At 44.3% G+C, this 72,089-nt stretch overlaps 3 protein-coding genes and 3 pseudogenes across 3 annotated transcripts; 2 read left to right on the forward strand and 4 right to left on the reverse strand.

The window, feature by feature from the left end:
• Positions 1 to 11,454: 11,454 nt before the first annotated feature.
• On the forward strand, positions 11,455 to 12,399 carry LOC136653863 (olfactory receptor 4N2-like; annotated as a pseudogene).
• Positions 12,400 to 18,912: 6,513 nt separating this feature from the next.
• On the forward strand, positions 18,913 to 19,845 carry LOC136653864 (olfactory receptor 4N2-like). Its single transcript, XM_066630742.1, has one exon. It carries the CDS (start codon positions 18,913 to 18,915, stop codon positions 19,843 to 19,845), a length of 933 nt encoding a protein of 310 aa, XP_066486839.1.
• Positions 19,846 to 31,514: 11,669 nt separating this feature from the next.
• LOC136653865 (olfactory receptor 4N5-like) lies at positions 31,515 to 32,531 on the reverse strand (annotated as a pseudogene).
• Positions 32,532 to 42,567: 10,036 nt separating this feature from the next.
• On the reverse strand, positions 42,568 to 43,485 carry LOC136653866 (olfactory receptor 4N5-like). Its single transcript, XM_066630743.1, has one exon. The coding sequence runs from the start codon at positions 43,483 to 43,485 to the stop codon at positions 42,568 to 42,570; it is 918 nt and encodes a 305-aa protein (XP_066486840.1).
• An 18,210-nt stretch (positions 43,486 to 61,695) lies between these two features.
• LOC136653867 (olfactory receptor 4N5-like) lies at positions 61,696 to 62,607 on the reverse strand. Its single transcript, XM_066630744.1, has one exon. It carries the CDS (start codon positions 62,605 to 62,607, stop codon positions 61,696 to 61,698), a length of 912 nt encoding a protein of 303 aa, XP_066486841.1.
• A 3,978-nt stretch (positions 62,608 to 66,585) lies between these two features.
• On the reverse strand, positions 66,586 to 67,523 carry LOC136653868 (olfactory receptor 4Q2-like; annotated as a pseudogene).
• Positions 67,524 to 72,089: the final 4,566 nt, after the last annotated feature.

The raw sequence follows: 72,089 nt of genomic DNA on the forward strand, positions 1-72,089 counted from the left end.
TGGATGAACCCATGTTAGGAGAGGCAGCCCCTTCCAGCATTCCCCAGAGAGGTAATTCCTACTGTTTAAAGCTAAAAAGAAAAAGAAAAAAGGGGGGAGGCCCTTTTCTTGTTTCACAAAACACTAAAGCTCTTCCCCCCCCAGATCCAATGCCACCAAGACAACCAAGACACACAGTGGCCCTAGGTAAGGATCCTTGACCCAGGCCATGATTTTGCTCTGCATGCAGGCCTGTGTTCACACCTGTTTAGGGCTAGTCCGTTTTTAAATTTTTGTTGTTCTTTCTTTCAGATACTGCTGCAACCCCCAGAACAATCTGTGCACCCATGGGACATTATACCTTTCACAGAGGTACCCATACACCCGCCCCTGTTTTAAATACAGTTTTTTCCAGTGCATTGAGACAGTTGTTTAAAATAAAAAAAAAATTAAAAGTTTAATGTCCTGATGTTTGTTTTCCAGGAGATGGCTCTAAGGCTGTGAGACCAAAGTCACACACCAACACCACCCCCCAGAGAGGTAAGTCCTTTTAAAAAGCCCATTTTAAAATGTCATCCTTCCCAGCAGCCTTTACTTAGCATGTGGTTGGTCTGTGGAACTCCCTGCCACTCCAGCGGGGCTGTCCTTATGTTCTTATGGGCGTTAACTCTCTCAAAAACAAAACACACACACACATACAGGCACTGCAGCGCACAGGTCTGTTTTAAATATTGGGGGAGGGGGGGTTTCCACAGCATTCAGACAATTTAAAAAATTTAATGTCCTGATGTTTGTTTTCCAGGGGAAGGCTCTAAGGCTGTGAGACCAAAGTCACACACCAGCACCAGCCCCCAGAGAGGTAAGTCCTTTTAAAAAGCGCATTTTTAAAAATGTTTTTTCCCCAACAGCCTCCCATTGTCCTTTGGAAAGGTTTCTTAATGTGCTCTTTTTCCCTACAGCTGCCAACCCTCAAAAACGTGTTGCAACACAGAGCACATGTGAAGATGAGCCCCCGTGTAAAAAGGCTACTGACACTACCCCACTGCCAAGCATCAGCCATGAGCAAATGGAGACAGGATACATGTTTTCAGACTGCAGGAACGCCATACAGGAAAGAGAACGCTACCTCACCTCTTTGATCACAACACAAGTTTCAGCATTGAATGCCCGTTTGAAAGAACACTGGTCTAGATTCATAGCTGGGACTCTGGAAAAGGCTGAGCTTGTAGCATTCCTAGAAGAAATTAAACATGTCCAAATTTACCCAGGGGTTCTGAGCCAATTTGGGGCAGGGGTCCAACCCACACCAGAAAACCTGGTTGTTGATCAAGGACTCACTGATTCAGTGGAATCTGATGACACCGGTTCTCCTTCCCCAGAGCTACCAGTCTCTCCAACAACATCTCACAGCTTCTAATCAGACCACGCACCCCCACATGTTCCAGAAACACAGGGTCCTGCTTCAGGAACATCTCACAGTGCTGAATCAGATTCCGATAATGACCCCTCAAAAGTCTATCTGGAGAGGGTGAATCGGTGGGAGTGGCATGCCCCCCATTTACCAGTTTTCCGAATTGGAATGTCTTTTCGGTTTCAAAACCTTGAGCAACTGGGCCACCCCCTTCTGGTGCAAGAGGCAATAAGCAATTGTATTCAACAGCTATTTGATGAATTAAATGGCCTCTTGCAAGATGGCGATCTGGTTCAGATGCGCCTAGAAGGCGGGGGGTTAAATGACCCACTCTTTTCTGTTAGAAGGCATAGAGGGGCTCTGAGTGCTCAAGATTTTTTGAACCAACTCTCACATCTTATGCAGAGCAACACTGAGATTCATCTTGATGGTACACTACGCCTCATAGTGAGTGTAATCAGAAATAAGGGGGGGTGTGGTAGACGCGTGGTCAGCTCTATACTCTATAGCCAAATCATACATAAAAAGCGGCGCCACCTTGTGGACCTCGGTAACATTGGTGATAACCTGTGTTTTGGGGGAAGTCTTCTAGCAGTCCTAGCACCTGGGAAAACTGTAACACAGTTAATGCAGGACACCAGACAAATGTATGACGAGTTGTGTATTATGCCTCAGCAAAAGTTATGTTAACAGATGTGCCAATCTTTGAAAGCCATTTACATGTGAATATCGGGGTGGTCATACACGGCAATAAAGGGTGGGGTATTTTTAGAACAGGGCCCCCTATATATCCTAAGTCCTGCTTTCTGCTGCTGCACGATGACCATTATTATGGGATCCTAAACATGAAAGGGTTCTTTGGTAGAAAAAATTACTGCACTCTGTGTGGAAATGCTTATACCCATACGCACAACTGTGCATATCGCTGCCATTTATGTTTGGAACCCCAGTGTGCACCGGGCAAAGCACAACGCTGTGACACTTGTAAATTATTAGCAAAATCTGCACGCTGCCTGGCAAGACATAAAGAACTGGCAGCTGAGAACAAGATAGATTGTGGTGCTAAAATTATGTGTGACACCTGTGAGGCATATCTCCCTAGAAAACACAGATGCACAGTAAAGTGCTGCAAGCAATGCCAAGAACCACTTGGCCCTATAAAGAGACACCAGTGCTTCATGCCCCCTCTTAAGGAAGTTGAGGTATCAGAACGGTATATCTTTTATGATTTTGAATGCTCTCAAGACACAGGTACCCATGTAGTCAACTACATTTTTGCAATGGGTATGGAGGAAAAAGATACCTGGGAGTTCAAAGGGGAGGGGTGCATTTCTGCCTTTGTTAAAAAGTTTATTGACAAAAAGTTCAAGAACTACACCTTTTTGGCCCATAACGCCAAAGGTTATGATTCTTATTTTGTAGTTCGGGAACTACTGGTTGAAAAAATGGACATAGATCTCATTGTGCAGGGGGGCAAGCTGATGTGTGTGGCTGTAAAACGACTGGGCATAAGGTTTATAGATAGTTTAAAATTTCTTCCCATGAAGCTGTCAAAACTCCCACAGGCTATGGGGTTTGAGGGGTGTAAAGGATTTTTTCCACATTTTTTTAACACGGCTGAAAACAGCACTTATGTGGGAACTTTTCCTGATAAAAAATATTATGGGCCTGAAAATATGATGCCAGGTGAGAAGAAGGATTTTCTCTCCTGGTATGAGGAGAACAAAAATAACACTTTTGATCTCCAGAGAGAGCTTGCGCACTATTGCCAGCAGGATGTAAAAATATTGAGGAAGGCCTGCCTCTTGTACAGGGAGGAAATCCTAACTATGACTAAAGGAGAGGGTAAGAATGAGGGCATAGATCCTTTCCAGTTGTTGACACTTGCTAGTGTTTGTATGGCCATGTTTAGATACATGTTCCTAAAAAAAAAAACTATTGCTCTTCTCCCCTGGGACAATTACCACAGACAGACAAAGAGATTTTCCACTCCGGCCATACAGTGGCTTCAGTATCTTGAACGTAAAGAAGGAATTGAGATCAGGCATGCTCTAAAAGGAGGTGAACACCAGGTGGGGAGTTATTTTCTGGATGGGTTTGCAGTTGTCCAGGGCAGGCCAACTGCCTTTGAATTTAACGGCTGTTTTTTTCATGGGTGTCCTAATTGTTACTATGAGAATGCTAGAAACCCCATGACTGGTACAAGCTTTCGTGACCTCCATTACAAAACCCAATTTAAAGCAGCCGATCTCAAAAACAAGGGGTTTGATGTCAGGACCATTTGAGAGCACGAGTGGCACCAGATGTGTCAAACAGATGCTGAGCTTAGGGGGTTTCTAAGTGAAAAAAAATTCCCACAGGCTTTAAAACCCCGGGATGCGCTTTTTGGGGGCAGAACCAATGCCATAACTTTGTATTATAAGCCTACAGATGGTGAAGAGATCTGTTATTATGATTTCACAAGTTTATACCCCTTTGTCAATAAGACTAAACTTTATCCAATTGGGCATCCAGAAATCATATTTAATAATTTTGGACCTCTCTCTGACTACTTTGGTCTTGTGAAAACTAGAGTGCTCCCTCCAAGAGGTCTCTTTTTCCCAGTATTACCAGTGAGGGTGGGGGAGAAACTCATGTTTCCTCTGTGCCGCACATGCGCAGAGGCTAGGCAGCAGGAACCGTGCCACCACACAGATGACGAAAGATCCCTAGAAGGCACATGGTGCAGTGTGGAGTTAATGAAGGCTATAGAAAAGGGGTACACAGTTTTGGAAATTTTAGAAATATGGCATTTTGAAAACAAATCTGAGGATCTGTTTTCAGATTACATTAAAATGCACTTGCGCCAGAAACAGGAGGCTTCAGGGTATCCAGGGTGGTGTACAGATGTGGAGAAACAAAACAAATATATTAATGATTACTATGAGAGAGAAGGGATTCAATTACGCCCGGATCATATCGCTGTGAACCCAGCAAAGTGTCAAATAGCAAAACTGTTTCTAAACTCTTTGTGGGGGAAGTTTGCACAGCGTTCAAACCTTCTGAATACCACCATTGTGAGGGACCCTACGGAGCTCATGGATTATGCCTTTTCTCAAGACTATGAAGTCTCAGGCTTTGAAATTATTGATGATGAAACTGTGAGTGTATCGTGGCGCCATGCTAAGGAGCGTTTTACACTGTCTGGGAAAACTAATGTTTTGATAGGGGCTTTTACAACTGCATATGCCCGGCTGGAGCTTTATAACCTGTTAGACAGGTTACAGGAGAGGTGTCTGTACCATGACACAGACTCTGTGATATTTGTACACCGCCCAGGGGCATGGTGCCCTCCCTTAGGCAACTATTTAGGGGATCTGACAAGCGAGATCCCGCCACATGAGCGTATCACAGAGTTTGTTTCATCTGGACCGAAGACATATGCTTATTCTTTATATCCTTCTCAAAAACTGTCTATGAAGGTTAAAGGAATAACACTGACATCGGCTAATTCAGAGCATGTAAATTTTCATAGCCTGAAACAGATGGTTCTGGACTACGGGTCAAATCCTAAAGAAATTGTTGTACAGCAAATGGGTATTTTGAGAAATAAAAAGCAGTGGAATATTGAAACAGGGCCCCTAAAGGAAACACTAAAGGTAGTATATGACAAGAGGGTTCTGGTTAAAGATTTCAAAACCCTGCCTTACGGCTTTTAAGATGGATGTGCACTGGAGGCACCCGTTTTCAGCCATTCTAGCTGGGCCTAGCCACTGCGGGAAAACATACTTTATAAAAAATATGCTGGATAATGCTGATACTGTGTTTTCTGTTATGGCTGAAAATATTATTTGGTGCTACAGCTGCTGGCAACCTGTGTACAAAGAACTCCTGTGTAAATACCCCCATATTCGCTTCATGGAGGGTCTTCCTGAATCCTTCAGTGATGACCAGTTGCTCCCCCCAAATAAAGTGAACTTTGTCATATTGGATGATCTAATGACCTCTGCTTCTAACAGCGCGGAAATTGGCGACGTCTTTACAAAATATGTACATCTCCGTAATCTAAGTGTTTTTCTCATCACACAGAATATATTCTGCCAGGGGAAAACCAGTCGCACGACCACCCTAAATGCAAAATATATGGTACTGTTCAAAAACCCCAGGGATAAACTACAGGTCATAACGCTGGCCCGCCAGATGTACCCAGGAAACAGTAAGTTTTTCATGGAGAGTTTCCAGGATGCAACCACCAAGCCTTATGGTTATCTATTGGTGGATTTGTGCGCAACCACCCCGGAAGCTTACAGACTAAGAACGGGGTTGTTTCCCCCTGATTGGCCTGTTGTATATATTATGAAAAAAACCACAACCCATAACAAAAGGAGGTGACTTAAGCACCTGGCTTCTCACTTGTAACTGCCCGCCAGCCCACAACATGTCTAACTGCGTTAAGAGAAATCTGCCCCTTTTAAAACTGCTGATCAAGGCTTCCCCGCGCCAGAGACACTTCATTCTGTCTCATGCTTCATGTGACTTAATTTCTGCCATCTCAGAAATAGCGCTCAATACTTTAAAAGGCAACGTACCTCTATCTGCCCGGCAGATATCAGTGTTGAGAAAAAAACTTGCATTTATCAAAAGACTGAGCAATAAAAGGCTGTCTTTGAAAAGAAAGAAGCAACTTGTTAAGCAGTCGGGCAGTTTTCTTGGCCCCTTACTAAGTTTTGCTATTCCACTAATAACTGGCCTTTTAACTAGCCAGTAATGGAGTATGCTGAAAAAATGTACCTTGTGCCTAGCCACCAGCTAGAGCAACTCAAGGCACCTACTCCACGAGAGGAAAACATCAGGGCTGCAGCCATGTATTCCTTAGATGGTGAAATGCAAGGTGTTCTTCAGAGGTGGGATTTGTCCCAGGACAAGAAAGCTAAACAATATACTGCACTGCTTCAAAAATACCTGGTCCATGTCAAACAGGCTGACACTGAAAAGGAAAAACTCAGTCTGTTTTTACCATCAGCCCCTGAGCCCGGTGCTGTTGCTGCAGAATCCCCTGCAACTCACGCAGGTATCTTTCATGAGGTCTTGGACAGCCTGCCTGCCTGATTTAAGAACAAAGCGTGGCTGCTGTTAAACAAAATGAAGCAGAATCAAAGTATTTCATCCTGGGATGAAAAAGGTGCTTTTGTTTACAGAGGGGAACCTGCTCCTGGTTCCAATATGCAGGACTTGGTGAAGGGGATCACCCAGTTTCATGCTCTGCCTGCCCGGCGCATCCCTAAAGGATGGGATTTATTTCTCTAGGCCATGGCTGAACTTAATGTTCCATCCACAGTTGTTGGGAATCCCACCATCAAGGACATTTTGGAACACATGAAAAATCCAGGCCCTGTTACAGAGTTGCCACAGGTGCCCACCCCATCCAGGAGATCTTCTAGAAAGCAAAGACAATCTAACACCTTTAATTGGCTCAGCTTATGAATAAAATAAGCTTTTAACTCCACCCCCACTGCCTTTGCCTTGTTATTAACAAACAAACAAATAAACCAGGCACATAAATTTCATTTTTAAGCCGGGGGGGGGGCACTTTATTGAGAAACACGGCCATGAAAATCATTACAGGAGACACATGTCTGGGCATGTTGAAAAACACAGGGGGCAGATCGGTGCATGTTCCTCTCCTTTTTTACAAATTGCACCACCATCTGGTCATTCCTTGGTAAATCATCAGAATACAGTTCTTGAATCTGTTTAAAACTCCGGCCCCTACAGCGCTGGTCCAGAAAAAACACACAGTGGTACCCACAGGTCACAGCGTCTGGGTCCTGTAGTTGCCTTGTTTGAAATGTCGTTACAGAGGCGTTTTTTCTTAAAAATGTCATGATGGCTCTGGGGAGGCGGGGGTGGTCTGGGGGGTGTCCATAGGAGTCAAAAAATTCACCGTGGTTGTCTTCTGTCAGGTATATCGCGAGCCAGTGTTCTCCAGGCAGGTTGTGTGGATGTGTGTTGACCACTAGCCCCAGTGGTCTCTGCAGAAGTTTCTTTTTAGGCAGCTGGTCAGAAGGAAATACACCTTTGAACATCTTCCTGGTATAGGAGTTTGTATCCATCAGGCGTGTTAACTGCAGCCTGTCCATCTTTACATATAATCAAACAAAACACTCCTCCTGTGGTTAATTTCAATAATATTGTCAAAAGATGCAGTATGGCGGGTACATTCAAGTTCCAACACAGTTCTCTCAACATTGTGTCTATATCAGACTGTCTCCAGTTGACACACTCATGTGCTAGCTGCCCAGGGGCATTCACCTGGCAGCCTTGACACAGCTCATGTAAGTAGTTCTGTAAGCACAATTTCAGCACGCTGTGAACAACTGCTCTGGCTATTCCACGTGTTGCACTTGAGAAGTTTCTTGGTAGGACATTATCCGCTTCTGTCAATTGCAGTCCTAACAGATGTCTCAGTGTAACGAAAGATTCTTGTTTTTCTAAAAGATCCTGCAAAATATTTTTAGCCAAATATTAAATTTTCTTTAAAATATAACCAAACCCCCCCACACCCCACCCCCAGAAGGTCACCTACCAAATACTGTCTGTTCTCAGGTAAGCTGGGGCCCTCTTTCTCCACAGGTGGTTCCTTAAAATAATTTAAAATTGATTAGACCCCTCTTTCAGAACTATTCACACATCCTAAAACATTTTTTTTTTTTGTTCACAACTCCAAAAGAATCTTACCTGTGCATTCTTGGCTTTCAAAGATTCCACAGCGTCATGCTGTCCAACATTGTTCTCGTTTTTATCACACCTGCATGGGACAGATGGGTAACAGCGGCTTTCTTCATTTAAGGCAAGCTTGTACATAAGGTGTAGAGAGGGTTTTTCATAATCGTCTGAGCTGGTACTGTGATAACGCTTCCTCTGCTTTTTTCGCAGTGGGGCTGCTGCATGGTTGCTTGGCTCTGTAGGCCTCTTGGGTGTCTCTAGGGAAGAGACCGGTGCATTTTCCACAGTGGCTGCGACTGTGGCTGTTGCATTCTCACTCAGTTGTTCGCCATGATTCAAATATGCAGCCCAGTCTATTGTTGCAACACCTTGCTCTGGCTCCAGATTATAAAAATTGATTGTCGTCCCTAAGCACTCTGGCAAGTCAAGTTCCACGGGTCTCTCCATTTTATTTATTTATTTATTTTTGCTTGTTTGTTGTGGTAAGTCTCTACTGGTTGCAAAAGAAAGAGGGTTTTTCCCCTCTCCCCAGCGGTTTAAATTTCCCCCCTCGTCCAGACATGCCCTGGCATATCCTCGGGACCACCCTCCACACCACGCAGCGGTCCTGTGGTCCCTAAAACCCCCTCCTATTGGTCCGGGGTCCCGAGGGGAGTTCCTACAGGGGTCACATGGCACCCCATTTCCGGGGGGCGGCGCAGAAAATGGCGCCCGAAGGGCGCCACCCTCCACCCTGGTCCTGCCATTCTGAAACCTCCACCACGTGGTCAGGGGTCTCGTGAGGAGTTCCTAGAGGGGTCACATGCCCACCCTCCACCCCTTCCGGGGCGTGGTTTCCGCTGACGTATTTCCGCATCCGGTCACGTGCTTCCGGGGGCGGGGAGGGGGGAGCGGTTTCTGCATCCGGTCATGTGGTTCCGGTATTTTGACAGAAGGTGGGTCCCTTATACTACTTATGAATGGTAAGCAACCCTTGAAAATCATCCATTTTTCTATGTCTTTCACTTTCTTCTCATCAATCCCAGTTACGATTGTGCTCTAAGAGCACAATCCTAACCAACTTTCCAGCACTGACCTAGCCACAATGCAGCCCCCAAATCAGGTAACAAATATGCCCTTACTTTCAGGAGGCCTGCTTGACCTTCTCCCCTCTGAAGGATGTAGTGCATGCCCCATTGGCACAGCTATGTCAGTGCTGGAAAGTCGGTTAGGATTGCACTTTAAATCTCTTGTGCTCTCTCCTCCACAACACTGACTCCTTAACAATTCACCTCTCAGGAAAGCATGGAGCATGCAACAATAATGCATTGGGCATGTAACAAAAATATGCCGGAAAGCACGTTTGCAACTCCTTGTGAGCAGACTAGGCCAGCGCAAGGACACACATCAGTCTCCTTGTGCTCGATCCCCCACGGGGCAAGGGTAAGTTTGCCCCAGCTAGGCTGGCCAGCATAGGGGGCTGAGGAGGGTGGCAGGAGGTTAGAAAGGGGCATTTTGGGGAAAGGGAAAAGCAGGCTGGTGGGCAGACCTGGACCTGGAGAGGAGGTGGAACTAGCCTGGGTGACCTAAGCTGTATTCTAACACACACACCTGGCCAGGGCCTCTCCAACCAGCATGGAAGCACAGTGTCAGCCCATGCGGGCCTCCGTACTGACTATACAACAAGAACGCAATCAAAAATCATTTATTTAAAAAATTTATACTCCATCTTTCTGGAATCTCAAGGCAGCTTACATAATGCAAAACAATAAAACAGCAGTATTCCTTGGAATATTAATCTATTGCAGTGTTTCTCAAACTGTGGGTCGGGACCCACTAGGTGGGTCGCGAGCCAATTTCAGGTGGGTCCCCATTCAATTAAATAGTTTATTTTTAATATATTAGACTTGATGCTCCCATGGTATGTGACTGCATTTGGGGAAATGTTACAGACCTGTACTTTGAACAGGCTACCAGTATATGCTTTTAACAATGATAGTCAATGAAACTTACTTCAGGGTAAGTGTGGGTAGGATTACAGCCTAGGATTCTTAAAATTTTCCTGCTTGATGATGTCACGCCCAGTCATGATATCACTTCTGGTGGGTCCTGGACAGATTCTCATTCTAAATCATGGGTCCTGGTGCTAAATATGTGAGAACCACTGCTCTGTTGTGATATTCAAATGGTTGCTCTGCCCGTGGACTCCGTAGCCTATTTCAACAATGAACACCCTTTGTGCAGGCACATATGTGTGTTTAAATTCATTTGGACTAGTTGAGAATTACCTTTTAAGCCTCTTTTTAGCCACCTTGATTGGGTTCTTTATATCATTGAAAGGCAGCACACAAATCCTCAAAGTAAACCCCAGCCTTCAAGCGATTGTAGCAAAATACCAAGAGGGCCCTTCAACTTTTATTCTCTAACTTCTTCCAACTTCTTATCCGCTTTGCTGATTCCTTCTTTTTTCCAGTCTGAGGAGAACAGAGAGCCTTGATAGCCCTATCCTATCCACACTTTCCTGGGAGTTAGCTCCATTGACTCTAATGGGACTTACTTCTGAGTAGACATGCATAGGATTGGGCTGCCAGGCTGCAATCCTAGACGTGCAATCCTAAACTTACCTGGATCCTAAACTTACCTGGAAGTAAACTCCATTGGGAAGAATGGGACTTACTTCCAAGTAAACATGCCTGGAGTTATGTTGCAACTGCCCTCCTAGGCACCCTTTCATTGGGGTATGTTTCACTAAACATAGTAAGCCTTGCTTCCAGTATCAACTTGCTCTGTGGAGGAAGAGGGAGGGGGGAGAGGGAGAGAGAGAGAGTGAGATCCAAGGAATGAGCAAAAGCAGAGGAGGTAGTCAGAGAGGAGCTGTAAGGAAAAGGGACACTGAAGAACATAAGTGGCCCTGGGTTGCCACCTTTGTTGCTGCTTCCAAGCATTCTGCTAGCACTTCAGCTAAGTACTTCTGGTCACCAGCAGAGATGGGTCTTGCCTAATGGGACAGACTTTCTACGTAGATTTCAGTGCAATGTCACAGATATGTATACACTTTCAGGTATGTACAGGGTATACCCCTAAAAGGCACATTTGATTTTTAAAAACATTTATAATGACATTTTTAAAATAGGTAGAACTTTTTATAATGGAATTTTGAAGTCTTCACTGAAACAACTTTTAAAAAATTAGTATATAAAAACAAGAATAAAATTAATTAACAAATCCTGAGTAATAGTGTGAGTGGGTGGTTTAAAGGTAGCAGAAGAAGTGAACAATCACACTCCTCTACACACTCCATAGAGCACAGAGCTCTATCGAATGTTCTTCTTATTTACACTGTTCTGTCCCCATATTTTGTAGAAGATGGCAGCAGCAAGATGGAGAATGGAAACCAATCCATTGTGAAAGAGTTTGTGTTGTTGGGTCTCTCTCAGGCAAGAGAGGCCCAGCTCTTCCTATTTGTTCTCTACCTTGTCTTCTACTCACTGATCCTGCCAGGAAACATCCTCATCATCGTGACCATCCAAAGCGACCCCCAATTGAGCTCCCCCATGTACTTCTTCTTAGCCAATCTAGCCTTCCTGGACATCTGCTACTGCTCTGTCACCCCACCCAAGATGTTTGCTGATTTCTTCTCCAGTCACAAAACAATCTCCTACAAAGGCTGTATAGTCCAGATCTTCTTCCTTCACTTGCTGGGGGGATCTGAGGTCATCCTTATCATTGCTATGGCCATTGACCGCTATGTAGCCATTTGTCACCCATTGCGCTATGCCAGTCTTATCACCAGAGCAGTCTGTTGGACTCTGGTCTTGGCCTCTTGGGGTGTAGGCTTCGTGCACTCTATTATCCAGATCATCTTTATTGTCCCACTCCCTTTCTGTGGACCCAACGAGTAGGACAATTTCTTCTGTGATATCACCCAGATTGTCAAGTTGGCTTGCAATGACACTTATGCTCTGGAATTCTTCATGTTCTTCAACAGTGGCCTGTCCAGTGTGATGTGTTTCATCCTCCTGCTCATCTCCTATGGAGCCCTGCTGGTCAAGGTGAAGATGGGCTCCTCTGAAGGGAAGAGAAAAGCTGCTTCCACTTGCATCACCCACATCATCATCATCTTCATCATGTTTGGTCCTGCCATCTATATCTATTGCCACCCCTTCTTGGACTTTCCTTTTGACAAGGTGGTGGCTATTTTCCACACAACAGTCTTCCCTCTGATGAACCCCATGATCTACACACTGAGGAACAAGGAGATCAAACAAGCCACAAGGAGGTTGTTGGGCAAACACAGACCTCTTGCTTGGCCAAGCCTGGTATAAACTCTGCCATTCTGAGCCCATGCCTAAACAACAGAACTGTTCTTTCTGCCTATCAAACCAAATTTGATACCAGTGGTCTAGCTTGAAAACAAATCATTCAAGTTAAGTTTGGGCATGACAGCTACAGTGTGGACCTGGCAGAATCGCACAAAACTGCCTTACCCAGTCTACACCTTCAACAGGAAGCTTTCTACATCCTGTTAATGTTCTCCTGTGTCCCCCTTGCATGCAGGGTGCCTGCCTGCTTGTTGTCTATAAGGTTCAGTTTTATAATACCCTGTAAAAGCAAGATACATTCATTCTTAGCACTATTGGTAAGAATAAAAGTGAATTGGTTCCACAGATACCGGATCTGGGGATATCATGGATGTCTGTACACACTTAGGGCCCAATTCTATCCAATTTTCCAGTGCCAGTGCAGCCATGCCAATGGGGCATGCCCTGCATCCTGTGTTGAGGAGGCAGGCTCAGAGGCCTTGTCAAGATATGGGGACGTTTTTTCCCTTATCCTAAGGCTGCATTGCAGCTGCACTGGTGCTGGAAAGTTGGATAGGATTGGTCCCTTACGTGGCAGTAGGTCCCAATGGACTCAGTGGAACTTCCTTCTGATTAGACATGTCTAAGATTGCACTGTCAGCCCAACGTGACTTATTTTCAGGTGTTGTTGCTCCTTGTTCTTAAGCCCAAAGAATGAAATGACTTAAAAATCAAAATACATGCGGTCAATTAGACTCACCACTTTTAACAGAAAGAAAAAAAACTTGAGATATCACCTTGTCCAGTGTTAACCTGTTCTGTTCGTTCACTTGTACCATCATATTGAATTAATATGTTTATTGAAAGGTGGTCTCTGATATTCTTTGGAACGATACAGTTTCAGATAGGATTTAGTCAGGTAAGATTGCATTGTTTGTCTATCACAGTGATGGCGAACCTATGGCACGCGTGCCACAGAGGACACTCAAAGCCCTTTCCGTGGGCACGCGCACTGTCGCCCCAGTACAGAGTTTCAACTCTGAGTTTGAAGCCCCAGAAAGCCACGGGGCGGCAGCTCTGGAGGCCCGGTGGGGTGTTGACTGCGAGGGGCGGGCGGCAGCTCTCCATGGCCTGGCCCCCTCCTGTGACCCCGGGCTTCCTCGGCCGGAGTAGGGATGACTGACAGCACCGGGGCTTGGTGCGTGCTGGCTGCCGGGCTGAGTGGCCGGCTGCTGGGGGGTGCTGTTGGCTGCCTTGGTTGGTCAGTGGGTCTGCGGGCAGGGTGGTTGTTGGAGCGCCTGCCTCCGCCATGAACAAGCAGCAGCAGCAGCAGCAGTTGGCCATCCAGGCGGAGATCCAGCGCTTAGATCTGGGAGCATGTCATTGCCATCGAAGCTGGGTCGATGCTCCTCAGTCACTCTCGGGCTCTCTGTCCTGGGCACGTTCACTGGCTGCCTGGGGGCTTCATCCCCGCAAATTGGGCATCAGGTGGAAGCTTCAGGCTGCAGTCCTGTCCACACTTGCCTGGGAGTAAGCCCCACTGACTATAATGGGGTTTACATCTAAGTAGACAGGCCCTTAGAGCTCAATCCTACCCAACTTTCCAGCACCTGTGCACCCCAAGGTAATGGACCAAATGTTCCCATACATTGAGGAGGCTTCTGTGACTGCACCCCCCCCCCCGCACCACAGGAAGCAGTGCATACTTCATTTGCACAGCAGCAGCAGCACTGGAAAATTGGATAGGATTGGGCCCCAAGTCTGTAGTTGTCCTCGTTCCACCCCCACCTCTCTTTCACTTGGGCATGAATCTGGTGCAGGCTTTCTCAGAAGTAAGCCTTTTTTCAACTGAATTCTGAGCAAAGTGTCACAGGATCACTGTGCACATTCCCTGTTCAATTGTGCCTGCTGCCCTATTCCTTTGCTGTTGTATTTATACAGGGGGTGGTAATAAGTATTAATAAGTATTTATGCAGCACTTCAAAAATGCTGACCTGTCTTGTCATTGTCATGTCCATACATGCAGTAACTCTCAGGTAGGTCAGTATTATTATCCTCCTGTTGCAGATAGTTGATGTCTCTTAGCCACTACACTACACTTGCTAAGGTTCATTTCTCCCTAGGTAGTGGAAATGCCCTTCTTATTCAGTGTAACTTTGGTACCTTCCTTATGTTTAACCTTGTCTAATTGGCTCCTAGGCAAAAAGCCATCTTTTAAAGTAGGGGAGAGCAACTGTGTACCCTCTTTACCTGCGTGAAACACTTGAGAGGATAGAAGGGATGACAAAGGACAGCAGTGTGGAATTCTCTGCCAAATAATTTTAAGTCAATGAAAGTACTTGGGATTACTTTGTTTGGATCATCTTATGCTTGTGAGCAGCTGTTTTCAGCTTTGAATGATATCAAATCTGACACCAGAAACAGACTAACAGATGACCTGAGTGCTGCATGTGTTGCTCTCAAACTTACAAAGTATGAACCAAGGTTAGACAAATTATCAGCATGCATACAACAGCAAAAATCACATTAATGGTTCAAAAGCAGGCCAAATGCAGACTTTGACCTTTCAATAAAAGGTTGTATCATTGAAAGCTCTGTTATTGTGTTTTTCTTTAAAGACAAAAGATGTTAATGTACGATTTGTTTTTTCTAAACTAAAACCTCAGTATTCAGGTTTAATTGCCATGTTGGCACTTCGCAATAAATAAGTGGGTTTTGGGTTGAAGTTTGGGTACTCGGTTACTAAAAGGTTTGCCATCACTGGTCTATCATATTAGTTTGTTCTAGATTGCTGATAATGAGTATTCCTTAAACATCAACGTATTTGATTAATAAATCTTGTCTCTACCTGGGGGAGGAGGGTGCTTGGCTTAGCAGGAGTTCCTATGGTCAAAAGAAGGAGCTGCATTACACCATATAATTTTCTTAAACCATCCCCATGGAAGCAGCATCAAATACACAAACATGCCTTCGACTGAATCATGCCCCAACCAAAAGTATTCAAGGTGAGGGAGAATTTTCCAGTTTCTTTTCTTGAATAGGGAGAGTGATCAGCAGATGCTGCTCAGCATTGCATGGTTCAAATTTTCACTCCCTGCCATTAATATCAATAGGATTTCAAAAGACTTGCGTGTGGCTGGATCATGACCACATCCGAACTCCCTTCCCAAGCCTAAAAGCCCTACAGGATACTCTCTCCTGAATACTGGAGTCTAAGAGCCCAATCCTATGCATGTTTTCTCAGAAGTAAGTTCCATTAGAGTCAATAGGGCTTACTCCCAGGAAAGTGTAGATAGGATTGGGTTGTGAGCAAGGTGTTTTCAAACTCACTTTGTGCATGGCTCGGGGGTGGGGGGGGCAGACAACTCACATCAAGGTGGCTCAAGTACAAGAGCCAAATCATAGGACACTAGGAAAAGAATCATCTGATCAAACGGTGAACTAATTCATGTTCCTAGTCCCCCAAGGGGCTGCTGCAAACTCAGCCACTAACTTTTTTTAACAAGGTCTCTGAGTGCTGGGCTGGGCTTGGTTCCAGGGCTAACCACAGACTGGATCTGTTCTTCCATCATCAGTGCTCCTTAAGGGTCCAGAAGCAACTTGGTTTTGGGATGTGCAGACAACCATGATTTGCTAAGGGCCTCTTTTCCTATCCAGATACTGAGCAGTAAGTCATTTGTTCCTGTCTTTTAATTTCTGGACACTCTCTGCCTGCCTTCCTCTTTCTCTGTTTCTTGTCCTAATTGTGACTCTAAGGTTTTTTTTCTGATAGCTAGAAATTTTAGAGCTCTTCCTCACACTTTTTCTGGTTGTTGATTTGACATCTTCCCATCCACTGGATTTTTCTTTTAAACCACCGCTAAAGGCTACTGTGGTCCTTTCAGCACAAACCAGGACCAGCAGGAACTAGAAGGAAACAACCTTCTGATAGCTTAATAAACAGCCCTACCCTTTCTTGAGAGTACATGATCATGAGGAAATGTATCTTATGCTATAGCTGCCTGTTGCTTAGAATAGACTTTACTAACCTCTTAAGGCACCATGTAGGAGAAAATTATGTAATGGAGCTCCCTGAGGCTGGACAATGGCATGGATACCTCCAAGCTCATACTTCAGTTCCTCCACAGAAGCAGAGCAGATAAGCTGCTTTGTGTGGGAGATGTCATCTTATGAACTGAGGCAAAGTGTTATGAACTTCAGTTGCTCAAATGCCATCTCTCACAAAGGCTCCTTTGATTCCATGACATTCTTCACTTCTTCACTTCTTTTTTTAACCTTTGCTACCCCTCTAGTCAATATTTGTTGTTGGTTGTGGTTGATGCCCTTCATGCTATTCCTTGGCCCTGATTGGTCCTAACGTGACTACATGCAAAGGAGGACAAGAAGCCCTTTGGCAACTGTGGGTTCACCTCTGCATGCCAAGGCACAATTGCACCTCTCAAAAATACTACATCTAGTCTGCCCAGTTGTGGTTAGATGGCTGCCCCTTGGAAGCTCCCAAACAGGGCATAATAGTTGTGCACATCTCCTACCATTTGTCCCCAAATCATGCAGTCAAAGGTGTACTCCTTCTTAGACTCCATGTGTAGTTAATAATCTTTGGTAGGTCATGGATTTTTCTATTCTGTTTTTCTATGCCTTCTGGACACACTGGAGCACCTGATATAGTTCAAAATATAAGTGAGAGTCTAGCCATGTGACAAGAATATGCACATCAAGGCTCCACCATGTAAGACTTTCCTTGCTGGATGGGACCAAAGTCCACCTTTGCCACCATGTGCTCCAGTATTCAGTTTCCAGCAGCACTCAATCAGATGTGTCTGAGAAATGCACAGATAGGATATGAAAGCAATAGCTTTTCCCTGCTATTTGTCCCTTGCAAGAAAGAGGTAGACCACCCTTTGTCATGGAGGTTCCACTGAGCTAGCAAAGTCAGACTTCCCCATGAATATTTTTAAGTGCTATCCAACCCGGTCCCACTATAGTAATGAGTCAATAGTGGATCAAGGTGATCACATCATGCACTTCCTTTGCTTTTCTCTGAACCTAAGTCAGCTTCACTGAACTGGTCTGATTCTCCTTCCCAGTTAGAAGGTCATTCCAGATGACTGCCGTAAACACTGGGATAAATCCCTGGTTGATAAAAGATCACCTGCAGTGGTGTTGCTAGGAGGGTCTATGGGGTGCAAACCGCATTGGTTAACACGCATGGGGGGGACACACCACTGGTGGCCAAAAAATTTTAAAATCTTTGTATTTTTGAATAATACCATCATGTTATACATCATTCAATGTGTAATTTCATGCAGAATGTGATGAAACAAATCATGTTTAAATATCTCTTTGCTATCAAAGGTTATAGCCAAAAAACCAGCAGGGGGCTGGGCAATGGTACAACACCCTGTCCGTTGCCTGGGCATTGCCCTGCGCACTGCATGTGAGTTGGTCCATCATAGGGATGCCACGCTGGCCTCCCACACTGGGTGATGTACACCCTAGTGACACCACTGATCACTAGTGCTCTCCTTCCGCCTTTGTAAGAGAGAGCGAATCTGGAGAAAATCTGGTTTTGTGTAAAAAATCTTTTTTCAAAACCTTGACACGGAGGAGGGATGCGACAAAGGTCAAGATGGAAGGCCTCAGAGACAGTTTAAACAAACAGCCATTATTTGTTGTAAGGATGATATAAAGTTGGTGCCTGGTTTATGAAAAACTAATTTTGAATTCTAAAAAAACAGTATGGTATAGAATATATTAACAAGGAGTCAAAAATGTATAGCAGGATTTTTGGCTCATGATTACAGAGCTACCTGGTACAATTATTTTTGGTCCTCTTAACCGGCAAATTGATATTTTTTTCCTCCAGAAATAATGCTTATAATAATAAAAGGTGTTTTTAAAATAGGAAATACCCTATGCCTATTGAGGGCCAAATCCCACCCAATTTTCCAGCGCCGCTGCAACCTTGCCAATGAGACATGCACTGCATCCTGTGGTGGGAGGGCAATCATGGAGGCCTCCTGCAAGTTAGGGAACTTTTGTTTCCTTTCCTCAAGGCTGCATTTCAGCTGCACCAGCTCTCAAAAGTTGGATAGGACTGGGCCCTCTGTCTTTCCTGCAAATCACCTACTGTCCCACTTATAATTTGTAGCCTGTGTTTTACAACCGGACACCCAAAAGAGATTCTTGGGGGCTAGCAAGGGCATACTGTGATTTTGGAGGGACTGCTGCTATATGAGACAGCAGCATTATCTGTGTGTTCACCTGTTTAGCTCCTGCATTTTATAAACGGGTATTGCCAAAGCCGGCTAAGTCCACCAGTACTCACTCCTGGTAAAGAAATCAAGCCTGCAAAAGTCTGACCCTTTCTACTTCCCCAAGCTACAGGAAGTGTTAAGGTCAGACTTTTGCAGGCTTGATTTCCTTACGAGGAGCGAATACTGGATTTGTGAGTAAGTGCAGATTGGATATGTCACAGACGTCTTTTACTTGCCTTTGCAATTCTGTGTGTTTGCTGCAGAATGAGGATGTTAAAAGATGCTGCAAAGGAATCAGACCGTCATGAAAGAGTTTGTACTGCTGGGTCTTTCCCAGGCAAGAGAAGTTCAGCTCTTTCTCTTTATCCTCTTCTTTGTCTTCTACTCACTGATCCTGCCAGGGAACATCCTCATCATCATGACCATCCGAAGCGACCCCCGAATGAGCTCCCCCATGTACTTCTTCTTGGCCAATCTGGCCTTCCTGGACATCTGCTACTGCTCCGTCACCCCACCCAAGATGCTTGCTGATTTCTTCTCCAGTCACAAAACAATCTCCTACAAAGGCTGTATAGTCCAGATCTTCTTCCTTCACTTGCTGGGGGGATCTGAGGTCATCCTTATCATTGCTATGGCCATTGACCGCTATGTAGCCATTTGTCACCCATTGCGCTATGCCAGTCTTATCACCAGAGCAGTCTGTTGGACTCTGGTCTTGGCCTCTTGGGGTGTAGGCTTCGTGCACTCTATTATCCAGATCATCTTTATTGTCCCACTCCCTTTCTGTGGACCCAACGAGTTGGACAATTTCTTCTGTGACATCACCCAGATTGTCAAGTTGGCTTGCAATGACACTTATGCTCTGGAATTCTTCATGTTCTTCAACAGTGGCCTGTCCAGTGTGATGTGTTTCATCCTCCTGCTCATCTCCTATGGAGCCCTGCTGGTCAAGGTGAAGATGGGCTCCTCTGAAGGGAAGAGAAAAGCTGCTTCCACTTGCATCACCCACATCATCATCATCTTCATCATGTTTGGTCCCGCCATCTACATCTACTGCCGACCTTTCTTAGAATTCTCCCTTGACAAAGTTGTGGCGGTTTTTCACACTGTGGTCTTCCCTCTGATGAACCCCATGATCTACACACTGAGGAACAAAGAGATCATACAAGCCATTAGGAGGTTATTGGGCAAGCACAGATTTTGGGTGCCATAAAGGGAAGCTGGCAGTAAGAGAGTTTGAAGAGGCCTGGTATTCAAAATACATCATTTGGGTTTATATTCTGTCCTATACTGAGTAGGGCCGGCAACTGACTTCAGAGGACAGGTCTAACCAGGCCCACAACCAGTGTTCCCTGAACTTTTTTCAAGGTGTGCAGAGCCCTACAGTGGCAGTTTGGGGTGGATCTGGAGTGCTTGCCAATGATGTCATCATGGCCAAGCACCAGAGCACTGAGAGGCAAACTGTGAGGGGCTTCCATTCCCGCTGTGTGTCCACAGAGCCACACAGCTTACAGGGAAGGCTGCCTACAACCCCATAGAGACTGGGCCTGGGGCCCAAGAAGGTTTTAGCCCCCTCCCCTGGAAGCTTCCCCACGGGTGCAGGAAGGGCCGATTCCTGGGCTCCATGAAAGACAGCAATACTTTGTGTACCTTGGTGGGGAAATCACACTCAGGTGCAAATTCACCAGTATCCAGTGGTTTATTCAGAATACAGCACAGAAGAGCCATCAGGTAAACTCTTATAGTTCCCCCAGTGGCATTGCTAAGGGGAGACCAAACCAGGTGACCTTCACAAGGGCAGTGACACTACTAGTGGTCAAAATTGTGGAAGACTTGGTGTTTATGAATAATACCATAAACTTATATACCATTTGATCGGTAATTTCCTGCAGAATGTAATGAGACAAACGATGTTGAGATATCTATATTTTATCAAAAGTTATAGCCAAATAACGAGAAAAAGAAACCTTACCCGCTTTACATAACAAGAAGTGGATTTGCTTTACTCAAAACTGACCAATGAAACTGATTGTTCCAAGAACGAATAAGGTGTTTTTATGACACAGCAGGGAACCGATAAGTGTTAGTATAAGTCATCTGTCATTTACATGGATCAGAGCTAATACTAGAACTATTATTCAATGGTGTGAGTGAAGTTGACCACTGGTTTTTTGTTGATTACTGATTTGTTGGGTGACCTGTACTAAAACACTTTTAAATAAATAAAGTTAATTAATGGAGATGACACCAACCCTAGTGATTGCACTGCATTTAATCTCTGCTTATGATATTGTAATTTATTCTGTATGGACCATTATGGTGATGGTGATGTAAACCCTAGTGATGCTTCTGACCCCCAGTGATGCCCCCAAACAGGAGCACATCACCACACCACCCTTCAGCAGTCTTCAGGCTGCTTTGGGCCCAGCTGCTGCATGCTGTCACCATGTTTTCATCTTATACTAGTGAGAGCGCATGGCGACTGGGCCTGAAGTGGACCACAGATCAGCAAAGGGAGGCATTCTTTCACATTTGAATCAATGTGAGAGCCTGGAAGGTCAGGACTGATATGATTACATGTCACGCCCGGGATGCAGAGCTCCTTCAGGTAAGCACCACTGCCTGGGTGGCACCTACCTCAGGGAAACCTTTGTTGCCTTCAGTAATCATCGGGAGATTTTCTGATTTCACAAACTCTAGATGCATCCAGATTTGGCAGTGTTGGTAGTTGGTACCAACTACATGTTGGTAGTTATATTGTCATAAGAACATAAGAACAGCCCCACTGGACCAGGTCATAGGCCCATCTAGTCCAGCTTCCTGTATCTCACAGCGGCCCACCAAATGCCCCAGGGAACACACCAGATAACAAGAGACCTGCATCCTGGTGCCCTCCCTTGCATTGGCATACTCCATTTCTAAAATCAGGAGCTTGCACATACACATCATTGCTTGTAACCCATAATGGATTTTTCCTCCAGAAACTTGTCCAATCCCCTTTTAAAGTGAGGGACCATGTCGAACGCATTCTGAAAGTCCATATATATAATGTCCATGGGTTCTCCCGCATCCACATGCCTGTTGACCTTTTCAAAGAATTCTAAAAGGTTTATGAGACAAGACTTACCCTCACAGAAGCCATGCTAATTCTCCCTCAGCAAGGCCTGTTCGTTTATGTGTTTTGAGATTCTATCTTTGATGAGGCATTCTACCATCTTACCCAGTATAGATGTTAGGCTGACCAACCTATAGTTTCCCGGGTCCCCCCTCTTTCCCTTTTTAAAGATTGGTGTGGCATTTGCTATCCTCCAATCCTCTGGCACCTTGGCCGTTTTGAGGGACAAGTTGCATATTTCAGTCAAGAGATCAGCAACTTCATTCTTTAATTCCTTCATAACTCTTGGGTGGATGCCATCCGGGCCCGGTGACTTATTGATCTTTAATTTATCAATGAGGTCTGAAACATCTTCTCTTTCAACCTCTATCTGACTTAATTCCTTGGTCAGGAGGGGCCGTTCGGGCATCAGTATCTGCTCGAGGTCTTCTGCCATGAATACAAGGAACTCATTTAATTTCTCAGATTAAACAGATGCAAGGAACTCATTTAATTTCTCTGCCATCTCTAAGTCTCCTTTTATCTCCCCTTTCCCTCCCTCACCATCCAGGGGGCCAACCGCTTCACTGGCGGGTTTCCTGCTTCTAGCATACTTGAAGAAGCTTTTATTATTCCCCTTAATGTTGCTGGCCATGCATTCCTCATAGTCTTGCTTGGCCTCCCATATCTCCTTCTTACACTTCTTTTGCCACAGTTTATGTTCCTTTTTATTCTCTTCATTAGGGCAAGACTTCCATATACAGAAGGAAGCTTCCTTGCCCTTTATGGCCTCTCTAACTTGGCTGGTTAGCCATGCGGGCACCCTCCTGGATTTAGTGGAGCCCTTCTTCCTTTGCGATATACACTTCTGCTGGGCCTCTATTTTAAGAGGGCCTCCATGTACTCTGGAGAGATTGGACTCTTTTTACCTTCCCTTTCAACCTCCTTCTAACCAGCCTCTTCATTTGAGGGAAGTTCGCTCGTCAGAAGTCAAAGGTTTTTGTGAGAAATTTGCCCGGTATTCTTTCCCCAACATGCACGTCGAAACGAATCACAGCATGATCACTGTTCCCCAACGGCTCCATAACATTGACATCTCTAACCAGGTCCTGAGTACTGCACAATATTGAATCCAAAGTCACCTGTCCTCTGATGGGCTCCATGACTAGCTGGTCTAAGGCACAGTCATTTAACATGTCAAGGAATCCGGTCTCCTTTTTGTGACCAGAACACAAATTGACCCAGTCAATATGAGGATAATTGAAGTCCCCCATGATTACAACCCTGTCCCTCCTTGTCACCTCCCTGATCTGTTTCCTCATTTTAAGTTCCCCTTCCAGTTTCTGGTCTGGAGGACGATAATATGCCCCCGTATTACATCGCTCCTGAGGCCTGGTAATTTTACCCACAGAGATTCTATGGTGGACCCGCCTTCAATCTCTACTTTGCTGGATTCTATCCCTTCCTTAACGTAAACGGCCACCCCACCTCCAACACGCCCCTCCCTGTCCCTCCTGTAGAGTTTATAGCCTGGGATTGCGGTATCCCACTGATTTTCCGCATTCCACCAGGTTTCCGTTATGCCCACTATGTCAATGTTTTCCCTGGTCTCCTTCTGGTCTCCTTCATTATCTCTACAATATTTAGCTTGGTGGTCTACAAAAATATTCATTTGCTTTGTGAGATTGCAAGGCTTATTCATTCATTCATTCATTCATTCATTCATTCATTCATCATCATCATCATCATCATCATCATCATCATCATCATCATCATCATCATTCAGTATAGTCAAGTAATATGTATTTATAATAGGATCCAAACTGCATCTATATTGCATCTTTCTCTGAAGGCAAGTCTCCATGCTTCAATGGATTGAAGCCCAAGAAGGAGACCTTGGGGTACAGCTGAAAGGAGGTTCAGATGGCACGAATGGTCTCCATTTTCTCCTGCCTGTGAAGTTGATTAGACGGAAAAATGATGATGAATTCAAGGTCCTCTAATGAGCTTCGTGACTGATAAGAGAAATGAACCAGTTTTGTGTTTTGTGTTAGGGTTAGATTGGAAGATTACAGATTTCACTCTTCTGCTGAATGATTTCATTTATTACAAATACTCTTCATTATTAGGAGTGGAGGGAACACACACCACATTTATGCATTGTTAGAGATTTTAGAGGTTAACCTAACTTCTCTCAGAGGAAGAACATTAGAAAAAAACATGACTCGTGTTTTCTGTTAAAAACAAGGTAGAAAATGTCAAGGTGACCTGCAGAGAAAAACATGTGTGTCATAGCTTTCCCAAAAGGAACATTCCAGGGTGTTGTGAAATCAAAGTTGCAGGCCAGAACTTCCATACATGGCTCCCAGTTAGGGCTGGAACCATGCACCAGTATGCTAAATAAGGAGAGGGAAATAACATGTATATCACATGGGTCACTTGTTGTCCATAGAGTACAAGTACTGGAGTTTTGGGTGTGGTTCGGGGAAAAATCAAAAATCCACCATGGGGTAACTTAGAACCTGTATCCCTCCAAATCTATTCTTAATCTGTAAATAGCATGTAAATAAAATTTTCTATATGCTTATAAAGAAGTCTATGTCTGCTTAGCAATTTGACCCAGAGACCAAGTCCCAGAAATCTCTCTATCAGTTGGCTGACCCAGATGGGACTCTGGCTGTTCTCTGCTAAGCAGTTAGGAAAAAACAAGCAACTTAAATTGGAAAAGACATGGGATACAGGTTCTCCCTGTACATGATGATTTCTCCCCTGATTGCACATGATGTCTACTGGTGTGAGTGATGCAAGCAGGCAAGTATGTGAAAGTGTTGTCTAAGTGTCTGTCTGTCTGGTCGACCAGTGGAGCTGCAGTGCAGTTGTTGCAGTGGAGCTGCAGTGGAGTTGCTGCAGTGGAGTTGCTGCATGAGGGTGTGGACCTCAAAGTAAGTACAGGGTACAGAAGTACAGTAATGTACAAGGTACCTACCACAAGGAAGAAAGAGTACAATAGGAGCAGGTGTCCTTGTCCTGGGTACCTTGTCCTTGGTATCTTAAGTAAACCTTGTTGGGTAAATAAGGGCCCTTGGGGACAAGTGTGTATATCCCCGGTGACTGTCTGGGTAAGACAGGTTCCAGTTCTGGGTGGCCAGAACTGCGGTGAAACAGGTTTGGAAAACAAAAACAAAAAAAAAAAAAACATTGTCTGGACCCTTGTGTGTAGTAGACATACCTGTGGGAAAGTTAGTAAGCAATCTTTAATTAGTGCTCACTGTCCTTTTAGAGACAGAGAAAGAGTTTAAATTTGTAAATATTAGAGTGACTCAAGCAGTTTCTATAGTTAAAAATTCGCTTTAGCAGCGTAGCAACTTGGCAGTTCTCCTAAAAAAATAGTCAGTGAATCTGCTTCCTGTCTAAGGCTGTGTTGTTTAAGCCAGAGTGATTTAACAGAGCTGTGTGCTTTTATGTGCTAGTTTAAAAAGAATATGGGGCAAAGTAAGAATTTAGGAGGAGCGAATACGAGGAAAGTTAAGAAAAAAATTAAAAGGACACTGTGCCATTGTTGATTCAACAATGAGATCTAACAGAAGTTAGTACCTGAAGTAGTAAGGCTGTCATGGCATGAAGAGAAGAGAGGTAAGATTGTATTGTAAGTGCTTTCAGTGTTGGAAACCTCGGAATGGAGGGAAGTCTGAAGTAAGTATGAAATGTTTAATTCTTTTGCATGTACATTAGAGCTGTAAATTATAAGCATGTGTAATGTGAAATATGCTATTTATAAGTGCAGATGTGTATAGAGTGAGTAATGTGTTTGGATTAGTCCATGGACATGTGTGAAGTGTGAGAATGAGAGTGATAAAATAAAAATAATACATGCTATAGTATTATGAAGTGCTCTTTGTCAAAGTTCTTCCCTCACAGGAATTGCTAATTGTTATGCAAACGTTAGTAAGCGTCACTTCCAAAGTGACTGTGAACTTAAGTAATGAACTCAGTATGATTCTAACTTTATGCTGCCTGTTTATTTCATGTTTCTGTGTTTCATGTTGTCTATCACATGTGTCTTATCTCCTAATGTCTAAATAAGGTATGTAAACTTCTCTAATTCCTCTAGTTGCAATTAGTGCTTCTAGTTGACTAGTGAAGTCAGCTAACGGCAGTGATTTTTTTTACAGTGGAGTGAAGTCACTCCAGTTTCAGCCTGGCCAGGCGAGGGAAATCTAAGTTTCCCTAGTTATACATGTTTTTTTTTGACTTTAGAAAGTCCTGGTTTTTTTCAGTTTAAATGTTGAAAGAAAAAGTTTTCCTGCTTGTGCTCTTAGCAAAAGTTAAGCTGAAATTGCTAAAATTGTCTGTCTGGGAGTTCACCAGTTGTTTGGCAATTTCCCAGCCTGATTGCGTAAGCAACCCTGTTGCAGCTATTTTTAACTGTGATCTGCTCAGTTCAAGTAAGAATTTTTCCTTTCTGCGCAGTCATGTGTAAAAAAAAAAAAAATTAAAAGGATTTTACTTGAAAGTAAAATAATGCTTAAAATGATTGTTTTAAAGGCTGCACCTCAAGTTACTAGTCCACAAAGAGGATTTTGGTAGCTTGCTGAACGGCAAAGCAAGAGTCTGAACTTTTGTTCCCAATAGACAATGAACCAACATAGTAAAGGGATTTTTACTTGTTGAGTATCTGAGTTGCAAGAAGTAGTAAGAGCAGCAGATGATAGAGGTGTCTGAAGCCTTTGAGGACAGAGTCTTGAGTGAGAAGTGTCAGTGTTATTTAGCTATGTTGCTAGGTGGGTAATGGTGCTGGTTTCCTTTCTTCCTATGCTAGATATATCTTTGTACCTTTGATAGGATTTAGAGCTGCAGTGCATGCCAGTGAGTCTGTATTCTGAAAGAGCCCGATGTGCAATTGCACACCTCTCTGCAGTAAAGTATCTACATTTTTGATGGGAGAAAAATGCTAGTCCCCTAAAGTTGGTTGGCTTGGCTAGCTCAGCTGATGTTTCTCAGTCCCAACCTCTGCCCTGTTATTTCTGTGCCAGAACTGTCCCCTCATACCCCAGTCCTCAGACCCAAATTTTTCTACAGCGTCACTGTTATGAGTGCAGCAGCAGCCAGAGCTGTGGTAGTGGATTGCTAGCAAGTTCTTGTAGTTGGCTTTTGCTGTAAAGCAAGGTGAAGCCAGCCACCAGCAGTGCAACTAATGCAATGTTGTGCAAGTCGGCTGTGCAGTAGTATGCCTAAGTGTGCAGAAACTTAGAATGACGTAAGAATCAAAATCCCAACAGGATCCCTGCAGAAAGCAGGATAGCTCCAAAAGTGACCCCCACCAAAAGGAGGGGGAGGAGTCCCACCAGTAAATTTTAACTGGGACCATCATCGCACATGCCCAGCTGTCCAAAGAGCCTTGTAGCTCCAAAGCCCTTTCTTAGCATAAGGAGGAAGTGGCAGCGAGGAGACCTCTGGAACGCCTTTGTGCTCCAGGAACCCTGAATCAATCCTTTCAGAGCGTGTGTCTAATTCCATGGCAGCTTCTTTTTTAGCTGCACTCCGAACCTGAGTTCTGTACCCAGTCCCCAAAGACAGTCCTATTTCCTTTCTTATCCCTTGAAATTTTTATCCCTTAACTTCTAGGCTGTGTCTCTGTTGTGTGTATCCTTGTCAAATCAGCCCCACATCTAGTCTTGCCAGTTGCTCAGGTGCTGATTTTGAGAAAAGGTGAATTAATTTGTGTGCATTTGAATGTGTAAAGCTAATGTTGCAAAAATGCAAGGCTCAAATAGTGTGTATGTTTAGTTACTACTATAGCAACCTTCAGTCTTGAAAGACTATGGTATCTCATTCTGAAGAGTGGTTCTAGAACAGTGTCTAGTGTGACCAAGAAGCCAATTCAGGAATGGCTGTCCCTTTCATACTAGGAGCAAGTGTAGTCTGTCCTTGGTCTGTCTCCCTGACTATAGGTCTTCCTTCTTTGTCTCTTTGCCTCAGTCTGTTGGCAAAGTGTCTCTTCAAACTAAAAGAGGCCATGCTGTGTAGCCTGTCTCCAAGCAAGCCTCTTGGAGGCCAGGATTTCCTGTGTTAAGGTCTATTCCTAAAGTTTTAAATCCCTTTTGCAATTTCTGTCAAAAGTTACCTTTGTGTTGAAAGTACACAACAGTATAAATATGTGTTAACAGTGTCTGTGTAAGCTAACTACAGGAAATTTTTTGAAGCACATTCAAACTGTGAATTGAAATAATAATTGGAAAAGTAATAATCTCTTGAAGAAAAAATTTCCTTGCTATGCTACTTTATTGTCATCTTAAAGTTCAAATTGTAACCCCTTCCAGTTCTCTTCTAGTACCAGGGTGGCCTATTCTATTAGTGTGCCACTGTGCTGTTATGTTGTTCATGATGCTTCCATCAGAAGGACGCTTCTGCTGGCAGTATAGAGTTGATTAAGTATAGAGTTTATTAAGTATTAAATGAAGTAATTAATTTTGCTGTGTTTTGCTATTTGGCATATGTGTGTTTTCGTTTGTATTTTCTTTTATTTTCTATCATGTATTGTATTGGCAACCTTCAGTCTCGAAAGACTATGGTATCGCGCTCTGAAAGGTGGTTCTGGCACAGCGTCTAGTGTGGCTGAAAAGGCCAATCCGGGAGTGACAATCCCTTCCACACCGGGAGCAAGTGCAGTCTGTCCCTGGTCTGTCTCCCTGGCTATGGGCCTTCCTTCTTTGCCTCTTAGCCTCAGACTGTTGGCAAAGTGTCTCTTCAAACTGGGAAAGGCCATGCTGCACAGCCTGCCTCCAAGCGGGCCGCTCAGAGGCCAGGGTTTCCCACTTGTTGAGGTCCATCCCTAAGGCCTTCAGATCCCTCTTGCAGATGTCCTTGTATCGCAGCTGTGGTCTACCTGTAGGGCGCTTTCCTTGCACGAGTTCTCCATAGAGGAGATCCTTTGGGATCCGGCCATCATCCATTCTCACGACATGACCAAGCCAACGCAGGCGTCTCTGAGGGATCATGTATATGTATACTATCATGTATAGTAACCTGCTTATCAAGTATGTACAGGAAAGTTAAAGAAATTTGCAAATGCTGGAGCAAGGTGATTTAAGTGAATAATTTTTAAAATAATGGAAAAATAATAACCTCAACGTGCCAAAGTCAAACAAGCAGCACTATGCATTCACAAAGTACAAAAGGAATAAGTTTGGGTGAGTTTGTTTTGATCTGTATGTTCTATTTCTTATAAGTTCATTTGTATGCTCGCAATAACAGAGGCTTGTATGTAAACCAAAGGTTTTTATGATCTAAGTTATGTGTTGAAGTTCTAGGAAATAAGCCAAAAGTTTCTAAGAAGCTAGCCAAGATCGCTCAGAGAAAAGAAAAAAAAACGGGTTCCTTTTATTTCAAAGTTTAAACTAAAGCCTGCAAAGCCAGCCATATGGAAAAGAGTAAAATGTTTTCAGTTTTTGATATCTTGTTAGAGCTGATTCTTTTTCAGGTAAACCAAGTGCTTATGTTTGAAGAAATAATCATGAAGCTTGAGAGCTATCAATTTAAAATAAACTACTACCTGCAAACAGTAAAAATGACATAAACTTTGTGACTTTGTGACTTTGTTTGAAGGAAAGGATTACTAAGACAGATGTCCTATGGAGCATCACTTTGAACTTTTCTAACGGACTATTTCAAAACAGGCTTTTCCAAATGATTTCTTAATAGACTCTTTCTTTAATGATTACAACTGTGTTTGTAGTCTGTTGTGATGTGATGTTTTAAAATGTTTTTTTACTGTTCCAATATTTTTCACATTTCATATTTCATGATTGTTCATTATGTTAATTTGTATTATGTTTTACAATGGTGTTGTTTTCTTATTGATAGATGAATGTGTAATAGTTAAGCTGTATGTAGAATGCCTAAAGTGTAACCAAATTGTTATTGTTTAATTCTAATCGCTCAAAAAAAAGCAATGAGAGAAAAATAAGCAAAGAAGACATAAACATAGTTAACCTATTGCACACCTATCACACCTAGTTGAAAGAGGTGGTAAAATCCAAAGACACTGCAAGCGTGGGTAAATATAAGTAAAAAAAAAGGCTCTTAGACGTGTTTCCCTATTTCCCCAAAAAAAGGTGTTATGCAGAACATTCCTTATTAGTTAAGTGTGAGTAAAGTAATTAAGGTCTAGCCGTAGTAAGTCATAACTAGTATAACCTAAGTTTTAAAACGTTAAGCTATACAAAAGTATGAGTTTCTTTTCATAAAGTCCTATAAAGTTTTTTCTAAGGTTAGTAAACACAAAGTATCTCTACATAAGAATGCATTTTCATATAGCTTTAGTTAGGTACACTATTCACAAATAAAGTGGTCTGTCCTTAGTATTATTAAAGTTAAAAGAATGGATTTGCAAAGTCTAAAGTACTTCTTTTACAGAATATTACTCTTTTAAAGAGTTATATAGTGTGCATTTGAGCATTGTGTCGGCCATAAAATGAGCTAGCTTCTAACTAAGGCACTGATCTAAAGACAACTTATAGCTAAGGAGACTTAGGTTGGCTTAGATAACAAGGCCTTTGAAGTAAGCAGCCATGGATGCACAGCATCAGGTGACACGGATGCTCGTTGCATGAGCAAAATCTGCATAGTCTAACAAATGTAGAAGTACTACGAACTCAAATATTAAAATTACATATTGATTCACTAAGGATATTGCACTTTATGCAAGGAAACATGTGTTTAAACATATATCTCAGTTACTGCTATCAATAGCAGCTTTGCATGTTACAAGAGACTTCCTAAAAGTTGCGTTGTATTCTTTAAGCTACACCACTGATATAGCAACTCTCTTTCTTGCTATAGTTTCTGTCATCATGACAAGTTCTCTTTCATAGTTAGTCTCCCAAGTATCAAGAATGTACCTTTCCAAAGCAATGCAAGACACTAGAGTTAGTAAGGCTTCAATACCAAAAAGTTAAAGTGTGCTTAGAAAAGTGTAGTTAAAACTCATTGTTTTAGTTAAATATACATACAGCTGCATACAAAGGCCTAGCAAAGGAGTTCAACCAAACACGTATGTCCCTAAATCAGTAGTATAAAAGTGTGACCAAGATAAACACCGAGATGTTTATTTTGGTCAAGAAAAAAACGAAGGATTGTTAGAGATTTTAGAGGTTAACCTAACTTCTCTCAGAGGAAGAACATTAGAAAAAAACATGACTTGTGTTTTCTGTTAAAAACAAGGTAGAAAATGTCAAGATGACCTGCAGAGAAAAACATGTGTGTCATAGCTTTCCCAAAAGGAACACTCCAGGGTGTTGTGAAATCAAAGATGCAGGCCAGAACTTCCATACATGGCTCCCAGTTAGGGCTGGAACCATGCACCAGTATGCTAAATAAGGAGAGGGAAATAACATGTATATCACATGGGTCACTTGTTGTCCATAGAGTACAAGTACTGGAGTTTTGGGTGTGGTTCGGGGAGAAATCAAAAATCCACCATGGGGTAACTTAGAACCTGTATCCCTCCAAATCTATTCTTAATCTGTAAATAGCATGTAAATAAAATTTTCTATATGCTTATAAAGAAGTCTATGTCTGCTTAGCAATTTGACCCAGAGACCAAGTCCCAGAAATCTCTCTATCAGCATAAGGAATGTACATGAGCTTCAAGTCTTTCCCAATGCTGAAATTTGGTACCTTTGGCAAGTAATTACAGTTACTGAGTAAATACATAGTTAGTCTAACATAGCACAGAACCGTTTGGAGAACTGGGATGGGATCTGTTTGAATTAATATGTAACAACTGCTTAAGGGCTATGTTTCAATCCTCCACTTAACCCTCCAAAAATTAATCGCGTCAAACATTGCATCAGTGTATCCTGGTTTTCTTTGACATGGAAACCCCAATTTCACTTCTTCATCCGTCTCCACATAGCAGCTTTGATCTCCTTGTTCCTCAGGGTGTAGATCATGGGGTTCATCAAGGGGAAGACCACAGTGTGGAAGAAGGCCACCACCTTGTCAAAGGGAAAGTCCTGGAAAGGATGACAGTAGATATAGATAGCAGGACTGAACATGATGAAGACGATGATGATATGAGTGACACAAGTGGAGGAAGCCTTGCTCTTTCCTTCAATGGAGCCCTTTCTCACTTTGACCAGCAGGACTCCGTACGAGATGAGGAGGAGGATGAAGCAAGTGGTGGTGACCAGACCACTATTGACAAACATGGCAAACTCTAATGCATAAGTGTTGGTGCAAGCAAGCTTGATGAGCTGAGTAACATCACAGAAGAAGTTGTCTAGTTCATTGGGGCCGCAGAAAGGGAGTGGGATTATGAGAATAACCTGGATCATGGAGTGCAAGAAGCCTGCAGCCCATGAACCTAGCACTAAGGACTGGCAAACCAGTCTGGTCACAAAAGTAGCATAACGCAGTGGGTGGCAGATGGCCACATATCGATCCACAGCCATGGCAATAAGGAGGCAAATCTCAGCCCCACCCAGAAAATGGATGAAAAAAATCTGAGCTATGCAGGCCTTGTAGGAGATGGTTTTAAGGCCAGAGAAGAGATTGGCCATCATTTTCGGAGGGGTGACGCAGCTGTAGCAAATGTCCAGCAAAGCCAGGCTGGCCAAGAAGAAAAACATGGGGGATCCCAGACGAGGGTCATTCCAAATAGTCACAATGATGAGGATATTTCCAGGAAGGATGATGATGTAGAAGAGTAAGAGAAGGGCAGCAAAGAACACATGAAGTTCCCATCTCTGTGACAGTCCCTGGAGAATGAACTCTGTCACCACTGTATGATTCCCATGTTCCATCCTTATAGAGCATAGACCTGCAGTGAAACAGTTGTGAGGATGTGAAAAGGGAAAAAGTATTTATTTTTTTCAGTACTCTTAATAGACCTTGTGATCAGTGCGCAATCTGATGGCAGGGTGGTCCACAGAACCACAGCTGGGTGATCCAGCTAAGCTGCAGGATAAGAATACATCTGGACTAGGTGGTTTTCATGTAAACCAGGATTCAATTTCACCTGAATCTGAAAACAAGCATGCCATACTGTAGTGTAACAGCAGTATAGTAATGTAGAGGCACTGGGCTCTGGAGCTTTTTGCAAGACATGGCAACATTTGGTGGGCACGCCCACCCCCGTCCGAGGCAAACCTTGGAATGGGCTTTGCTCATGAGAAGCTGAAAGCAAGAGGCCCAGTGCAAGGGAAACAGGGATGAGTTATAGTTCTAGAGATAAGGGTTAGTGTTCAGAAGTTAGAGCTTATTCGTTAGGAATGTGTTTTTGCTTGAGAAAGAGCGTCTTATCTGTGACTGAGAGTAATCCAAGCCTTGTGCCAAAGAATAAAATAAAAGGTTGAGGGGCTGGCTCAGAGAAGCAGCTTTTTGCCCCTGACACTCAAACTTGACACCCTGGCACCGTGTCTTTTTTATGTCAACTCATCATTGCTTCACCATACAATATATATCTTTCAGTTTTATTAATAGCAATATGGTCCTTTTTAGTTTAAATTGACCTGTATTGTTCATTCATTCATTCCACCTTTATTGGCATAAACAATCCATCAAGAAAACAAAATTAAAACATTCAGGGTAGCCACCAATCATTGATCAGGCAAACAAATACAGAGGAATTTATGCCTCGACAATGCCTCAATATTTTGCAACATTTGATGAGCGGCACTCATTTCTCCCATGTAAATGTAAATGAAAACACTCACAAAGGCTACAGAAACCAGTCCTAGTTGGAGCAGCACCCATTTTATGGAAATATCTGTGCATATCCCAGATTCTTGGATAGGACCTGATATTCAACAGTCTAAATCCAGCCACCAACATCTGGTGGGCTATGCATAAGAATTACAGCAATGCCCTTGCCAGAGTGTTGGATTAGCTGCAGTTTCCACTTGAATCAACACTCAGATTCACATCTTTGCCATGTGTGAAATGGCCCTCAGATGTTCAGATTAGCTGACAACTTTGGGAGACTTTTGCCATCCCCTGTAATAAAAGGACTTGGCTCACTTATGACCCAAAACACAAAGAGAGACAAGAGAGAGCCATAGGGAAGATTTCTTTGAGTTATGGTCTAATTTTGTAATCATCTGACAAGAGACAACTGTACCTTCATATGACATGATCTTAGGAAGCACTTTTCTTGGTAAGCCAAAAACTTCAGAAATCATTGCTCTTGAGAGAGATTTTTTTAAAGACAACAACTCCCAAGTTGAGGTTTCAACTCTAACTTGGTCTTACTCACCTTTGGGTGCTATGCTTCCACCCCACCCCCACTTCACAGTGTTGCCCATCTACCCAGAACTATGTTATGACTGCCAGCTGACCAGCTCTCTCTGAAATACAGTAATACTTGCCATAACACCTGCACACAGGAACCTGCATGAAATGTGCATTTCAAAAAGAGAAATGCATCTGACACTAAATTCCTTGCTTATACTCTGTGACCAAAGAATCACAGAACAGATACATACAAACTCACATATGTTGTTCATGAAAAACTAGCAATTAAAAAAAAAATCTATATTACTTGTAAAATTTGCTCTTCCCAAGGGGAAAAAAATACATTTTTTTCTTTGAATTTTTCACTCATAATAATGTACATAATTGTCAAGTCATCATTTGCACTGTTAAAAACAGCAAATATAAATATTTGCTGAAAGAAAGAAAGAAAGAAAGAAAGAAAGAAAGAAAGAAAGAAAGAAAGAAAGAAAGAAAGAAAGAAAGAAAGAAAGAAAGATCTATCTTGAGGGGTAGGAATAGAATGCACATCCCCTTCATTCTTTTTTTTTTTTTTTTTTTTTTTTGACTCTCCTGGATTAACCTAAAGTCCTCAGGAATCAGCATCACTCTCCAGGTAATCCTGGAGCTTTTAACAGGGCCTCCAGGAATTTTCAACTCTACAGTACACCATGTTGGAAAAATAAATATATCCAGACATCACTTCTGAGTTGGAAGCCCTAGTTGTGGCTCACAAGAAAGGAAGAGGAACAAGGAGAAGAAATAAAATTAAAAAGAAGGAGAGAGAGAAAATGAAGCAACCCCTTACCTCTTGCTCCCTCCAAAGAGATGGCAGCCCTTCGGCAGCACAAGGGCTCTTGATCCTCATAGCTATCTTGCTTCTAGCCTTAGGAGAGCCAGAAGCTGGTGGGGAGATGCATGCTGAGCTTCTTCCATCTGTCCCCTGGGGTCTTATTAAAAAGTATAGCAAAAACTATAGCTTTCCCTGTTCTGTTTCAAAGATACTATTGAGCAGCATGTGTGAGAGAATCCAATTTTGTGTTTCTTTCCCTAGCAGGGCTGGCTTTTGGAGCTGTTGGGCACAATTTCAAATATTGTTTGCAGGCTCCCCATTGCACAACCCCTCTGCTCACAGTGATGAGTGGCAGGCCCTGACTGATGGGACCTGGCATGAAGTGCGCCTTCCCAGAAGTAGGCAGGGCGACATGATAACATCAGCGTGTCACCAATAATTGCTTCCAGGGGGGGGGGGATTTCAGGCCAATAGGACACAAGGGTGGGTGTGAGGGTCCTCCAATGGTGGACGCCCTGCTAGCCACACCAACCTTGTGACACCTTGGCATGCAGAGAATGAAGAATGAGTTGCTGGCTGTGGCTGCAGGAGATCCATTTGTCCCCCAGCGCGGGTCCTGTCCAGGCATAGGGTCCCATTGGGCCCCATTGCCCAATCTCTCTACAGCTGGCTCTGTTTCATAATTATTTAAATCACCCTCTGTAAGCCTCCCACCCTGCAGTGGGTCTCCTCCCCACAATGGGTCTCCAGCAACTGGTGTTAAGGAATGGTGTCACTCCAGGTGCCTGCTACAGTTAGACTTGACTCTGATATATGATCAAGCGGCTAAGAGTGCAGTCCCGCAGTTTGAGAAATGCTGCTATACAAGTTATAGAACTGTGCAGCGTGATCCTAACCTGCCCTGAAGTAGGCAGGGCAGCAGGCCTGCGCTGCGTCCAAGGCAGGATTGGGGCTGTTGTACCCTGCCCAGAAAGGCAGCACCTGTTGGTAGACAGGGGTGGGTCTGTCCAGTGCCGCTGAGACCAAATAAGCAAGACACTGAGAGGTGGAAGGCTATGAAGGTTCTTTATTGTTTCAACAAGACACGTCTGTGGCCTCTGGGAGACTCAGCTCAAATGCAGAAAAAGCACTCTTCAAAGGAGTGGGACACTTTTTATACAATTCTAGGAAAATGTAGACTTCTCATTGGCTGAAGTTTGACATCATAGATGGGGCTGACGCTTAATAGGCTATAGATAACTTTAGAGACACTTGATAGACTTGTTTCAGGTTACAGTTTCCATAAAAGGTAAAATTAAACAATTAAACATATTGAATTACAAAGTTTTCAAGAACCAGTAGAGTGTGCTGTAACATTATTTTATCCAGGACTGACCTGGCATTGACCATTTGGCAGAACATCAAACCCATTAGACTCTTCCATAAGAACATAAGAACATAAGAACAGCCCCACTGGATCAGGCCATAGGCCCATCTAGTCCAGCTACTTGTATCTCACAGCGGCCCACCAAATGCCCCAGGGAGCACACCAGATAACAAGAGACCTCATCCTGGTGCCCTCCCCTACATCTGGCATTCTGACTTAACCCATTCCTAAAATCAGGAGGTTGCGCATACACATCATGGCTTGTACCCCATAATGGATTTTTCCTCCAGAAACTCGTCCAATCCCCTTTTAAAGGCGTCTAGGCTAGACGCCAGCACCACATCCTGTGGCAAGGAGTTCCACAGACCGACCACACGCTGAGTAAAGAAATATTTTCTTTTGTCTGTCCTAACCCGCCCAACACTCAATTTTAGTGGATGTCCCCTGGTTCTGGTATTATGTGAGAGTGTAAAGAGCATCTCCCTATCCACTCTGTCCATCCCCTGCATAATTTTGTATGTCTCAATCATGTCCCCCCTCAAGCGTCTCTTTTCTAGGCTGAAGAGGCCCAAACGCCGTAGCCTTTCCTCATAAGGAAGGTGCCCCAGCCCCGTAATCATCTTAGTCGCTCTCTTTTGCACCTTTTCCATTTCCACTATGTCTTTTTTGAGATGCGGCGACCAGAACTGGACACAATACTCCAGGTGTGGCCTTACCATCGATTTGTACAACGGCATTATAATACTAACTGTTTTGTTCTCAATACCCTTCCTAATGATCCCAAGCATAGAATTGGCCTTCTTCACTGCCGCCGCACATTGGGTCGACACTTTCATCGACCTGTCCACCACCACCCCAAGATCTCTCTCCTGATCTGTCACAGACAGCTCAGAACCCATCAGCCTATATCTAAAGTTTTGATTTTTTGCCCCAATGTGCATGACTTTACACTTACTGACATTGAAGCGCATCTGCTATTTTGCTGCCCATTCTGCCAGTCTGGAGAGATCCTTCTGGAGCTCCTCACAATCACTTCTGGTCTTTACCACTCGGAAAATTTTGGTGTCATCTGCAAACTTAGCCACTTCACTGCTCAACCCTGTCTCCAGGTCATTTATGAAGAGGTTGAAAAGCACCGGTCCCAGGACAGATCCTTGGGGCACACCACTTTTCACCTCTCTCCATTGTGAAAATTGCCCATTGACACCCACTCTCTGCTTCCTGGCCTCCAACCAGTTCTCAATCCACGAGAGGACCTGTCCTCTAATTCCCTGACTGTGGAGTTTTTTCAGTAGCCTTTGGTGAGGGACCGTGTCAAACGCCTTCTGAAAGTCCAGATATATAATGTCCACGGGTTCTACCACATCCACATGCCTGTTGACCTTTTCAAAGAATTCTATAAGGTTTGTGAGGCAAGACTTACCCTTACAGAAGACATGCTGACTCTCCCTCAGCAAGGCCTGTTCATCTATGTGTTTTGAGATCCTATCTTTGATGAGGCATTCCACCATCTTACCTGGTAAGGATGTTAGGCTGACCGGCCTATAGTTTCCCGGGTCCCCCCTCTTTCCCTTTTTAAAAATAGGCGTGACATTTGCTATCCTCCAATCTTCTGGTACCGTGGCCGTTTTGAGGGACAAGTTGCATACCTTAGTCAAGAGATCTGCAACTTCATTCTTCAATTCCTTAATAACCCTTGGGTGGATGCCATCAGGGCCCGGTGACTTATTGATCTTTAATTTATCAATGAGGTCTGAAACATCTCCTCTTTTAACCTCTATCTGACTTAACTCCTCGGTTAGGAGGGGCTGTTCGGGCAGCGGTATCTGCCCGAGGTCTTCTGCCGTGAAGACAGATGCAAAGAACTCATTTAATTTCTCTGCCATCTCTAAGTCTCCTTTTATCTCCCCTTTCCCTCCCTCACCATCCAGAGGGCCAACCGCTTCTCTGGCGGGTTTCCTGCTTCTAACATATTTGAAGAAGCTTTTATTATTCCCCTTAATGTTGCTGGCCATGCGTTCCTCATAGTCTCGCTTGGCCTCCCCTATCACCTTCTTACATTTCTTTTGCCACAGTTTATGTTCCTTTTTATTCTCTTCATTAGGGCAAGACTTCCATTTACGGAAGGAAGCTTCCTTGCCCTTCACAGCCTCTCTAACTTGGCTGGTTAGCCATGTGGGCACTCTCCTGGATTTAGTGGAACCCTTCTTTCTTTGCGGTATACACCTCTGCTGGGCCTCTATTACTGTTGTTTTAAGCAGCCTCCATGCACTCTGGAGAAACTGGACTCTTTTTACCCTCCCTTTCAACCTCCTTCTAACCAGCCTCCTCATTTGAGGGAAGTCCGCCCCTCGGAAGTCAAGGGTTTTTGTGAGAGATTTGCCTGGTATTCTTCCCCCAACGTGCATGTCAAAACGGATCGCAGCATGATCACTGTTCCCCAATGGCTCAGTAACGTTTACATCTCTAACCAGGTCCTGCGTACTGCACAAAATTAAATCCAGAGTCACCTGTCCTCTGGTGGGCTCCGTGACTAGCTGATCTAAGCCACAGTCATTTAGCACGTCAAGAAATCCGGTTTCCTTATCGTGACCAGAACACAAATTGACCCAGTCAATATGAGGATAATTGAAGTCCCCCATGATTACAACCTTGTCCCTCCTTGTCACCTCCCTGATCTGTTTCCTCATTTCAAGGTCCCCATCAGATTTCTGGTCTGGAGGACGATAGCACGCCCCCAGTATTACATCGCTGCACAAGCCTGGGAATTTAACCCACAGAGATTCTACGGTGGAGTCGGACCCACCTTCAATCTCTACTTTGCTGGATTCTATCCCTTCCTTAACATAAAGGGCCACCCCACCTCCAACACGCCCCTGCCTGTCCCTCCTGTAGAGTTTATAGCCCGGGATTGCGGTATCCCACTGATTCTCCGCATTCCACCAGGTTTCCGTTATGCCCACTATGTCAATATTTTCCCTTGTCACCAGACATTCCAGTTCTCCCACCTTTGCTCGTAGACTTCGGGCATTCACATAAAAGCATTTATACACGGAATGCCCCAGGATGGGCTGCTTATTCGCTCCTTTGTCCCCGCATCCTCTCATTGTGCCAAACCGTCTATCACATCCCATCACCCTACCTTTCCCAATTTCTTCTCCTACCCTACCTTTGTCTTGTTGTTCTCTAACCTCTCCATCCTCATCCCATAGGGATGAGGAGTCCCGAACCGGATGCCCCTCGGCTCCTGTCGGCCTTCCCCCAGGGATCAGTTTAAAAGCTGCTCTGCCACCTTTTTAATGTTATGCGCCAGCAGTCTGGTTCCATTCTGGTTCAAATGGAGCCCGTCCCTCTTGTACAGGCCCCGCTTGTCCCAAAACGTTCCCCAGTGCCTAACGAATCTAAACCCCTCCTCCCTACACCACCGTCTCATCCACGCATTGAGATCCCTGATCTCCGCCTGCCTAGCTGGCCCTGCGCGTGGAACAGGTAGCACTTCAGAGAACGCTACCTTTGAGGTCCTGGCTTTCAGCTTCCTGCCTAAAAGCCTAAATTTGGCCTCCAGGACCTCCCAGCTACACTTGCCCACGTCGTTGGTGCCGACATGCACCACAGCCGCTACCTCTCCCCCAGCACTGTCTACTAGCCTGTCTAGACGAGAAGTGATGTCCGCAACCTTCGCACCAGGCAGGCAAGTCACCATGCGGTCCTCACATCCGTCGCAAACCCCCCTCTCTATGTTTCTAATAATCGAATCCCCCACTACAAGAAGCCCCCGACCCCCCTCCCGCCGAGGAGTATCCTGAGTGCGCTCGGATACGGGCCCATCCCCTGGAGAAGGGATCCCCCCTAGGGGATTGTTTCCCTCCTCTCCAGGATGATTAGGATGGCCTTGCTTGAGCTACCTGTCTTATCTCTTCTGTGTTCCTTTATCTTGTTTTATTCCAAACATGTTTCTAAAGCGTTACAATACAGTCTACAGAGATACAGGCTTAGCGAAAGCTTTTGCCAAGACATCTGCCTCTGCCAAAGTTGTCTGCCCAAACTGGTATTTGCTCATCTGAGTTCATTCCAGACTCTGAGACTCAAGCATCTTTAGTCAAGCCTTATTGCTTTTAATAAAATCAAGCAGTTAAAACTTATTTCTAATGACTACTACGTCTCCATATATGTTGGTTACACTTTAGGGCAAAGACTATTTTACTTATTTGTGTCTCTTCCTTATTAACAGTCTTTGAAGCTCAAAGTCCCAGCTTCTGTGAGACTTTTGTGAAAGTTACAAACAGCTTCTAAAATAATTCTGCCAGTGTTTTAATGCAAGGCTTCTAGCTAAGGTAATGACACTGTCTTTTGCTCTAAAAAGCATGAAAGAATAACAATCTTTAAAACTATAGGTGGACACAGGTAGACTGTCTTTGCTAAGATGGGTATTCTGTCAAACGATGCCCATCTGCTCGTTGTTATCTGTTTTAGTTGCAATTCAAACAAAGAGAGTTTTCAAAGGCAGAAGTTTTTCCTGGTACTTTCTACTTCTTCTCGCCTCCTCCTTACTTTAAAAAAAAAAAGGAATAGCCTTGTCTTTATCTAACTAAAATATGTGTTGCCTTCTAAAGTTTATCTCTCGCCAATGTCTGTGGTTAGCTAGCTAGATGCTTTGTTAGTTTGCCAAGAAGAATTGCCAACTGATAGCTGAGCAGTGAATTCTTTTAAGCTTAATGAGCAGAAAAGCTTTCCCCTAATTTCATGCTTTTCCTGTGTTTTTCTTGCCTCCGCCCCCATTTTGGTTCTTTGTTTCACTGTATTGATGGTTGCTACAGGTTTGGCTGGGGGAGGGGGGTCTGAGACAGGTAAGCAGGCATCAGGTCTGAAAGTGGCTCAGCCCGAGGCAAGGTGAATTGCTTCCCCTTACCCCTTACCTGGGTAAAGCCACAGCAGCCCCAATGGGGCTATTCCAATCTGTACCAATTTAAGAGGTAGCACAAATTGGAGCAACTCGGGACTGGGACGCCTGGGAATGGGGTTAGGATCCGGCATAACCACTGGATCATGGCCCGCATCCCGCTCCCCATCTGACTACCCCTGGGAATGCCTGCCCTCCTCCCGCCCCAAAACACCTCTCTCCCACCTCCTCCCTGCCGTCCCCATGCCCTTCCCCAGACCCCTGCATCCCTGAGCTCACCCTCTCCCTGGGGCCCGCATCGGCACAGGGAGGCTAGTGCACATCTGTACACCAGCCTATCTGCCCATTGAGTGGCGCAAAAGTGCTTTATGGCACTTTTGTGACACTCCTGGGCAGGCACAAGGGACTAGCGGGGTCCCAAGGGCGCATTAGGATTGCACCCTTAGTCTCACAATATCCCGGTGAGGTGGGTTTGCCTCATTTCCTACACATTTCCTGGTCACATCTGGTGATGCAAACATCTTATGTGATGCCATCTGGTGTAGCATTTCCTCCCCCCCCCCCATGTTACTTCATGGGCTACTGCATGGTGGTGAATGGAAAAATGCTGAGCACAGTGACATTCCGCCATATGTCTGCTCCAATGAGATGTTACCAAGAGACATGAGTGATGGATGTGGATCAACCTCAGCATCAGTCACAGCTTTCAAGCAAGCTCTGGTTGAACATGAAATACTCTGTAAAAGGAGGTTTCTCCACAGATTATGCCTGCTCAATCCTAACAACAACAACAACAACAACATCAAAACCTTTATTTGGCATAAACACTCAATCCTAACATTGCTTTTCAAAATGACTCATAGAATAGATTGAATATTACACTGAACTCTTGTATGATTTTATTTATTATGAATACTCTTCATTATTATCATCATGAGAGAGCATATCCCACATTTTATGTTTAAGGAATGCAACATATATACACTTCAAGTCTTTTTCAATGCTGAGATTTGGTAATCTTGGCAAGTAATTACAGTTACTGAGTAAATCATATGGCATTATTACTGTAACACAAGGACTGTGTGATGAGTGGGGAGGGAGGAGAGGCTTCAAAAAATGCCGCCACCGCGTGAGGCACGCAAGCACACACAACCCATGCACTTTTGCACGTGTGCTGTGAGCGCTTGCTCACCTCAAATTGCAATGACGCTTTTCGAAGGACTCCAGTGGGGGGCCCTGCCACCCCACCCACTGCATGTCACTGCTGCAAATAGTCCAACACAGCCCAGAACTGTCTGGAGGCCTGCTGGGGGTCTATTGTTTGAATTAATTTGTAACAAGCACTTCATGGTGGAGATGATTCAACCACACATTTCATACCTCTAACAGAGTTTCTGCAGAGTTACCAGACACTCACTAGTGTGTGACTCTCCACTACAAGAATCTTGAACATAAGAACAACATTTTTGAAAAAGCAAAGCCTTCCTTTCCTAGTATGTTCTGGTTTTCTGTGACTCATTCCTTCAAATTCTATATTTTTTTCAGGTATTTCCACATAGCAGCTTTGATCTCTTTGTTCCTCAGTGTGTATATTATGGGGTTCATCAAAGGGAAGACCACAGTGTGGAAGAAGGCCACAGTCTTGTCAAATGGAAAGTTCTGGAATGGGCGGCAGTAGATGTAGATGGCAGGACCAAACATGATAAATACAATGATGATGTGGGAAATGCATGTGGAGGAGGCTTTGCTCTTCCCATGTCTGGAACCTGTCCTCACTTTGACCAGCAGGGCCCCATAGGAGATGAGGAGGAAGATGAAGCCTACGACAATGACCAGGCTGTTGCTGACAAACATAATGAACTCTGTCATGTAGGTATTGGTGCAAGCTAGCTTGATGAACTGGGTGACATCACAGAAGAAATTGTCCAACTCATTGGGGCCACAGAAGGGAAGTGGAAGGATGAAAAAGACCTGGATAATGGAATGCATGAAGCCTCCGGCCCATGAACTTCCCACCATCGTCCAGCAAGCCATCCTGGTCATTACAGTGGCATAACGCAGTGGGTGGCAGATGGCCACATAGCGATCCAGAGCCATGGCAATTAGAAGGAATATCTCAGCCCCACCCAGGAAATGAATAAAAAAGATCTGAGCTATGCAGGCCTGGTAGGAGATGGTTCTGTGGCCAGAGAAGAGATTTGCCATCATCTTGGGAGGGGTGACGCAGCAGTAGCAGATGTCCAGCAAGGCTAGACTGGCCAAGAAGAAAAACATGGGGGATCCCAGGCAGGGGTCATTCCATATTGTCACAATGATCAGGATGTTCCCAGGTAGGATGATGATATAGAAGAGTAGGAGGAGGGCACAAAGGAACAGCTGCAGCTCCCATCTCTGTGATAACCCCTGGAGAATGAACTCCGTCACCACTGTGTGATTTCCTTGCTCCATCCTTACAGTGCATAGTCCTGCAATCGAACATGTGATTCAGCTACAGCATTGTCAGCGTTATACACCTTGAGATACATGGAATCAGTGGGTGGGCTAGCTAGGAGAATTATGTCTGGGCATTCCACTTACGTAATGATCTCTAATCACCAGGAGCCAACTTCAGCTCCATGTGAAAGGCAATGTTATGAATTCAGAGCACTCCTCAGAGAACTGGGATTGGCAGTGTCTTCCTCTTCATAGCCATCTAACTTGTGGGAAATCTTGAAATTCCTCCAAACAATATCCAACAACTTGGGTCTTGGGTGCCCCCCCCACACACACATATGAGAGAGGGGGGCGTCACAAGGTGGTACGTTCTGGAAGATTTATTCTGCAGCTGGTGCTTCTGAAGACATAACCTTCTAGCAAACACATTTCAAGAAATCATTTCCTTGTAAGAAAAGGACTTCAGAATTCTCTGCTCCTGAGAAAAATTGTGTGTATAAATTACCAGCTTGAGACTCACCTTTCACTCTGTATTTTTTTGTCTTCTGAGGCTACCTTTTCTTCTTTCACTTAACTTCCTGCCCATCAATGGCCCATCCTATGCTATAAATCACTGCTACTCAATGTACCATCAGTACGTGCTAAAGACAGGAAGTGGTCTCTGCATAGCCGGGTGTTCCTGTCTGTCTCTTCATCCGTGTTATGCTTGGCAGGAGGGCCAGACCACAACCCATGCAGAGCATGTGGGCTGAGTGCTTGAGTGCCTCACACGGCAGTGGCGCTTTTCAAAGGACTCCGGTGGGGATGCTCTGCCTAACCTGCCTCCCCACCCACCGCACGTCCCTGCTATATCCACAGTGTAGATTCACAGCCATAATGCCCAGAAATATGCAGTTTATGAAATGTGCATTTTAAAAACAGAACTGCCACAGGTCCTTCAAATAGTGCATCATACCCTAAATTCCATGCTTGTGTTTTGAGATCAAAGAATGGAGAGAGAGAGAGAGAGAGAGAGAGCAGCAACCCCTTACCTCTTGCTCCCTCCAAAGAGAAGGCCTCCCTCAAGCAGCACAAGGGGCCTTGATCCTCACAGCTTTCTTGCTTCTGGCCCTGGGAGAGCCAGAGGTGAGGAGATGCAGGCTGAGCCCTGGTGTGCCACTTGTCCCCAAGGGCCTTATTAAACAGTTGAGCCTATAAACAAATGCTTTTTTCAGTTCTTTTTCAAGGATAGTAGACTAGTGGCTAAAACTCTGGCTCCCTTTTGGAATATTTGTATAGATGAGATCTGATGGCTGTTGTTTTCAGACAAACAGCATAAATGAAAATGTTATTACAGAGATAATTTAATGCTGAATACAATGCAACAAACTGAATTAAATTATCTGTATTCTGTTATTCTGTCAAAGGTTGTAACCAAATAACCAAGAGGGGGAAAAAAACTGTGGTATGTACAGTGGATGTCCTTAACTCAAAGCTGGCCTTCTGCCCTGCAGTGGGTCTCCTTGGACCTGCACCGGCTCTTCAGCTGCTATATTTCCGAGGAGAGAAAGGTGGTGGGGAAGCTGCTGCTGGAGGATCCAGCAGATGCCATCACCACCAGATCCACCCCCTCTTACGGCCACCGTGCCTCGTTCCTCACCCTCTCCACCCAGTTTTGCCCCTCCCCGCCCTCCCCCATTTCCTCCTATCCACCCTGCTGTCTTAGAGCCCAAGTACGAGTGTACCGCCGGCGCTGGGTGTCATAAACATGCTGTAAAGCACATTTAAGGCACCCTCCGTGTAGGGACCACTGGCGCTGGCCCAGCAGCAGTTGGTGCTGAGCCCGTCACTGGACAGACACTGCCCGGAACAAGGGAAGAGCTTCAGGCAGCGATAAGGTTGGTTGGGGCAGGGGGAGGAGTTCCAGGGCAGGGAGAGGGTGGGGAGAGGGCACTGCAGGAGGAGGAACCAGGATGGGAGGGGGGTGGGACCTACAGAGCCCTGCTTTGCCAGATTTGATGCTCTGGGTTGGGCTGAAAAGCTGGACAACAAGCTCTTCCAGTGTGTGCCTGCAAAATAGCCAGGCAGACTGGAGGAGACCCATGACGGGGCCTGCGTCTTTACCCAGTGGAAGGGAAGAAATGTCCCCTTCCCCTGAGGAGACTCCAATGGCTGCTGCAGTGCCCATAGGATGCAACAATAGCCATTTTGGCACTGCTGCTCCTCTGGGCTCCGGGGAGCAGAGGATTGGGCTACCACCTGCTCTGGCGGGTGGCCAGCAGTCTGGCACCACGTGCTAGAAATCTCCAGTCATCCTACTGGTGTTGCACCAATGCACCACTCTTGTGCTGCTGGAGGGTGCTTTATGGCTGCTTTACAACAGCCAGTAATGGTGAACCACCAGTTCCACCAGTGGGGCAGCCCAACAGGGTTGGGCTGTTTAATTTACTATTGCACACTGTTGCAAGGTGTTGCAAGTTTCAAAAGCAAGACTCAGTAGTCAAGCATGATCGTCTGTAAGCTTTTATTTCATTGCTAGCAATGGGCATCTCATGGGACTCCTGTCCAAAGCATTGAGAGCAAGTATCAGTCTTAACCAGACCCTTTACAACATTTTGGGTCCTTTGTTTGAAGATTTGAACTTCCCATTGGCTGAAGTTTGACATCATAGATGGGGCTAAGGCTGTAGATAACCTTAGAGACACTTGATAGGTGAGCTTCAAGTTACAGGGTTCCAAATAAGGTAAAATTATACAATTAAACATATTGAATACAAAGTTTTCAAGAACCAGTAGAGTGCACTATAACCTTATTTTATTCAGAACCGACCTTCTTGGCAAGACTTCAGACCTATTTCTTGGCATACATCTCCCTTCCTGATTAATGGTCTTGCTTGAGCCACCTGTTTTATCTCTCCTGCGTTCCTTGTTCTGTTCTCAGCAAAACACTATGGGGCTCTCTGCCAACCTCTGTTAAGCAAGGTCCTTTAAACTTCCCTTTAACAGTTTATGTACTTTGAGTACATTTGAGGAAGCCAGCTTCTTGTGATTTTTCATATATTTTAACATAAAACAAGCTAAACTTTCACTACATATAGGATTCTTCCATTTACCTTCAAACAAATTACTCAGATATTCTGCTTTCTCCCTCCTCTCTCTCTCTCTCTCTCTGCACCTTCCTAATCAAACCTACACTAACCCCCTTTGACATTCATTTCATTTCAGTTGCAATTCAAACAAAGGCTTTCTCAAGAATGTTCTTGCTTATCTAATTAAATGTATTCTTTTTCTAAACTCGTCTCTGCAGATGTCTGTGTCCAACCAGCTGAACCCTATTTCAGCCTGCCAACTGATAATACTAAGACTTTTCTTACTACAATGTTGCATTTATGTGTGTTTTCCCAGCTTGGCTGGCCGTATACTTCTGCCAAGAAGCAGTTTTATCTATCTTTGAGATGCAACTCCCTTTTCCAAATTCCAAAGTCTGTGAAACTAGCAAAACAGCTTTCTAAGCAGCTTTTCTGTGATACTAACTATGATTTTTAGATGGAAATGGCTTTCACTATTCTATATGGCTTTATGCTTTAGCCAGACCTTTAATAAAATCAGGCAGTTAAAACTTACTTTTAATGGCTACCATATCTCCATATATGTTGGTTACACTTTAACGACAAAGACTATTTTAAAGCTTGGAAGAATGTCAGGCAAGCATGGTGATATCCTTGGCACTTCTGTGAGACTTCTATGAAAATAGCAAACAGCTTCTAAAGTAAGTCTTCTAGTGTTCTAATGTAAGGCTTCTAGCTACACTGTCCTTTGCTCTAAAAAGCATGAAAGAATAAAACTGTAGACTGTCTTTGCTAAGATGGGTATTCTTCTGCCAAATAACACCCATCTGTTCATTGTTATCTGTTTTAGTTTGCTATTTAGACAGAGAACCTTCAAAGGCAGAAGTTTCCCTGGTATTTTCTATTTCTTCCTCTTATCTTCTTGCCTCCCCCTTACTTTCAAATGGAATAGCCCTGTCTAAAATAAGTGTTGTTCTTCTAAAATTTATCTCTTGCCAGTAGCAACCTTGACATTTAGCAGAGCTGCCAATTCAGCAGAGCAGCCAGTTTTCAATTCTTAAGCTTTCCCCTAAATGAAAATAGTGTGGCTTTTAAGCTTTTAACCATTTGCCCTAATGGCATATTACCCTGAACATTCTGTCACCTTCTATCACACACCACTTCAGAACCCTACTGGCTGAAATACTGGAATGAAAATGGAAGAAAAATGATGAGACAGAGCTTTGATCTGTTAACAGCAATGCAGAAAGTTAAGGCCAAGTTAAGATATATACTTGTTTGCATTTCATTTGGTGGATGACAAATTCATTTATTTCATTTCCATCTCACCATTCAAGTTCCCTCCAAAGAGAGAATAAGAACATAAGAACAGCCCCACTGGATCAGTTCATAGGCCCATCTAGTCCAGCTTCCTGTATCTCACAGCAGCTCACCAAATGCCCTAGGGAGCACACCAGATAACAGATAAAAAATTCCCCAGGGAGCACACCTGATAACAAGAGACCTGCATCCTGGTGCCCTCCCTTGCATCTGGCATTCTGACATAGCCCATTTCTAAAATCAGGAGATTGCGCATACACATCATGGCTTGCAACACATAATGGATTTTTCCTCCAGAAACTTGTCCAATCCCCTTTTAAAGGCATCCAGGCCAGATGCCATCACCACATCCTGTGGCAAGGAGTTCCACAGAATGACCACATGCTGAGTAAAGAAAGATTTTCTTTTGTCTGTCCTAACCCTCCCAACACTCAATTTTAGTGGATGTCCCCTGGTTCTGGTGTTATGTGAGAGTGTAAAGAGCATCTCTCTATCCACTTTATCCTTCCCATGCATAATTTTGTATGTCTCAATCATGTCCCCCCTTGGGCGCCTCTTTTCTAGGCTGAAGAGGCCCAAACACCGTAGCATTTCCTCATAAGGAAGGTGCCCTCATAAGGAAGACTAATCATCTTAATCACTCTCTTTTGCACCTTTTCCATTTCCACTATGTCCTTTTTGAAATGTGATGACCAGAACTGGACACAATACTCCAGGTGTGGCCTTGCCATCGATTTGTACAACAGCATTCGTAATATTAGCTGTTTTGTTCTCAATACCTTTTCTAATGATCCCAAGCATAGAATTGGCCTTCTTTACTGCCGCCGCACATTAGGTCAACACTTTCATTGACTTGTCCACCACCACCCCAAGATCTCTCTCCTGATCTGTCACAGACAGCTCAGAACCCATTAGCCTATATGTGAAGTTTTGATTTTTTGCCCCAAAGTGCATGACTTTACACTTACTGACATTGAAACACATTTGCCATTTTGCTACCCATTGCGCCAGTTTGGAGAGATACTTCTGAAGCTCTTCACATTCACATCTGGTCTTCACCACTCAGAAAAGTTTGGTGTCTTTTGCCACCTCATTGCTCAACCCTGTCTCCAGGTCATATATGAAGAGGTTGAAGAGCACCAGTCCCAGGACAGATCCTTGGGGCATGCAACTTTTCACCTCTCTCCATTGTGAAAATTGCCCATTGACACCCACTCTCTGTTTCCTGGTCTTCAACCAGTTCTCAATCCATGAGAGGACCTGTCCTCTAATTCCCTGACTGTGGAGTTTTTTCAGCAGCCTCTGGTGAGGGACCGTGTTGAACGCCTTCTGAAAGTCCAGATATATAATGTCCACAGGTTCTCCCGCATCCACATGCCTGTTGACCTTTTCAAAGAATTCTAAAAGGTTTGTGAGGTAAGACTTTGCCTTACAGAAGCCATGCTGATTCTCCCTCAGCAAGGCCTGTTTGTGTGTTTTGAGATTCTGTCTTTGATGAGGCAGTCCACCATCTTACCCGTTATAGATGTTAGGCTGATCGGCCTATAGTTTCCCAGGTCCCCCCTCTTTCACTTTTTAAAGATTGGTGTGACATTTGCTATCCTCCAATCTTCTGGCACTGCGGTCATTTTGAGGGACAAGTTGCATATTTTAGTCAAGAGATCAGCAACTTCATTCTTCCTTAATAACTCTTGGGTGGATGCCATCAGGGCCCGGTGACTTATTGATCTTTAATTTATCAATGAGGTCTGAAACCTCTTTCAACCTCTATCTAATTTAATTCCTTGGTCAGGAGGGGCTGTTCAGGCAGTGGTATTTGCCCGAGGTCTTCTGCCGTGAAGACAGATGCAAAGAACTCATTCAATTTCTCTGCCATCTCCAAGTCTCCTTTTATCTTCTCTTTCCCTCCCTCACCATCCAGAGGGCCAAACACTTATCTGGCGGGTTTCCTGCTTCTAACGTATTTGAAGAAGTTCTTATTATTCCCCTTAATGTTGCTGGCCATGCGTTCCTCATAGTCTCGCTTGGCCTCCCGATTCACCTACTTACATTTCTTTTGCCACAGTTTATGTTCCTTTTTATTCTCTTCATTAAGGCAAGACTTCCATTTACAGAAGGAAGCTTCCTTGCCCTTTATGGCCTCCCTAACTTGGCTGGTTAGCCATGCGGGCACCCTCCTGGACTTAGTGGAGCCCTTCTTCCTTTGCAGTATACACTTCCGCTGGGCCTCTTATTACTGTTCTTTTAAGCAGTCTCCATTTCTCCCATCCAACAAGTACTGGACCAAGTATGTATCTGAACCATGAAAGCTTTCCAGGAATGGATATAGAAATCGATGGCATGAATCAATATAGTTGATACAAAGCAAAAGTACATGGGTCAAGGACTCTTTTGAGGTCAGGTTGCAAGAACATGACTGGGGACTCTCCAATGGTCTATTAAATCTTGCTCTTAGTACATTTATAGGTAAGATATTAAACCTACCCTGCGTAAAGGCTCTACGAATCTGAGGTGAACACATGTAGATAGCTTGAACCCAAATCAGAGGGCCATGAACGACCTACGTATAGAGGTGAACAAGACTTATGGACTGCATCTTGCAAATCCTGTTTCTCTATGTCAGGGGTGCCCAAACCCCAGCCCGGGGGCCGCTTGTGGCCCTCGCGGCCTCTCAATGCGGCCCTCAGGGAGCCCCCAGTCTCCAATGAGCCTCTGGCCCTCCGGAGATTTGTTGAAGCCAGCACTGGCCCAACACAACTGCTCTCAGCGTGAGGGCGACTGTTTGACCTCTCGTGTGAGCTGTGGGGTGAGAGCTCCCTCCACTGCTTGCTCTTTCACATCTGTGATGCAGCAGCGGCAGCAAAGGAAAGGCCAGCCTTGCTTTGTGCAAGGCCTTTTATAGGCCTTGAGCTATTGCAAGACCTTCATTCATTCATATAATTTCATCTTTAATATATTCATTTATGAAAACTTATGTAAATTTATTCAAATTTTCAATGTAAATTAATTCTTTTTTCCCCCCGGCCCCCGACTCGGTGTCAGAGAGCTAATGTGGCCCTCCTGCCAAAAACTTTGGACACCCCTGCTCTATATCGAATAGCCATACAATATTTTTTGTTTTAAAGTGGTTTATAGATATGTTAACTATTAATAGTAGATATGGCAATACCTGGAGATGCAAGATTGAAGAGAAAGAACAGAACAGAGTCATGAAATATAAAGATTTGCAAACTGAAGTCGAGGCTAAAATTGTACCAAGTGTTGTCGGCCCTCTAGGCACAAACTAAAAGACTCAGAAAAACACCTGAGGATCATAGGTGTAAATGAAATCACTCACACCTGCTACAGAAAGCAGTTGTAGTTGGAATAGCACCCATTTTATGGAAATATCTGTGCATATCCCAGATTCTTGGATAGGACCTGATATTCAATAGTCTAAATCCAGCCACCAACATCTAGTGGGCTATGTATAAGAATTACAGCAATGCCCTTGCCAGAGTGTTGGATTAGCTGCAGTTTCCACTTGAATCAACACACAGATTTACATCTTTGCCATGTGTGAAATGGCCCTCAGATGTTCAGATCAGCTTACAACTTTGGGAGACTTTTGCCATCCACTGTAATAAAAGGACTTGGCTCACTTATGACCCAAAGCACAAAGTGTGACAAGAGGGAGCCATAAGGAAGATTTCTTTGAGTTGTGGTCTAATTTTGTAATCCTCTTACAAGAGACAACTGTACCTTCATATGACATGATCTTAGGAAGCACTTTTCTTGGTAAGCCAAAAACTTCAGAAATCATTGCTCTTGAGAGAGATTTTTTTAAAGACAACAACCCCCAAGTTGAGGTTTCAACTCTAACTTGGTCCTATTCAACTTTGGGTGCTATGCTTCCACCCCCCTCCCACTTCACAGTGTTGCCCATCTACCCAGAACTATGTTATGACTGCCAGTAATACTTGCCATAATACTAGACACCTGCAGGAGAAATGCAGGGAACGACAGCCACTCTTTATAGGCTTCATAGATCTCACGAAGGCCTTCGACCTGGTCAGCAGGGATGGCCTCTTCAAGATTCTCCCCAAGATTGGATGTCCACCCAGGCTCCTCAGCATCATCAGATCCTTCCACAAGGACATGAAGGGCACTGTTGTCTTCGATGGCTCCACATCAGACCCCTTTGACATCCGAAGCGGTGTGAAGCAGGGCTGTGTTCTTGCACCAACCTTGTTTGGGATTTTCTTCGCTGTTCTGCTGAAGCATGCCTTTGGAACTGCAACAGAAGGCATCTATCTCCGGAACAGATCAGACGGAAAGCTCTTCAACCTCTCCAGACTGAGAGCAAAGTCCAAAGTCCAGCTGAAATGTCTGCGTGACTTCCTCTTTGCCGACGATGCAGCTGTCACTACCCACTCTGCCAAAGATCTCCAGCAGCTCATGGATCATTTTAGCAAGGCCTGCCAAGATTTTGGACTGACGATCAGCCTGAAGAAAACACAGGTCATGGTTCAGGATGTGGACTCACCTCCCTGCATTACAATCTCTGCACATGAACTGGAGGTTGTCCATGACTTTGTGTACCTTGGCTCAGCGATCTCCGACACTCTTTCTCTCGATACCGAGCTAAACAAACGCATCGGTAAAGCAGCTACCACGTTTTCCAGACTCACAAAGAGAGTCTGGTCCAACAAGAAGCTGACGGAACATACCAAGATCCAGGTCTACAGAGTTTGCGTCCTGAGTACACTTCTGAACTGCAGCGAGTCATGGACTCTTTGCTCACAATAGGAGAGGAAACTGAACGCTTTCCACATGCGCTGCCTCTGATGCATTCTCGGCATCACCTGGCAGGACAAAGTTCCAAACAACACAGTCCTGGAATGTGCTGGAATCCCTAGCATGTATGCACTGCTGAAACAGAGACGCCTGTGTTGGCTTGGTCGTGTTGTGAGAATGGATGATGTCCGGATCCCAAACGATCTCCTCTATGGAGAACTCATGCAAGGAAAGCGCCCTACAGGTAGACCCCGACATTTGGTTTGGTGGGAAAAGTAGCCCCCCAAAAAGTGTTGGAAAGGGGTTCATGTGACCCCTCAAACAACTTCTCCCATTACCACCGACCACTCGGGAAGGGTTTTCTAGCACCCCGACATTTGGTTTGGTGGGAAAAGGAGCCCCCCAATAAAGTGTTGGAAAGGGGTTCATGCGACCCCTCAAACAACTTCTCCCAGTTCCTCTCTACCACTTGAGAGGGGTTTTGTAGCACCCCAACATTTGGTTTGGTGGGAAAAGGAGCCCCCCAATCAAGTGTGGGAAAGGGGTTCATGTGACCCCTCAATCAGCTCGTTCCATCACTGTTGACCAATAGGAATGGAATTTGTAGTTCTCGGACCACCGCAGGGACCAATAGGGAATGGGAACAGGCCTGGGCATGCCCTCTGTATTTTAAGGCCCTGGCCTTCGGGGGGAGGGAGAAAGCTGATCAGCCTGATGCAGCCATGGCCTCCCCTCTGAAAAGCTCACCCGCTTTGCCTTCTGGGACCGAGACTCCCCAGTTGGAGTGCGAATCCCCTGCTAGGGAATTGACCAAGATGGAGAGCCCCGAAGAAGAGAAGGAGAACGTGCTGCCTTCTGAGGGGGGGGGGGAGACCCCGGTCAGACCCGCGGATTCTCAAAACTACGTTCGCAAGCTATTCAAGTTGGAGATCTGCGATGAGCCGGAGACCCCAGACAGACCCACTGATTCTCAAAGCCTACCACAGGCACCTATGAAGAAGAAGCAAAAATGTAGGCATTATGAGGAGGAGGAGGAGGAGGAGGATGACGTGTTACCGTTTCCATCTTTGAACCTGGTTTACCAATTTGCAATGGAAGAACCACCTGTACCTAGAGAACCTGAAGGAGAGGTAAATTATTGTGCTTGAGTGCATACGTGAGTGTGTTGCCTGAAAAGTAAAAATCAAAAAAATACTTATTTGTGTTTTTTTTTTCTGTAGGCTATTCCAAAGAAGGATGCTTTCAAAACATTACAAAACCTATGTCTGAAAGTAAACCACAGAATGTGGAACACCTTCTAAATGTCATCAATTGCCATGACCCAACTGAAATCTAACCATAAAGGTGCTCTCATGATTACATCATCTTATTCACTGACAGGTGAAGACAGCTCTGAAGTTCAAAGCAGCATTAAGTATAACTGGAAAATGGGTGTATAATATTCTGTTAAAATACTAAATGGCAAGGTGTTGTAAAGTAATAGCAGCAGCTAATAAATAATGTGTCCCCATCCAACATATTAAACTGTCTTATACTCAGTCAGACCATTAGTCCAGTATTGTCCACTGTGGCTTGCTTTGGCTTTCTAGGGTTTCAGTCCTCAGGGTTCTCAGTCCTGACTGGTATGGACAGGGATGAACCTTGTACTGTACTGCTGAGCTGTGGCCCCTCCTCCCATCATCACAACACTTCAGATTTATCCAGGCAAATGAAATAATTGCAATGTATGTTGATCAGGTTTACCTGAATATTTTATTATTACTTGTAGGGGGCAGATATTGTGGTAGTCTCAACCTTATAAATATTATTTTAGTATGCATGATGTTTCTCTCTGATCTCTGATGGTTTGGTCTTAAGCGTGGTCTAATTTGTGGGTGAGCAAATGTGTTCAGTGCTAAGGGCTATATTAGGCATATTAACATGAACTGAAGAATTGCAAATAGTGTCCGTATCTGAGACACAAAATTCATTGAAAGGATTTGAGAAAAGAGGTAGCTTCATATTACACTGAACTTTGGTTTTTACTGTAATGTTGGCATGACAGGCTGTTGTTTCCTTCTACAGGGATACTGACTGGCCGCTGTGTTAATTACAGTGCCACTTCCCAGACCTGTGAGATCCAGGGTTGGTGCCCTGCAGAGATGGACTCTGTACCTGTGTAAGTGGTTGGAGAGCCCAATCCCTGATTCGTTCAAAGTAAGATACTATTGCTCACACTGTATACCTTCAAACAGAGTTGGAAAAGTGGTCAGTGGAATCATACTGTCCCATTCACCCAGAGTTTTTTTGTTTGTGGGCAAATATTCCTTGAAGCTGAGAATTCTCTTGTGTGGGTGGCCTACATTATTATATTATGCTATTATATTAAGATGCAAACTGATAACAAAGGGAGGAATGATTACTTTCTTTGGCAACAGTTGACTCTTGGTCAAGAGCTCAGATCAAATGCACTTGATCAAGAGAGACATTTAGTGGTACCTTCTACAATGTATACATACTTTATCCAGATCAAAATGGGCTTCCCAAGGCTAAGGAACAGAGGGCAGTTCCTCTGAGGGTGTGGGGGATACTTTATCCAGATACTTTATCCAGATCAGAGCATATTTGATGGAGATCTGATCCTTCAGCGGTTGACTCTGGTTCAACATATATGCTGAACATATATAACATACATTTTATCTTGATAAGACACAACTGCTGCTGCAGCACAGCTATTGTTGGTCTGTGCCACAGTTTCCTTCTCTTGACACACAGGGCCTCCAACAATCCCCAGGGAATAAGTCACATCAGCCATGGGGCATTTCTGTGGCAGATGACTTTTTGGCAGGTTGTTTTTAACCAAAGTTCACCAAAAATCTACTAAATGCAATGTGAGCTTGAGTTTCTTACTCTAGAGTCACTCTAGTGACTCACTTCTCAAAATTGAAGAGTGGAAAGCGGATGCTGTTCTTAATGAAGAGGGTGAAGTTTTCTGCCTCCAGCATGACGGGTCTGTTGGGAGAAAAATGGTTGGAATCAACCTGTTGGAGCAGTGGATTTGGGGAGTTCTGGTGATGGGGGGAACATACGAAACAAACTAGTACTGAATCACATCCCCCACACCCTCAGAGGAACTGCCCTCTGTTCCTTAGCCTTGGGAAGACCAAAATTCAAATCATACAGGTGAAAAGGAACATTCCAAAAAAAAAACTGTGCAGCCTGACCATCTCCCCCTCATGAATAAAGGCAGCATTTTTTTATTTCTAACAGATTCACACAGGAACACAGAACACATGAAAAAGCATATTTCCTGAATAAGCCAGCATATGGAAGTTTTACTCAGACCATGAATGCTCCAGAGCACATGCAGAGTGAACAAAACAGACCCTGAATTAAAGACAGCCTATTAGGCCTCTGACACACACACACACACACACACACACACACACACACACACACAGAGAGAGAGAGAGAGAGAGAGGCAAGTTTCACACAGACATGCTGGTTGGCATAGTACAATCATACAAAATTATGCAGCCAGCTATACAGGTGTAAGATTTTCTCAGACCAAGAATGCCCCAGAGCACTTGCAGAGTGAAAAATACAAACCTTGAATAAAAGCAGTCTGACATACAGATTCTGATAGAGAGAAGCAATATTTAATTCTATCAGATTCACATACACGCCCCAACACATACAAATTCCAAAGGCAAAGGAGAGAGAGCAATATGCTTACCAAAAAGAACTGCAACCTTTTTTGAGAGATGTTCTGACACACACAATAAGGTGTCCCCTTTTATAGGAAAAATCTCTGTACCCCTCACTTCTGGACATTCCAATTAGTTTTTTCTTCCCAGGCCCATACAATAAACAAAAATGTTGGTAAGTTAGTATGTTTTTATTTTCACACCATAAATCTTAAAAGAAGTCACGTAAAAAACAGACCCCAAATTCTGTTTCACATGTCAAAAAGTTTGAAAAATTTCCAAGTTATTGGAATGCAATCCTTCAGGATTAACCCCCAGTTGTTAACCTGTGTCTGGCTGAGAGAAGACTGCATTTCCAGAAACGTGAAGAAATTCAGATAAGCAATCCATTCAAACTCTGGTGTTGAAGATTCTGTTATTTGCTTTGGGGGAAAAACATAAATAGTACTGAATATGTTAGCACAGTAGCTGTACTTTATAATCCTAGTATTGTATAACACTAAATAAAAAGCAAGGGAATAAGAAAACATCCGTTTTGTTGCCATTAACATTTCTTTTTCATTTTCTTACAGTGATTAGAGCAAAAAATTTCAAGTGAAAAGGTGGTTCCAGCAAGTGATGATCCACTTGACACTCACAAAATGATCCGGTATGAAATCAAACAAATAAAGGTACATGGACTCCGTTGCCTATTTTATGAATTAAATGTCAACAAATAATATACTGGAACAAATATTTCCACAATATTATTTTTTATTATATAGTAAATATATTACTTTTAGTATATTAATATTAGAGCAGCCATTTTCAACCACTGTGCCATGGCACATTGGTGTGCTGCGAGTGGTCCACAGGTGTGCCACAGAAATTTGTGGGAAGGTCATTTATTAGTAGGGCCAATGGGGGATGTGAGCCCCCCTCTGGTAACATGGTGTACCTTCTAAATGGTCAAAAATCTGATGGGTGTGGCTTGACAATTTTAATGCCATGAGATGAAAAAGGATGAAAATCACTGTATTAGAGGAACAAAACAAGTTCCCAGCCATTCTAGTGTCAGCTTTATATACATCAGTATTTGTTTATACAAATATTGATATGAACATAAACTAGAAGATAACCACAAATATTTAATCATGTAGATGAATAAATAATCATGTCTGATCATGTTTCTATATCAAATCAGAAGCTTTAAACCTCCCTGCTAGCCAAGCAGAAGGGAAGAGGGAGCCTCTGAGTCCAAGGTTTGCATCTAATCAAGCATATAACCATGTTTTAGCATTGTGCGTTCTATTTATGGGCTTCTGTGTTGCATCCAAATCTGTGTCACATTTTGTAATATGAAGCCCTGCTATTAATTTGTCAGAAGGCACAGTCAAATCACATGTAATCAACATGTGTGTCATGGCATGGGAGACAAGTTCAGGCGAGGGGAAGTTATTGCTTTGTTTCATATTTATGCTCTCATTAGATACGGAGAGATACAAAGAGAATAGTGAGCCACAGGTGAACTTCAGCAAATACTTAGTTCAAGTCAGTTTGGGATTGCTTTCCAAAAAAAGATACAAATAATTAAAAATACAATGACAGATATTTATTTAAAAGATTTATATACCACTGTTCTCGTACTCAACATCAAAGTAAAACATGCAGAAGATAAAACATCTGAATAAAAATATTTAACAATTAAACACTTAAAATTAAAAATATAAGAGTAGATTCAAATATAAAACAGCTATTTCATAATATAAAAGCAGCAACGGAAATTTAAAAAGAGGAACTCTAGATACAAGGAAACTAGTAGGCAGAGATTTAATCAGTAGGTGGAAATTAACATTTTGTGAGGAAACAAAGAACCCACACTGTAATCTTAAGTACAGGGTGGCCAACCCGCAGCACAAGATGTGCCACTTTTTATGTAGAAAATCTTGAACATGTCACTCCACTTTAATGTCTTTTTTTAGTGATTATCAAGCTAGCTAAATAGAGCCTCCAAGTTCAAGAGCAGTATGTCTCCAAGTACCAGATGGTACGGAGCAAAAAACATGAGAATGCTGTTGCTTATTTGGGGCTTTCCAAAGACACCTGGCTGACTGCTGATGAGGCCAGAAAGACAGCTTGCATGGACCTTTAGTCTGGCCTTGTGGAACCCATTTCAAAGTCTATATAACATGTATTCACTCCCCTTCTGCACAGCCCAGCCCCCCTCTGCTTGCTCACTTTCTTGTTATCAAAGATGATAACTTAGCCAGGACCTATTTGTGACTGATTTTCTCAAAGATAGTATCTCCACACAGCTGGGCCATCTGGCCTTTGCTGATCTCATTGGTCATCTCTGCGCTGTCCCGCTTGTCCCCTGCTGCCTTCCACAGCCCACCCCAAGACTTCTTGGGTAAGCAAGTGACATGCCTGTTAGTGAAATGCAGCTCTCTAGCATTTGCCCTATTGACTTTCTCTCCTATTCAAAATTCTTTTCTTACCTTACTGCCTGTTTTTCAGTCAAAGCAAGTCAAGCACAGTAGGTGTGGCCACTCTTAGTGTGCACACTGCAGCATTAGAAACTTGAAGGTTTGTTGTGTAAGAAGTAGCAAAGAAAGCAAGCAAACTGTAAACTGCAGTTTTCTTTCTTTGCTATTTTTTGTAATAATTCTTTGTTATCATTTAAAAGTTTTTCAAAAATATATGGCAACTTCATGCATGCCAATCAGAAAGAGTCAGTGTGCCACTAGTAGCATTTGTGCTGCAGGTTGGCCACCCTTGCTTTAGAACATTATTTTGTCCCACCTGGGGGTCAAATTCTAACCTGTAACTACTGCCACAATGTCCATTAGTTTCAAAGCTGAAGAAAACATCATGCATACTAAAACAATATTTATAAGGTTGAGACTACCACAATATCTGCCCCTTACAAGTAATAATAAAATATTCAGGTAAACCTGATCAGCATACATTGCAATTATTTCATTTGCCTGGATAAATCTGAAGTGTTGTGATGATGGGAGGAGGGGCCACAGCTCAGCAGTACAGTACAAGGTTCATCCCTGTCCATACCAGTCAGGACTGAGAACCCTGAGGACTGAAACCCTAGAAAGCCAAAGCAAGCCACAGTGGACAATACTGGACTAATGGTCTGACTGAGTATAAGACAGTTTAATATGTTGGATGGGGACACATTATTTATTAGCTGCTGCTATTACTTTACAACACCTTGCCATTTAGTATTTTAACAGAATATTATACACCCATTTTCCAGTTATACTTAATGCTGCTTTGAACTTCAGAGCTGTCTTCACCTGTCAGTGAATAAGATGATGTAATCATGAGAGCACCTTTATGGTTAGATTTCAGTTGGGTCATGGCAATTGATGACATTTAGAAGGTGTTCCACATTCTGTGGTTTACTTTCAGACATAGGTTTTGTAATGTTTTGAAAGCGTCCTTCTTTGGAATAGCCTACAGAAAAAAAAAACACAAATAAGTATTTTTTTGATTTTTACTTTTCAGGCAACACACTCACGTATGCACTCAAGCACAATAATTTACCTCTCCTTCAGGTTCTCTAGGTACAGGTGGTTCTTCCATTGCAAATTGGTAAACCAGGTTCAAAGATGGAAACGGTAACACGTCATCCTCCTCCTCCTCCTCCTCCTCCTCCTCCTCCTCCTCCTCATAATGCCTACATTTTTGCTTCTTCTTCATAGGTGCCTGTGGTAGGCTTTGAGAATCAGTGGGTCTGTCTGGGGTCTCCGGCTCATCGCAGATCTCCAACTTGAATAGCTTGCGAACGTAGTTTTGATTATCCGCGGGTCTGACCGGGGTCTCCCCCCCCCCTCAGAAGGCAGCACGTTCTCCTTCTCTTCTTCGGGGCTCTCCATCTTGGTCAATTCCCTAGCAGGGGATTCGCACTCCAACTGGGGAGTCTCGGTCCCAGAAGGCAAAGCGGGTGAGCTTTTCAGAGGGGAGGCCATGGCTGCATCAGGCTGATCAGCTTTCTCCCTCCCCCCGAAGGCCAGGGCCTTAAAATACAGAGGGCATGCCCAGGCCTGTTCCCATTCCCTATTGGTCCCTGCGGTGGTCCGAGAACTACAAATTCCATTCCTATTGGTCAACAGTGATGGAACGAGCTGATGAGGGGTCACATGAACCCCTTTCCCACACTTGATTGGGGGGCTCCTTTTCCCACCAAACCAAATGTTGGGGTGCTACAAAACCCCTCTCTAGTGGTCGGTGGTAATGGGAGAGGTTGTTTGAGGGGTCACATGAACCCCTTTCCAACACTTTATTGGGGGGCTCCTTTTCCCACCAAACCAAATGTCGGGATGCTAGAAAACCCTTCCCTAGTGGTCGGTGGTAATGGGAGAATTTGTTTGAGGGGTCACATGAACCCCTTTCCAATACTTTTTGTGGGGCTCCTTTTCCCACCAAACCAAATGTCGGGGTGCTACAAAACCCCTCCCTAGTGGTCGACGGTCTTGGGGAGAGTTGTTTGAGGGGACACATGAACCCCTTAGGGGGTGGGATTTCTGGTAAAAAGGGGCAGGACTTTCAGCTGTCAAAATAGTTTGACATAAGGTATGTACTTCCAACTACTCGCGATCTACTCATTTTGCCTCATTTTGGTCTACTGGTAGATCGCGATCCACCTATTGAGCACCCCTGCCATAGTCTTTCGAGACTGAAGGTTGCCAACAATACCTGCACACAGGAACCTGCATGAAATGTGCATTTCAAAGAGAGAAATGCCACAGGTTCTGAAAATACTGCGTCTTACAGTAAATTCCATGCTTTGTGACCAAAGAATCACAGAACAGATTCGGGTACATACAAACTCACATACGTTATTCATGAAAAACTAGCAATTAAAAAAAAAATCTATATTGTAAAATTTGGTCCTCCCAAGGGGAAAAAAATACATTTTATTCTTTGAATTTTTCACTCATAAAAATGTACATAATTGTCAAGTCATCATTTCCACTGTTAAAAACAGCAAATATAAAGATTTTTGTAAGTTGAGTGGAGAAAGAAGGAAGGAAGGAAGGAAGGAAGGAAGATCTATCTATCTTGAGGTGTAGGAATAGAATGCTCATCCCCTTCATTCTTTTTCTTGGCCCTCCTGGATTGACCTAAAGTCCTCAGGAATCAGCATCACTCTCCAGGTAATCCTGGAGCTTTTAATAGGGCCTCCAGGAATTTTCAACTTTACAGTACACTATGATGGAAAAATAAATATATCCAGGCATTGCTTCTGAGTTGGAAGCCCTAGTTGTGGCTCACAAGAAAGGAAGAGGAACAAGGAGAAGAAATAAAATTAAAAAGGAGAGAGAGAAAATGAAGCAACCCCTTACCTCTTGCTCCCTCCAAAGAGCTGACTTCTCTTCTTTATCTGTCTTCATTTCACTTTCACTTCTTTATCCATCTCCACATAGCAGCTTTGATCTCCTTGTTCCTCAGGGTGTAGATCATGGGGTTCATCAAGGGGAAGACCACAGTGTGGAACAAGGCCACCACCTTGTCGAAGGGGAAGTCCTGGAAAGGATGACAGTAGATATAGATAGCAGGACTGAACATGATGAAGACGATGATGATATGAGTGACACAAGTGGAGGAAGCCTTGCTCTTTCCTTTAATGGAGCCCTTCCTCACTTTGACCATCAGGACTCCATATGAGATAAGGAGAAGGATGAAGCATGCTGCGTTGGTCAGACCACTATTCACAAACATGACGAACTCCAGGGAGTACGTATCGGTGCAAGCTAGCCTGATGAGCTGGGTGACATCACAGAATAAATTGTCCAGCTCATTGAGGCCACAGAAAGGAAGTGGGATTATGAGAATAACCTGGATCATGGAGTGCAAGAAGCCTGCAGACCAGGAGCCTATCACTAAAGTCCAGCAAACCGGTCTGGTCATTATGGTGGCATAGTGCAACGGGAGACAGATGGCTACATACCGATCAACACCCATAGTAATAAGGAGGCAGGTCTCAGCTGCACCCAGAAAGTGGATGAAAAAAATCTGAAGCATGCAGGCCTGGTAGGAGATAGTTTTACAGCCAGAGAAGAGATTGGCCATCATCTTTGGAGGGGTGACGCAGCTGTAGCAGATGTCCATCAAGGCCAGGTTAGCCAAGAAGAAAAACATGGGGGATCCCAGACGGGGCTCTTTCCAAATAGTCACAATGATCAGGATATTCCCAGGAAGGATGATGGCATAGAAGAGGAGGAGAGTAGAGAGGAACAGCTGCAGCTCCCATCTCTGTGACAGTCCCTGGAGAACGAACTCTGTCACTACTGTATGATTTCCATGGTCCATCCTTACAGTGCACAGACCTGCAGTGGAATAGTGGCGGAGATGCAGAAATAGAAAATGCTACATCTTTTTTTCCCTAACTCTTGACAGAATTTGTTATAATGCAAAGAATCATTAAGCTCAGGAGGAGACGTATGGCTGGGAGGTCCAGCTAGATTGCAGTTCACTTCTTAGTGGATGCTCAGTGAGAAAATCCAGATGTTTAGCTGTGCCATGTGTTCAATATCCAGCGTGAGCAGTAATTTTATAAAATCCAAATGTTAACTGAAGTCAAAAGTTAGTGGAAGGAATAGGGCAATAAACGAAAGAAGAGAAATACCCCCCCCCACACACACACACACAGACACAAACATACAGCCTCTGTTCAAAGAGTTACTGGTGTGTGTAACTTCAGAAAATAAGCACATTACCAATCAAAACTGCAGGAATAAATGAGGCCCAGAGATTGAGCACAGAGATAAAAACTCTAGAACACACTTGTCCATTTTACAGACAGCAAATGCTAAGATAAATTCCACAGAGAGTCTGTGAATCCATGGCAGGAAACTCAAATGCAAACACAAGCTCCCCTCTATCACAATTACAACATGAGCCTATGTATGTTTACTCAGAAGTAAGTTCCACTGAGTTCAATGGGGCTTACTTCTGACATGGGGTTAGAACTTCTGAGTTCAATGGGGCTTACTTAGTTCTCAGAAGTAAGTTCCACTTAGTTCAATGGGGCTTACTTCTGCACTGTGGGTTCCCTTCTACAGCAAACAGCAGACAGAAATCATACAGTCATGCATCGAGAGTCATGCCCCCATGCACACCCATGGCAGTGAAGTGGGACAGAACCAACCAGCCACTCCCAGGAGCTGGAGAGGGATCTATGAATTCCACCCAGTGCCCTTAGACTACACACCAAAGTTTGAGTCTGTCTAGCTGAAAAGGGTATCAGAAAACCCTGTTACACACTTTACCTTTCCTGCACTGGCTAGCAAGAAGGAGATGGGTGGGTAGGGGAGCACTGGAGATGCAAAGAGTGACAAAGCCTGGAGATAAGCACGCCCCTTACCTCCTGCTCCCTGCAAAGGGCTGGCAGGCTGTCCTTCTGGCAGCTCAAGGTTTCCTTCTCCCTGTCACTATATAGCTTCTGGCCCTCTGTGAGCTGGGGGCGGGGGAGGAGGGAGGGAGGGGTGCTCGAGGACACTCTGTGCCCTGCCATGCAGCTCTTGCCATTTGTCCCAAGGGTCTAATTAAAAAGTTAGCACCAAATGAAGTTCTGTTGTCAGGATATTGATTACGGTATGTTCTGCTGTCAGCATTATTGTCCTGATTATGACCAGATCTATGACAGGCAACCCCACTTTGCATTTAAGACTTCCTTCCAGGCTTGTCCCAGCTGATTCAACAAGCAAGAAGAGTGGCTATCTCGATCAAGCCCTTTCGGAGAGCTCTAGTGCAGGCAACTGGTTGGCCATTGTTGACAACAGGCAGAACTATCTCCAGATACGTCTTCCTGTTAATCCTTTCACTGACAGATAATAAATGTGGTTTTGATTGTGGCTTTATTGTATTTTTATTTATTGTATTTTTGTATTTGTATTTTGTATTTGTATTATTTATTGTATTTTTATTATAGTAACTGTTACCCTGCACATGCCTGATCTTGTCTGATCTTGGAAGCTAAGCAGGGTCAGGCCTGGTTAGTACTTGGATGGGAGACCACCTGTTGGAATACCAGGTGCTGTAGGCTTATACCATAGTCTTTTGAGACTGAAGGTTGCCATCCATGTATTTTTATTAACTTGGGAACCAGCTGGTTGGAAAAAAAATTAGATAAAAAACCACAGGGATGGAAAAACAGGTTTCTTGATCACACAGTGAAGGCTGCCAGCATGTACAACTGTATGCGCAGGGCTCTTTTTCAGACTTGCAGCTGAGTGCATGGACGATGAGCAGGCATTTTCCCATTCCTCCTTATGGGGTTCACTGAATGTGTGAAAGGGCTACCAAAAACCTCACGGATTCCCTCTTGTTGCTGTCAATAGCGAAACTGGCCATTGTGGAAAATAGCAGATACTTTCACCTCTGCATAGAATTTGGGATAGTTCCCAGGAACAGCCCATCCATGAGGCCACCTGAAATGGTCGTCTTGGGCAGGAGATTGGTGGGGGGGGGTGTCCATCTCTGTCTGAATACTTGTCTGCTCTGCTTCTCCTTTCTTTTCACTCGCTGGGTTGAGAAAGAAAGAGGGGGAGAGAGAGAGAAGAGGAAATGTGGTGGGGGGTGAGAATGCTGAGCAAGAACATTGAAAGGGGCAGAGGCTGGTACATCACCTGGTAAGGGGAAGCAACATTTGGTATGTAGCCTCAGGTATCAGGAGTCCTTGGGTTGACCCTGGCAGTCATACATAGATCAAGGTGTATCATGCCTAATGCAGCCATATGTGGGGACATCCATGTGGCATATGTAATTCCTCACCCTTCCCATTATCCTCACAAAAACCCTGTGAGGTGGGTTAGACAAAGATAGTGAGTGGCCCCAGATTGTGGTGTAGACTTCCTGGCTAAACTGAATTTTGTGTCTGAATCTTCATGGTCCTAGCCTGACATTCTGACTTCAAAGGACTTCCTGTTTTAACCCTGTTATTTCCATTATAATCTCAGAACCAGACTGCGCTACCCAATTCTGTATATGTTTAACCAAAATCAAAACCAACACTCTTCCCAGAGTATTGTACTCATTTGTGGGTGTGGATCTTGGCAGCAGTGGGACGCAACAGATCTGCCCCCTTTCTCAGCCCAGGTCTGCCCCTTTCCTCTCCTTGGACTTACGCTAACTGCACTAGATGCTGTTCAGAACCACTTTTCAGAGCGCAACACCATAGTCTTCCAAGACTGAAAGATGCCAATGATGAATGACAGATGGTATGGATCTAAGAAGACCCATAGGTAGCGGTGGGTGAAAATAGTGATAACAAAATTAAAACACATAACACTTAACACCACTTTTTGTACTTCTCATTTTTGTAAAAAAAACAAAAAACCTTTAAAATCTGCAAAGAGGGTGTTTTATTTGGTGTTTATTTTATTTATTTATTTATTTATTTAATTCTTTAAAACTGTAGTAGCCTAGTACACTTTTAAAGAGATCATGATTTATATTTTTAATGTAAAATTTGAATAAAAACACACAACATGCTTTTTGCCTTCTACCTTTGGAAAACACCAAAATCTGCAAAAAAATAAAACTGCTTTCACCCACCTCTACCCACAGGTGACTAGAAGGCCTACCAAGGAGAAAGTAAAAAAGGCATTTATTTACCTCTCATTGGCCTTCTGGTCACCCCATCCCACTGCTCCGTTGGATTGGGCTGTTAGAATCTTTACCCAACATCTAGATTTCTGGGAGCAAGGAGATATTTCTGAGCATTCCTTGTTTTGGCACCCTATGTCACCCGCAACCTTACTGTAAGTGCTGGCATCTAGAATACATGTAAATCAAAAAGGCAAATTTCTCTCTAACCACTGATGAGCTGATGTTGCAGGTCATAATTTTTATATCATTGATTGAAACTATTGTAATGGCATGTTTCTTGTCCATTGCCTTTTTAGTATGATGGCTGGCTGCTCAATTGATTGATTGATTAAAAAAAACACAAATAATTTGTTCCAATAAGCCTTTGTATTGGTCAGATTAAAATATTTTCAGATTTTTGTTTCTCACTTATTTTTGTATTTTTATTTGGTGGCAATGCCCATGCCCAAGATCAGTTTTCCACCTTCCTCTTCTGTTTGTATGACCCAGGAAGAATTAGAATTTACATAATAAATATAGAAGAGAACATTCTAGAACATTCAAATCTAGGAGAGAACATACTAGATCACATTTACTGAATGAAACTGATTCTACCCTATATGGCAACCACTTCCTAGTCAGTATCTCCTCATGGAAGGTAAATTTTTTAGAGATGAGGCTCTTCCCTTTTCATGCATGTCACACTGTCATATTCCCCTCTGAAGTTACTTCCTTGATTCTCAGCCTTCTCATGGCTGACTTAACCTCCTTATTCCTCAAGGTGTAGATCATAGGATTCAACATGGGTGTGACGCTGTTGTACAGGACAGAGACGAGCTTGTCTACTGAGAAGGTGGAGAAAGGTCGGGCATAGATGAAGATGCAGGGCCCAAAGAACAAGGTCACCACGGTGAGGTGGGAAGCGCAGACACTGAGGACTTTGTGCCGTCCTTCAGGGGAACGGATCTTCACCAGGATGGTGAAGTCACCAAGATGATGAAGCAAGTGGTGGAGATAAGGCCACTGTTGAAGACCATGAGGAGCTCTATGACATAGGTGTCAGTGCAGGCCAACTTAATGACCGGTGGGACATCACAGAAGAAGTTGTCCACCTGGTTTGGCCCACAGAATGGCAGTCTTAAGGTGAGGACAGTCTGGACTGTGGCGTGGATGAATCCTCCAGTCCAAGAAGCTGCCACCAGCCAGCTGCAGATGCTCCTGTTCATGATACTGGGATAGTGCAGAGGCTTGCAAATGGCCACATACCTGTCATAGGCCATGATACTGAGGAGGAACATCTCAGCAGCCAGAACCACATGGATGAAAAACAGCTGAGCCATGCAGGCATCAAAGGAGATGTTCCTCTTCACAGCCAAGAGGTCCATCAGCATCTTGGGGGCGGTGACACTGGAGGTGCAGATATCTAGGAAGGAGAGGTTTCCCAGCAGAAAGTACATGGGCGTACGTAGCCGAGAGTCAGACATTACTGTCACTATGATGAGGGTGTTTCCTACCAGTGTGGTTGAATAGACCAGCAGGAAGATGACAAAAAGGGTGATTTGGGACTGCCACGTTGGGGAAATAGCTGCCAACAGGAACTCACTGACCCTTGTTTGGTTTCCTTTCAGGCTCCCCATTTTTCCTGTAAAGGTGAAATACACATCCCAGATAACTTCCAGATAACAGCCTCCTTGGCCTCCATGTACAGTAAATGTAGGCATCATAAATCATTGGGCCCATAGCAACAGGATGGAATTCAACAGAGACAAATATGAGGTCCTGTCCGTGAGTACAAAAGAAGAGGCACAAGCAGAGAAACAGGAGCACCCAATATAAAAAGAGACCTGCATCCTGGTGCCCTCTCTTGCATCTGGCATTCTCACACAGCCTACTTCTAAAACCAGGAAGTTAGGTACACCCATCATCATAACCTGTGATGGACTTTTCCTCCACAGATCTGTCCAATTCCCTTTTCAAGGTATGCATCTAGGCCAGGTGCCCTCACCACATCCTGTGGCAAGGAGGATGAGGGATGAAATGGACACGGGGACCAGAGGGCTGGTCCAGAGGGCTCAAGTATTATGGCAATGACAGTTTTTAGTAGATGATTTACTGCAGTGTTTTCAACCTTTTATGCACCACAAAAAAAAAATGAATGAATGAATGAATGAATGGACTGGGGACCCACTGCTGTTATAATGTATTTAAGCAGCTTCAAACCTTCCAAAAACAATTTAAACATTCTTTTCCTTGCAGCTTCTTTTTGATAATTCTCCTCCCCTTTTTGAGAAATGGAATCTTCTGGAATTAAACGCACAATGCGTTAACACATTATGGAGAGGGAGGTAGAACATGCCACATGGGAGATGCTGTTTTGGGTGGAACACAGTATTTTTCTCATAATGGTTTGTTCCTTCTGGAGGTGAATGTGTGGCTGGGTCAGAGTGCAAGTGTGCAAATTCATTATCAAAATAATAATGGTCTCAGTAATGAAGGATGAGCAGTAGGATGAATTATGCCTGGTTAGAAGGATAGTGTGAGGCTTCTCTTAAGGACCATCAAACAACAGCATGAACTTCTTTTTAAAAAGGTGCAATTTTTGAGGACCAAACTGGAGATAGCAGAACAGGAAGGAAAAATGGGACATACTGGGAAGTTTGGGTTCTTATGGATTGCACACACACCAAAAAGAGATGTGATCTGGTTGCAGTCTTAAGAATGGGGCAGTCTAGAAATACAAACAAATATAATGAGCAAAACTGTAGCATATGTCTTTAAGTTAAGGAAGTACAACAAGCAATTTAACACCAACATCAGGATCAATGTGCCCAGACACAGGATGACTTAAAAATGAAATGGCATTGAATTAGAAGTGGATACAACATTTGGAGGTGTAGGATATTCAACCAGCATGTGCTTTGTTAGGAAATGGATTTGTTCTTAAATTTTACAGTGGATTATTTTTCTTTAAATGGCTCCCATTTCTGTTCATCCAAAGTCACATCAACAGGACTACGTAAACTTCCACCACAGAATAATTTTTCGCAACAGGCACAATGGAAATGGAAGCCCCCCCCCCACACAATATTAATGCTCAGTGTGTATCTTATTAAAAATGCTCGCGCCCTGGCCGGTTCGAGCCTCAGCCTCGCGGGCACAGCAGAAGGGCCACTCCGCGGGGCGGGGCGCGCCCCCGACTCTGAGCCCACCTCTGCGCCCGCGCCCCGGACGCGTACCGGGGGCGGCCTGGCCGGTCCTCGACGCCCCGGACAGGTGACAGGACGACCCCTCCCTGCCACGGGCGCGGGAAAAGACCCCCGGGACTGCACTGTCTGCCTGGGCCAGCCTTTTCTTCTTCTTCATCATCATCATCATCATCATCATCTATTTATTACCATCATCATCATCATCACCCCCCACCACCATCATCTTCATTATCTATTTATTTATCATCATCATCTTCATCATCATCATCATCACCACCACCACCATCATCTATTTATTTATTTAATAGTTGAATAGTTATTAATTAATAGATAATAAATAAATGATTAATCCCCCCACCACCACCACTCTCTCTCTCTCTCTCTCTCTCTCTCTCTCTCTCTCTCTCTCTCTCTCTCTCAGCGTATTTGTTTCATATCAGCCCTGCCAGGCTTTCCTTTTCTCTACTTACTTCGGTGTTCCAGAGGATCCGTGTCCCCAGTCAATCACTTCTTGAAATGAGGAGCGGTGTGGCTTGATGACTTTGTATCCTCTTTCCCTAGTATAATGAAGCCAGCAAGAGCAATGAAAAAACTCTGCTGGGTTTATGTCTTTGGATCTTGACAAGGCAAACTGGCACTACGGACATCTTGGTTGCAGAGGGAGTTTCTTTGCAAAGTTACTGCTCTGAGATCCCCCCTGGAATTCAGAGCTCTAAACTTGGAGAACTTACTACCAGAAGCAAAGCCAGCTCCACCTCTGCATCATCCGTAGTTAGTTTGCAGTAACAAAAACCAAAAGAGTGGACTACAGGACTGAGCAAAGTTTTCATGTATCAGGTGTGCACCGCTTAACAACCTTTCCTTTAACAATGGACCGCAAATATGGCGGTCGTCAAAGCACAGTAAAGATGCTTTTAATGTGGCAATTCTGTCTCCCATAGCCTCCAGCAGAGTGCCTGTTTACATAACAGAGAAGCTCTTAATGCAAAGGTGAAGCAATCTGTCTCCAGTAGCCTGTGCAGCCAGCTAGTGTCTGGCAGGCAGTGTTTGTTAACACAACAAAGGCACTAGATTGGCCTGAATGTTCACTTAGTGACCTAATCACATAACAAGAGGGATAGGAGAACGTATCCCCTGTTAACATATTAAGTGGTGCACAACTGTAATTTTTTTGCTGAAAAGCGAGAGCTTCATGGGGGGAGCTTTCATGACACGGGTCCCCTCACCTTTTTTGTCACTGTCACCTCTTTCTGTGATCTGGTCAGGGACATGCAGTGGGTAGGGAGTCAGGTGAGGCAGAGCCTCCCCAACAGAGTCCTTCGAAAAGCCCCGCTGCATGTGAGGTGTGCAAGCACACACAACCCACATGGCGCTTTTCGAAGGACTCTGGTGGAGAGGCCCTGTCTCACCTGCCTTCCAACCCACCGCACGTCCCTGGATCTGGGTAGTTGTTGCCTGACAACCCTTTTATTTCTTTTATTTGCGTGACACGTTTGAGTACATGTGTAGGTGGCATTGGGTGCCTGAGAGGAAAGCAGAACCCGAACCAGTAACGGGTCTTTAGGATTGGACTGATGGCAAGAGGTTTCAGGTCCTATAAGATGAAAGGAGGTGCCTGGGTTTGCCCAGCCTTACCCCGCTCTGGCCTCACTCAGTGGTGTCCTTGATGGGTGTTTGGAGCCTGCAGGGGTCTGGGCTTGGGCTGCACCACCACCAGAGAGCAATGGATGAGTTAACTTGCTGGCCCAGGTGGCACAAAGCGTTTTGAGGCATGCCTCTTCTAGCAGCACCTGTGACGTCACCTGCCCCATTCACTTCCGGCTGCAGCAGGGGAGCCGTGAGGGGGCTGCACTTGCTCGGCAGCCACGCTACAGGCCAAGCTGTGGTGATGCAGCATGAGGGATATCCCCTGGGGCATATCCCAGAGGGGGATATGAGGGAGAGGATATGAGAGGGGGGGAGGGAGCCAGGGGTCAAGAGGGAGCACTATTTGGGCAGGGCGGAGGGAGGAAGACTGTTCAGGGGGCTGTCTTTATTTCAATTCTTACCTGGCCTAGGAGGAAAGCTCAGTCTGGGTAGGCCTTGGCCCGAGTAGCAGCAGCAAGTGATGCTCCAGGAGAACGCCCACTGTTGAGGTGGAAGCAGGGTGATGAAATCTTCATCCTGACCGTGTCTGAGGCCCATATAAGACAGCCCTCCTACAGCCCAAGTCTCAGAGAGAACTCGTCCAGGCAGCATTGCTTGTAACCTGAACCCTGGGCCCCCTCTACTTGGATTTCAGGTTGCCCACTGGGGCCCAAAGCACCAACTGTGACAGGAGGGCAACACCTATAATTTGCTTGTGCAGTCAAACCCCCCCCCCCCCACTCTGGGTGACTTTGACCCTGTGAACAAAAGTCACACCTTGAGCATTTCCTGATCTGAAGTAAACACAGTGAGACAACAGAAAGGTTTCCAACCCTAACGGCTCCATGGCTAAACTGAACCAGGGAGACCATCTGAATTAAGCAACAGACCTCCAGAGATAGCGGCTGTACCTTTGGTAGGGTGCAAAACACTAGCAGCGCCCACATAGGGCTGGGGGGGAGCAAGCAGGGGTCATTAAGTCACAGAAGAGGGTTCCTTGAAGAGTCCACCCCACAAATATAAACCTATAGGTTTCTGTGGGATAAAAGGGAATAAATGGTGGGGTTGCAGGACCCCTGAGGGTTCTTCATTCCCCCTTTTGGTATCACTCTGCTAGTTTTATTGTCCATTGATCTGCTGGTGTTGTGTAAAACATCCCACTCCGGTCAGTACTCAATAACCATTGTGCCAAGCTGGCACTCAGGACTGGTAACCAAATACTCCCTTCTCTTTACCAAGCTTTACCCTCTCTTCCCCACTTCCCTTCCCAGTGAAAGCCACTGTGCCAGCATGAGCTGGACCACTATACTTTGTGGGCTGCCTTGCAACATAGGGCCTGCTTGATACAGTCATACATCCCCTTGAAGTTGC

This window comes from Tiliqua scincoides, chromosome 5 (assembly GCF_035046505.1).
Source record: "Tiliqua scincoides isolate rTilSci1 chromosome 5, rTilSci1.hap2, whole genome shotgun sequence".
Classification (NCBI taxonomy): Eukaryota; Metazoa; Chordata; class Lepidosauria; order Squamata; family Scincidae; genus Tiliqua; species Tiliqua scincoides.

Bases quoted from the DNA above. Each gene is read 5' to 3' on its own strand.
- LOC136653864 (XM_066630742.1), top strand. From the start codon at position 18,913: ATGCTGCAAAGGAATCAGACCGTCATGAAAGAGTTTGTACTGCTGGGT.
- LOC136653867 (XM_066630744.1), bottom strand. From the start codon at position 62,607: ATGGACCATGGAAATCATACAGTAGTGACAGAGTTCGTTCTCCAGGGA.
- LOC136653866 (XM_066630743.1), bottom strand. From the start codon at position 43,485: ATGGAGCAAGGAAATCACACAGTGGTGACGGAGTTCATTCTCCAGGGG.